This window comes from Lottia gigantea (genome assembly GCF_000327385.1).
Source record: "Lottia gigantea unplaced genomic scaffold LOTGIsca_125, whole genome shotgun sequence".
In the NCBI taxonomy this organism is placed as follows: Eukaryota; Metazoa; Mollusca; class Gastropoda; family Lottiidae; genus Lottia; species Lottia gigantea.
Window position 1 is genome coordinate 11,601 of NW_008707332.1, and position 72,089 is coordinate 83,689.

Sequence of the window (72,089 nt, forward strand, 5' to 3'; positions counted from 1 at the left end):
GTTTTTGATTTTACCTATTTTATAACTTTATAACAGTAACAATACCAGTGGCTAGGCCCTATATTTCAAAATATCAATAGTCATATCTCAGCAGTGTGAAAATAAATACTGACTGAGGAAGTATAACAAGTCATTTATATCTTAACACCTATATCCTATACTTATCATATACTATTGCAATATCATTAATATTTATATAACTAATTCTTAAATCAATATGATATGAATTAACCTATTGTTACAGAACTGCATCCGCACTGAATAATGAAATTAAATGAATACCAAAATTATTTACAATTGATATTTCAAAACAAAAAATTCACCAAGCTGCTTGCATAATATTTCATTCGATAAATAGATGAGATAATTATTTGTAAGTTTCTTTAGTATAATCAGTGTATCACATTTCAACTAACTTGAATATAACAATAACAAATATTATTATAAAATATAAACTATGAACAAATATGGATTTTTAACTAATAATCTGTACCTTAACTTTAATCTGCTGCACAAACTTTATACAACTCTGTAATAATATCAATAAGGAAGTGAGACATTAAAGTTGAGTACTGCTATACAAATAAATAATTATCAATATTTATTTTGGCAAAATTATTGATACTTCTATTGTACAAGCAAGGAAAATAATATCATTTGTGTTAAAATCAAATCCAACCGAGGTAGTGTTGCCAAAAATATAAATTTCATTTGCTTTTACAAGAAGCTTTGTTCTTATTAACAAAAATATCAAATGGAAGGTTATATCAAAGTTAGGATTGTTGAGATATCCATAGATCTTAATTCTGTGTGGAATATGAAACTTCACCTTCACCTTAAAAATGAAGACTAATTTTTGAAAATAATTTTTATCATAGTTTACCAAAGAAGCTAAATTTAAAAAAAAAAAATCAGGAAAAATAGCACATGAATATTATTGTTACGTCCCACAAACAATGACAAAAACCTGCCAATTGCTTTTCAAGGGGAGAAAAATTTATTGTGAACCTAGGAAAAATATAATAACCACCCATTCAGACAACAAGAGGTATTATAGATTCTTGAAACCTTCAGTCACCCTGGAGTTAATAGAGAAAGAACAGTAGCTTAAATATAATATAAAGTTAGAAATAAGTATCAAATACCAGAACACTATATATGTGGTTGAGTATATGTGTATATAAGATAGGTTGTAAAAAGAAATTAATATCGTTTTGAGAAAAGCGAGAGTTATCCCTCATTAGCATCATCATAGCTTGATAATGAACTGGAAGGAGATACTGCTTGATCATCTATGGACATAAATGATTCACAAGAGCTACGTACACTTGGTAAATCTTTTAATTTATTGCAAATATTTGGACTTTCTTCTTTCTCGTTGATATCAGCTTGATCACAATTACGCTCCGTATATAACCCGTTTTTATTATTACTAGTTAACCATTCACAATCCACACTAGCAAACTTAGCTTGTCCAAACATCCTTCTTCTAGTAGCTAATTTACTGGATTTATTTAGTATTGGAGGAAGTTTCGGTTCATCACAATTTACATTATGGTTGTCCTCTTCATCTTCTTCCTTATCAGAATTTTCTAGAGCACTATACGACAGTTTTTGAGCCAGTGTTTCTGACAAACTTTCAGATAGTAAAGTACTTTTTGACCGTGAACGTAATATCAATTGATGATTGTTCCATTTAGCACTACCACAAAGTGATTCCATATGCAACTCTTCAGCTGCCTTCCGTAGTAAAACAGGTGAAGATGGTAAAGATTGACATTTTCTACTAGACCCTGATTTCTGTTTAAAAGTGAAGCTAGATTCGGGTGTGACTGGGGTACAAGGGGGAGTAAACATTGCAGTAGGAGATGGTAGGTCTTCTGAATGATCTTTAGGTGTATCAAACAGTTTCCTACCATCTTTATATTTGGTGGAAGATAAGAAAGGATTACTTTGAGCTGGTAAATAGAATTGATCAGCTTCACTCATAACTTGTCCTATTGAAAAGGCTGAAGTGAGGTCTTCTTGATCTAAAGCTTCTACATCACTTGAACTATCATTAGCTTGTAAAATATTATCTTCAGACTTCGACCTTTTACATCCATTTCTTTTATCTGAAACAAACATGATCCAGAAAGAAATTAGTAGCCCTTCATAATCTAATTTCCAGTTTCAGAGATCTTCTTCTAATTCTTAATTATCAGAAGAGCCATTATAGTTTATCCTTCAGAATTTTAATTATTTCTACTTATCTTCTGAACATTATTAGCCAATTACCAAGACTCCTTAAAACAAGCAGTATGAAGGGAATTTCACTACAACAAATTCTGCATGACCAATTGACCTCAAGCACATGGGCCATTTTATTGTATCTCTTTCAATAGACTTGACCTTTTACTATACTTCTGGCAGAAGGAAAGCATAGTTTCAAATGGATTAGCTTCCAGGTTGGTCAGCATGGCCTATTAAGCTAACCAGAGATAACACAGGAAAGGTAATACAAATCTTACATGGTGTTCTCCCCCTTTGATCAGTGATTTCATCGTTCAGGAGGTCATTCTGTAGAACTTTAAAAATCTTATCTAATGCCTCTTCAACTTCCTTCATTGCTGGTCTCTTTTTTGGATCAACCTATAAAGAGTTCAAATAAAAACCAAACTGGTCAAAACACTTAACAAAATATATTAGGTATTCATAATTAACAATTGAATATAGATCAATACAAAACAGAGCTTCACACAAAGTAACAGTTTAAAAGCTATTTTGACTAAATTTTGTCCTAAAAATTGTCTTAAAACATATGTTGAATAAAACATAAACATAAAAAAACATCTTCCCTGGTAAGGAAACATATGTGAGCAATTAGAAATTATAAATTTTTTTTTGCAACAGAACAATCAAGGGCCTTAACTTACCTAGAATGTATTTCTTCAACATGCGAAATTGAGACCTTTTGAACAAGTCAAGGACAATTAGACAGAAAATGTGCCAAAATTCAGATGAGTGTACTTACATGGCAGCATTTAAAAGCTAAATGAAGAAACTCTAATGGACTGTAAACAACCATTTCTGCTAAAGCCACATAATCTACACCAAAGTTCTACAGAGAAAATACTTTATGGATAAGATATTATTTCTAAAAGCAAAGATTACTGATCACCAAAGTTTTTTTCAGTACATAACCGGAAATTATAAGCAAATTCTATGTTGTCAAATATTCAAATTTGAGTAGTGCAATAAAAACCAAATAAACATACATTGTATTAGCTATGATGACTCTTCAAGTTGACAAAATCGAGTGATATAAGTCATACACATTGTACTGATGCTGAATTTCAATACTTTGGTATGGAGCTAAAAGTGTATCAGTTGAAGAATGACGAAATTTCTCCAAATTAATATAAAAATATTGAAACTTACTACAGTACGTGGTAATACATCTGGATCTGCATCAATTCTAGCTGTTATTTCACATAATATAATGCCAAATGAAAATACATCAGCCTAAATAAATAACAAACAAATATAATTATGTAAATTATAATAAAATATTTACCTCAAACTAATAGAAATAATGCAACACCATGTAGTGTACAATGAAGACATCATGCTATAACAGTACAGACACTTTTTCCATGTCAGCCCCTCTTACCTGCATCACTGACAGGAGGAAATCAGGTTGAAAAATCCGAGGGTATTATCTCGACCTATGCTGGGATTGAACCCTGGACCCTCAGGTTAGCGAGCAAGAGACTAACTCATTGAGCCACCATGGCTCCCTTTTGTAGTACAAAGAAACAAATACTTTAATATGAATCTCCAACAGGAGAAAATTGGTCATTAAGTCATAGACAAAAAAGCAAATATTGAATTCAAACTGGCCATGTGATATTGACTCTAAATGATTTCAAATACTATGGAAATTTAAAACTACCGTAAAACAAAAATGTCACATGACAATATCAAATGTAAACAGAACAGATCTGTATTAAATTTGTTATCAAATATCAATGAAAAATGAAATCTTTGCTTGTCTGAAGATTATTTTAAAATTGGTCTAAATTGAAACTTATTTCATCTAACCAAATAATACAAATTCTTCCAAAATTCTTGTCTAAATATTTGCTTTAACTCGATTCTAGAATTCCAAACTAAAATCAAGTTCCAATGTAGATTTAAAGGGACAGATGCATCATTCTTTTTGACCAATCATACGTTAGTCTCAGAAACAGGAGCTTTTTGGCTAAGCCAATCAGTTATAGTGTTCACAGCTCACCATTAAAATTTGATCCGTGTTTGTCATGAATTATCTGTGTTAGAATGTTAAAAGGACGACTCGTCTGGAAGTGGCAACAGTTTAATTGCCACATTGAATTGTCATAGAACATGAAGTCAGAATTGAAATCTGAAAGGTGAAATCGAGCTCTGTCATCTGGTAAATCACTGGCTCTAATTCTTACATAGATTCAAAATTCTCGTTAATCTGCTTTTGTTCAGTGTAAAAAGGTTTTGAAAATTATCAGACTTTATAATTAAAGATAAAATTTAATCAACGTCTAGAAAAATATCCTTAAATCAACATCCAATCACAATGTACTTGATAACTTTGCCAAGTTGAAATAGTTCACATGGTGAAAATTGGCTCACTTAAACTGTTGAACAATTTCTTTCACAAATATTCCAAATTCTTGTTTGACTACCTGCACACTAACTAACCTCCACAACAATGTCAAGTCCAGCTAGCTGATTATTTATCTACAGATTATTCGCTTCAAGTTTTATGTTTACCAATGGTTGAAAAAAAACTTCAGATAACTGTTTCAACTTTATTTTGAAATGAAGTAGCCAAATTTAATTTTCTCTTGCAGTTTAGACAGTTTTTGTTTTTATTTGTATAATAGCTCTAAACTAATATGTTCTGTTATAAATGTAAGCTCAATATGAGTGATATCTCCCTAAATATGCAAGGTATATGTTAATATATAAAGTGATTACTTTTTATAATAACAAAGTACATGTAATGTCAATGAAACTCTATAGAACTCTTTTAGATGAAGTGGGCCTCAACCTCCATTCTCAGACAGTTCTAGAATTGGTTAACACCGATTCCTGTTAAATTTATCTTTAACTTACCATTTCATTATAAAATTCACCACGTAAAACTTCAGGTGCCATCCAATAAGGAGAACCAACTATAGCTAATTTCTCATCAGTAGAACTATTAAAATTACATTAATAAAACATTAGTAACAAGTCTGTATTTTAGAATTCTAACCCTGTTTCCGGACTGCCTGGCCTGAAGATGGAATTATCAATCTAAAATCAGCAATCTGTTCTTGCCAGTTACATGTAGTTAAATTAAAGGGATTGTAAAGAGGTTTTCTAAATTTTTTATGTGTATCTGGGACACTGATAGCATCAATTTGCACCATTCCAGAAAAACTCTTTACAATCCCTTTTAATTTAATCGGATTTAAATGCAGTTCTAGTTTTTTCTGCAGGTTACTACACTCCATCTATGATCTGACCAATTTCTTAATTACCTTGGAATTTTAGCAGCTAAACCAAAATCTGCTACAATAGCTCTCATGACACCATCAGGTTCTATCTTGACTAATACATTCTAAATCGGAAAAAAAAAAATACATACTTCATTTACATAGCTAATAAACGAAGATGATTAACTACTCTCTTATCTTTCTGTGTAGTAATCAAATTTACACAGTATAAATATCTCACCAAAATAATACAATTTGGCAATAATATTCTGGCAAATACTGCCAACTTCTCTTTTATAGTTCTGACTGACTTTTATGAACTTGGCACAAAGTGGCTTCTATTCAATTTCCTTCCCCAAAATGATACTTGTAAGGTTTGTAGGTTGGTTTTTCTATATTACTAGTAATGGTATCAAAAGTAAGCTTCAAATTACATTATGACTATATCAAATTCTCTTCTAAAAACTGGATAAGATGAGGTTTTTCAAACAAAACACAGACTTCTGTGGGACATTTATTTCAACCATAACAGAAAATGGCCAAGTAGATGCAATAAATACTAACAGACATATTGACTCAGATCACAAAAATTGGGTCCGATTGCCAGATATTATTTCAGGAAGTGTATACACATGTATGTATGTGTTTACTACAATTACTAAAAGATATAAAAATCTCACCCTTGATGTTAAATCTCTATGTATAAAGCCTCTAGAATGTATATATTTTAATCCTCTAGCTATATCTAATGATAATTTAATACGCCACATCCATGGTAGTTCTTCTTCTTTATCTAACAACTGCCGTAAACATCCAGTACTTATGTACTAAAATAGAAAAAAAAACCAACATAAAATAAAGGTTCTATAAAGGCTTTTTTAGACGTTGATGTGGCATTGATTTAGGCGTTGATGTGAAAAAACTTTGCTACAAATAAAGAAATTCTTATCATTCAAGGGCATATTGACAAAAATAATGTTTGCAATCATTTCAAATATTTATGCAGAGCATCACAAAAAAGTCAATTAAAAACCCAAGGAAAATTTGGTGTCTAAAGAGAGAGTACTAGAAGAGTAAAATTGACACTGTACATGGTGTATTCTAATACTATAATCAATATGTATCTGACAAAACATAACAGATGTGATATGTCATAAAAAAAATGACTTTCTCTTCAAACTACAGCTTTTTTGTCTTAAATGGATTGTAAATGGGTTTTCTATATTTGTTGTGTATCAGGGCACTGATAGCATCAATTCCAAAAAAGAAGTGTAATCGCAAAATATTCAGGCCCTTCGCGATTAATCCAATAAATAAATATACCACACTAAATATGACAAGAAGTACTTTAATCACACTAGAAGTTATTATTATGAATATTTATGATTGATTGTTCATTATGATTATAAAGACTATTAATGTACTATGGAATAGTCTAACAATCTATTAATAACATCATTTCTTGGTCCACAATTTTGATTAAATACTGCTACATTTAATTACAGTATCTAATAGCATACACTTTTTAACCTAAGATATTTTCATTCTTGTTTTATAGCCTGGTATCTGTAGACACTTATACCTTCTATTTGCACCATTCCAATTGTTTCTTGTAGGAACCACTGACAATGGACAAGCAAAGGCAGTAAGGGCAAATATAATCCATAAGCATTCCTGATACACACAAACAGTCTAATATATCTTTTTTGAATACCTTATAAGAAACAATCAGTTCAAATTTTATCATTAGGGTTAAAATTCAGTGGTTGGGATAAACTGAATTACCACAAATATTTTTTCTAATTTCTCATGAAAAGAAGTTAAGGGGAAGTTAAAATGGTAAAAATACGATTATTACTTTTGGCATTCCATTTTTTGAGAAGGAATTTTGAAAAGGCTTGTAATTCAAAGTGGTTCCACCTATAAAGCTGTAATTTGGTGAAAAGATGTCTAATATATCTACATTGATGAGGTACAAATATTATGGCCATAGGTTTGTACCATATGAATTACGCTGAAATGAAAAGTGCCATCATTTTTTCTGGGCCACCTGATTAACTAAAAAGAATATTATCCACAAAGGAAAGGGCAATGAACCAAGAAAGCACTACATGAAATGCTTCACAGGAGAATTCTTAATTGACATAGTTAAGATCAAACATAATAAATGTTGACAAGGTAAAGCTGAAAGCATCCAAGTATACCACGTAAACATCTTTCTAAAAGATCCTGGTCAATGACCTGGTATAATTTAATAGAAGACAGGGCTAATTATATATTATGTGAGGATATAGAAATCATATAAGAGGGATATTAAGGAGTTTGTAAAGATGTCAACTATAGTAATTAAGCTAGGGTAAGTGATAGATTAAGTCTAACAGTAGTATACAATGATATATATATGTTGACGGGAGGTTATTTTCACCTTGACCTTTCTTCACAGATACCTGTACCAAAATACCAACATAAACAATTACATATCAACAGATTGACTAGTTGAGAGTAGTTTTACTGTTGATTTGGCAAATTACCATAATTCTAGCAACTTTCTCTTTCACTCTATGTCTAATTACAATAATAAAGTTTGTAGTTCAGTACATCTTATATATTTCATCCTTACACACAAATATCATTTCAATTGATACAAATTATCTGAAGAAGTATATAGTCCTTTTTGATTCAGCAGAACTGTTTGCAATTTAATATTTTTAAGATCAAATGTGACAAGGGTTTTAGTTTTATAATTCACTGGATCAGAAATATATTTTTAATGTTTTCTTTGACTAGATTTTCTATTTCAAAGATATAGATACAATTCGTTTTCCTGTATTTTTTTCTGGATTATCACATTAGGTTACTGTTTATGATTACATAATATAAGTTCTCATCTTCATTTATACTTGGAATAAAAAGTACTAAAATTAGGTGAAGACTTCGGTACTAGCAATAATCTATAAATTACAAAGATTTTAAAGATTACAGAAATATCCATTTGAGCTATTGTAAACATAAATATATCTATCTTTATTATGTAAGAATGATATTATTTCAACATCTTTACATCTGTCTATTAAACTATAGACTGTCAACAAGTACATAATATTAATTATGAATCATTATATACAGAATATATTATTGTCACTGTGCCCTAGGCTGGTCTAAGTATTGTATTACATTTGGAAGGATGACCTTGATATAATATCCTTCTTGTACAGTAACAGGGTCAATTATTCAGAGTTAAATCAAATACTAAACCATAGTTCTTAACCTATATATCTGAGGTTCCCACCTTTCTCAAGAAAAGATCCATTCCAAAAACAGATGTGAACCCTCAAAGTAAAACAAAGCTTCATGTTTTGCTGAATTTTAGGCTATTATAATAGGCATACATTGTTTTCATTGGCATTATAAATTATTGTTAAATATTTGACCACAAATTAGTGATAAATGTGATGTTTGCTTGTTTCGTAGTGACAATATTTGCATTGCTCTTTACCACCATTGTAGATTACATTCATTTCATAACCATAACAATTTTCAAAATGTTTTCAGACTAGTCTGTGACCCAAAGAAAAGTTATTTAACCCTTAGGTTGAGAACTCATTATATGACATACTAAACCCTGGTTTTTGACCTGAGATACTACTGATGTCTTTGGGTACCAGCAACCTTTCAGAAGGTGCTTGAAGAACTACTGAGAGAATTTTTAAAATGTACTACCATTAAACAAGCAATAGATAATTGAAACTTTCCAGAAGGATAAATTTTATGCTTTTTTGAAGGAGTATAAAAGCTGAAGGGTACAAGTACTCAACCAAGTTTTTTGGAACCGCTTAACATATGCTTTGAAATGAATCAAATTCAACTCATCTCTAGGAATGTCTTATAACATAACAAGACTGATTATGTGCAATGAGGCCACAGAGCGGTTTTGTTAACTAAAATCTCAAGTATTCCATAATTGGAAGAACTTTTAAAAGCCACACTTGAGAACCAGAGCTCCAAATAGTTCATAATGAAACACATTACACATTAAACTTAAATATCGTGAAATCCTATCAGTTATGGTGCCTACAAAGAATGTTGCAGATACTTGTATCAAGAACCTACATTAGACTGTCTTTAAAATCAAGAAATTCATTGTCATTACAGCACTTTGAGAATTTCTTAAAAAATTAGGAACCATTTCTCAAAAAAATCGAAGAAAATATTGAATGGTTCATTATGAAACATGCACATTCGTCATTCGATTGACTTCGATTTAAGATATGGAAAGTGCCTAATTGCAATGAGAAAAAAATTCTCAGAGACCTGTTACAAGTGATGTTTTTCAGCATTTAACCTTCTAGAACAGTGCTTCTCAACCTCTGTGAGATTATTCCTCCCCAAAAGAGTTCTTCCAAATCTATTCCTCCCGAAAATAAATTTCACTTGAAAAATATATTCAACAATTAACCATGAATGAACAAAAAAGAATACTCCACTTATCAAAATAGTTCAATGTGACCCTTGGATTTTTTGTTACTGGGGTGAATGATGTCAATTTCAGTCGTAGATCACTTTGCCTTCCATTTCCTCCCCCATCCAACTATTCCTTGCCGTTTTCCCCCTGGTCATCACCATGGTCTTCCAATTCCTTTCCTGTTGAGAAGCAATGTTCTGGAAAATATTCCAGTGCTGATCAAAATGTTCACCTCAAAAGCCAAAACTACAATGAAGGTCATAACATTTTGGTACAACATTTGATACAATGATGTAGGTATAAATGATTCAAAGGTAGTTTGAGCTTGTAAAGCAATCAGTAATTCAAAACAAATAACATTCCTTTCATATCTGAGGTGCATTGAAATCTTTTGACTTTATTTGAAAGCCTTGAAAGAAGAAACATCTTTGACCTTGCTTAATTTCAATTTCTATATGAAGGTCAACTTGACAGTAAGATGTATCCTTGAAATGTAAATGAATGGTGTAAATAAACCGTATTCATCTTAATAAAACAGTGATATGGGAGTAGATCTCTGACAATAATCAGCTTATGGCATACTAGATAAGATATATTGTAATTAACATCTTGGTATAAGAATTGAAGACATGTTTATCAGAAGAGACAATGTTTAAATACAGTTTGTTAATTACTTACTTAAAATATCACATTTAACTCTGAACTGAACTAATCTAAAGGAAATAACTCACAGTATTCTTAATGAAATGTGACCAGATGAAGAAATTTGACGAATAATCATGTCATGTCATATCAAATATTACTAGTATATGAAATATTACAAGAATACCTAGCTTAGTCATTTGCCATCTTGAACCATCCATGATAGCTACTAGTCCCCTTTTATATATGGCCGCTATTCGTACCTCGAGGGTACAAAAATGGGCATTAAAAAACACATGGCATATATCATTCTTCACAATCAAAATGGCTTCATGCTTTAAAAAAAACCCCTAAAACTAGTGCGCCTCATGTGTCCTATCTTATTCGTACCGTTGTAAGCAGCCATAGAGAACATGCAACATGCTGGTACAAATAGCCAGTGCGTTTGTATATACCTATTTGATTTTGTCAGCTTTTGGACTATGACATAAGGGTTACATGTCAATTCAATTCTGGAATAAGCATTTCACTTTCCAAATCAGCAAATGTTATAATATTTCATTCTGATTCAAGTACTGAAAGTCAGTCTGGCAAAAAAAAAACAGAACCTCAAAAGAGTTTCTACAGTAACAAGATCCAATGGAATACAAAGGACACATGCTACGTTGAGGATTTGCTATTTAAAGCTTTCTATGTCAGCCTCTTTAAAATTTGACATTTAACCCTAAAGGATTTGTTTATCACAAACTTTATGACCTAAGTATCTTGTAACTTATTCAAATTCAGCGTAAACTTTAATTATCCATGAACATAAATAGCATTGAGTAATGTGATCTGGTAGCTGATAGTATATCTTTCAGGGTTAACCCAATTCTACTATAGAAATAATGTTGATTTTGTATTCAGATTGATTACAGAGATTGGGCCGATTTTTTCTGTTGAAGAATGATCAAGGTTATCAGAAAACCATTTCATAATGTCTTTTCTTCAGATCAAAATAACTCCATTTAATCAAAGGACCATTCATATATTGCTTTAAAATCTTAAAAGGACAGATCCACTATTTTTTTTGGACAAATCAAACTTTATTTTCAGAATCAACCATTTTTTAGCCTAGCCAATCAGTAATATTGTTCACAGTTCACCATCACAATTTGAGCCTTCAAATGTATGTAGGTCCAGAAATATCCGTGTTTGAATGAAAGAATGATGACTGGTTAGCTGAACAAAACTTTAAGCGTGATTTTATTTTTGACCACCAAATGTCAATATCTAGATCCCTGGTTTCCAGCAAGGGTAGTGGTATTCTTTCAGGGTGCAGTAATGCACCTAATTTGATACCAGAGAAGCCTCCAAGGGATTATTTTTTTAATGTTTTGTTACATAATAACAATAATTACAATTTCTTTGTTGAATGTGTCAAAATGTCATACTTTTTGGTCCTGGTCTTAACCACAATGGCATCTTTGTAAGTCTTTTGTTTCTTCTGATGGACAAAAGGAACCAGGTATATAAAATATAAAGTTATGGGATGTCAAGAGTCAAAAAAGTTGAGAGCCAAGTTTCAAGAGAGGCACACAATATATCTAAATTTGTGTATGTATTATGCATTAGTTTTTTGTGACTATGATAAGTTTGTCTGTTGAATTTTACATACCGGTGCTGTATGTAGGTTATCATGTAATTTGTCTAAATGATTAGATAAACAGTGATGAGTAAGATCCAAATAAAAACATCTTATGGTTACTTTTATATTCACAGATATGATAACTAGCTCTGTAGAAATGTTTTATAGAATTGATTTTGTAGATATGAATTACATTGAATTAGGAAACCTCTTCGAGTGTCAAATAGTTTAATTGGAACCACATCGATCTAGAAAGGTTTGACTATCCTAGTTCATTTAAATATAATTACTTCTGCTTAATATTGTGTTCAGTTCAATGAAGACAAATCAACGGAATTTTTTTTTTAATGATGGGAACACAAAGAATTTTACTTCTCTTAAAGAAATGATTTCAGACATTTTTGAAAGTCAGGAAGTACCTTCAAAATAACATTGTTATAAATAACGTAAACAAAATAATCATTTAGACCAAACTTACAAATATATTTTTCAGGGAGGGGCCACAATTTTCTAAGAGGGAGAGAAGAGGCTGTGGGCCAGAAATTGGTTGAAATACTGGCTCACAGCTAGAGGGGGGCCAGGTGGTTCCAGCCCTTTTCCTCCCCCCCTTCCCACTCTCTTGCTGTGGGCCAGTTCTTCAACCAATTTCTGTAAGTGGTTGCCATACCATAAACAGATCACTCTAGAATGGCATGGAAATCTGTCTTGATAATTGGGACTCTGAGTTATTTACCAATCAGAAGAACCATTACAAGCTCTTTCATTTGAAAGAAAGATCAATCGTAGTCTCTGGATAAAAACTTTGTTGTCACACATGCTCGTTGTTAACATCATACGATACCATTTTATATCAAAAGGTCTTCCATAAAAATCTTCCAGATCTTAAAGATTCCAGTCAAACTATCTTTAATTCCACTTTTAGTTTTCTGTATATTAAAGAGATTGTAAAGAGGTTAAACTATAAGTATCACATTGATAAGTTTTCAAGAAAAAATTAAAAGGATTGATTGTAAAAGTGGTTTCTAAATTTGTATTGGGGACACTGATAGCATCAATTTGCACCATTCCAATATTCTTTCTGACATCAATGGTTTTGCAATTCCACTAAAACTAAGGCGTTTCATGTCACTAGAGGGGGGCTACTGAAAGCTACTCCTAATATCTATGAAGTTCCCCTCTTGTGTCAGTTTTAGTCAAAAAGATTAGAAACCTCTTTACAATCTCCTTTAATTGAGCCATTTTATACATGGTTTGACTGCTAGATCTTAGTGTGTTAATTCAATCAATTTTAATAGTAGGCTAGAGATAAAAGAATCAATTAATCATTTTCTTTTTTTCAAACATTTTTTTGTCACTGATCAATAGTCTGGGCATTCACATCAACTGTACCTTAACATATCAGACTGATATGTGGGTCATTGACCATCAATATATATTGGATTCTTATAGATACTTTATATATACATGTATTGATTAATCATTAGGTCCATTGACTATATACATCTATCTACCTATAGAAAAGTAAGAAAAGAGATCAATGAGATCCTGTCAATTAGAAATTAGGACACAAAACTCTACTTCATTTTGAACCTGATTATCAGATATAAAATGTAAATTTCCTTTCATTTTTAACAGGTCTATCAGAAATAAGATGTAAATTTCATTTCATTCTGAACCTGTCTATCTGGAATCATAAGTAAACTTAATTTCATTTTTAACAGGTCTATCAGAAATAAGATGTAAACTTCATTTTATTTTAAACCTAACAGATGGTTCTTGACCAACCAAGAAGAGATGAAGATGGAGGTGGTCTTTTCCAAATCATTTCTATTAGGAGGACAGTAAGATCATTTGCTTTTAAAACTTTAACCCTAAGAAGAACTGGAGCAAATGACACCATAAGATTCCAACTCTCCAACCTTTTGAGCAACAGTCTGTCCTCATGACATTTTCTCAAAGTGTAACTTGAAGTGCGAGTAGAGTAGTTTAAATGTGACATGTTATTATCTGATTGCAATAAGTATGAGCTTAAACATGTAGTTCTTCAATACAGAAAAGCAATTTGATGGATAGAGTTAAGTAATTAAATGGTCACGTTACTATTAAAGTTTAAGTAATGTTTATCATCTAGAAGAAGATTGACAACGTCTGTAAGCTTGATACATTGAAGATATCAGAAGGAATAATGACTGTTTTAATAGGAGATTATCAGGTTTAAAATACCAGTAAGGATGAGTTATATTTACTGAAATAACAAGATAATATACTCACCTCTGTTAGAGCATGTAATTGTCCTTCGTGAACACACACTCCCATAAATCTGAAAATATAATTAAATAGAATTACACAGGCAGACCAGGCTACTGTCTGGTTTAATAATGTAGATAATAGATCTATCTTATAATGATTGAGGAGTAGAAAATAATGAGAATTGGTACCAGTCCTTCACTCAAACTCAGAATTCTAACTAAGTGTAATTAAATGTTCAGCCTTTGACATTTTTGAAAGTCCAAAAACCAATGAAATTGTTTTGTCTACTGCATTCCAAATAGAGCTATTAAACCCCTTAGGATTTGGATATAAAGATTTGAAAGGATGTAGGCATCCAACCATTCTATAATGTAGGCATAAACAGACAGTACATCATTAGCTTTCTTGAAACTACAGTACTTGAACATAAAGTAGTTAGAACATCAAAAAACTAGTAAATGTCGAAAGTCATTGTCTACCTTTCATAGTATGTCATACAACAAAACAAACAATTTGTTAGCTTTCCGATAATTTACATTATTTTTACACTATCAAATACCAAGTTTCTCTTGAGATTCAGTATAATTGCTTCTAGTTTTTGTATGTGTATTGTGAATACTTATAGCCTCTATTTGCAACATTTGGATTTGAAGAAAATCATGATCAGATTATAAACAACACTACAGAAATATCATAGTTCATTTTGGGGGGAACCTATAAGCTTAAACGCCATGGTTCGCCATTGTCAGGGGTAGATTTGGGTCTGAATATCAGTAAAGAGTCTTCAGGAATACTTGAACTACATGAAAGTTGCATAATCCCTTTCATTAACATTCAAATGCAGATAATTCTGGACATACATGGATTTAAAGGCTCAAATATTAATGGTGAGCCGTGGAAACTATGGCGCCACTTCACTTATGTACCTCTTTATGATCTCAATTTTATAAAAAGGTACATAAGTGAAGTAGCACCCGAACGTTTCCCTTTGTGAGTATTGAAATGTAAACTTTATTTTAAATTGCTTACTTTAGAATATTAGGATGAGAGAGTCTATTCATTAACTGGACCTCACGTAACATATTAGATCTATTACTATCTAAAGTATTCATCTTTAATACCATAACTTGATCTGTAGTTCTATGTGTCACCTGAAATATATAAATATTCTGGGATTAGTGAGGTCATAGATCCTTTGTATCTAGAACAAAAATATTTTTACTACCGGAAAACAGCAAAAACAAATATATGTCCAATTCAGATCTTGAAAACACTTCAATTTACCTCACAAAACTTTAATTTTAACTGTACTCATTCGAGACAACTTAGGCACATACAAAATGGCTCCAAGAGAATTTGTTTTTGTTTTTTACCCGAGTTACAGATGTCCATTAAGAGTTCCATTTTAATGAGAGCCGATCTTTAACTTCACAGAGAAGTAAAATTATAAGTGGCATATCTCAAGGGTATATTACATATGAAGAATATAAGATAGAATCATTAGCTTCAGAATGAAATTTGAATATCTGTATAACTGTCTTGAATTAAAAAAATAAGTTTGTTTGAAGAGATCTTTCAATATTCTACTCCTACACAATATTTGAACACAATCAATCTATCACAGGTTAAAAAATTTCATATTCTTGAAATTACATAAGTAAGTAAGCTTACAGAATATGACAAGAATTTCTGTTATGTCAAGTTAACACTATCTATGTTAATATTGTCTATAAAAGAAACAGAATATCTATATTCTGGCACCTTCTTAAAAACTAATTTCATGCAGAATTAGGCTTCATGAACCACACTAAGACTAAAAGAGATTGTCAGAAGTTTTCAAAATTTTGTATGTGTATCCACCGATAGCAACAATTTGCACCATTCAAATTTTCAATCCTGAAATTCCACTTAAACTAAGCGTTTCACGACATTGCTTATCGCGAAGGGCCGACTATTTTTGCAATTAGTGATATCATAAAATGCTTCGTTTTAGTGAAATTGCAGTAGTGTATCACAGATGTCTGACTGAAATTTGGAATGGTGCAAATTGATGACATCAGTGTCCCTGATACACATACAAATATTAGAAGCCTCTTTTACAATCAATCCTTTTAATTTTTTCTTGAAAACTTATCAGTGTGAGACTTATATATTAATTAATAAATTAATACAGAATGTTGAGTACATAACCAGCCCTAATTAAAGGCCAGGGGATTGAAATCAGATAAGACAAGGTCAGTTTGACCAGTCAGGTGATTAAAAGACAAGAAATACTGCATAACACAGATCAATTAATCTATTTCTATCATCTTTTATTAACAATACCTTATTTACTTTCACTCAATATTGTCAAACTAAACACCTTCTCTTTATATAACTCAGACTTGACTAAATCAATTGATTATATAATTCTATATATAATTTCAAACTATTTCTGGCATATAAAATTCCTACCCCACACAGATTCTGTCTGTGGCAAATTGGATTGTCATTTGCTTGGCATTTAAGTTTTGTAGTTGCTCAAGTCCTCCCTTTCTTTTGCCCTTATCAGATAATCTAAAAAAAACCAAACCAACAACTACCATTCGATCAGAACGAATTTGGAAGAATGAAGAAGACCGAGTAATTCATGCGACACCATCCAGGGCCAAGTTTCACCGCCATGTCATTCAACCCGACCAGATCTCAAGAAGTATCAACAACCAAACCTCCTGTTGATTGCTCTGATGTCCTCTGAAATCAAACCATATAATCTAAGATAAGAAATATGTCTCCAATAGGCATATATGCAAAATTAGCAAAAAGGTTATGAAGTTTCATCAAGCACTCAAAAGTCAACAAATAAGTATCAGAAAAATTAAGATAGCATGTATATATGGTAATGTAACAGATGTACATGCTACTCTCTTCAATCTACTAAAGATGATGGCAAAGCTTTCTGCACTTCAGTGCAAAGAGTTCATGTAAAGAAAATAAAAACTGCGCATCAAATCCCATCTCTGTCAGTTTATCTTGACAGTTTGGCTACTTTTCATAAATCTTGATAGAAATAAACAGTAAAGTTTGGCCAGTATTGGTCAGTGTTATTTAAAAGAGTATTTGTTAAACTAGTCAAATATTAGTATATGAGTAAAGAGCCAGGCTAAATGCCATGGAAAGTGAAAAACATTGTAGAGATAACTATACAGAATCTCTGTTTAAAGGGATTGTAATGTGGTTTTCTACATTTTGTACCGGTATGTGTATCGGGGACACTCATAGCATCAAATTCCAATTTTCCATCAGCTATTCCACTAAAACTAAGTGTCAGATGACATCATTAAACGTGAAGGGTCTGATGTGATATTAGTACATTTTTAGTGATAACTGACTTCATCAAACACTTTGTTTTTGTGGAATTGTAAGAATCACAAATGTCTGAATAGAAATAGGAATGGTGTAAATTGTTGCTATCAGTGTCTCCATAGAAAACCTCTTTACAATCCCTTTAACTGACTTTCTCTTTCAACAATTTTTTATTTTTTTTTTACTTTTTTCTTTTACCAGATAACTTTAATTGGCCATGAAATAAAATTTTTATCAAACTTTGATATAAATTGGCTAGGTTATTGATTATTCTCAGGATTATTTGGGTTGAGTGAGATTCAATTTAATTCACACCAAAAAGGACTCTCATTGGAAATTATTATGCTATATCTGTTAAAAATTTGTCTGAAAATACCTCAAGCTGCAAATTGCTAGGGACTGATTCAGCAATCCATCTTAACATTTCCTGAATGTACTCTAGTGTCCCCACTAATTTATGGTCTTTGCCTGTATCTAGTTGATTTGATTCCATTTCAAATCTGTGTATCAAACCATATTTAAAGAATAGCAGTGATGTGAAACAGGCTAATTCTAAACCTAATTTACCAATCTTTTGTCCCTGTACTACAAAATGGTTATAACTTGAAATGATCCATGATCCATATCAACTAGGGGTATTTATAATAAACAATTAAAATTTCCTCAAACATAAGCAAATTTGTCAATTATATTAAGAACAACATTGGCACATTGACATCAAAAAAGCCTTTATTCTAATCTAGTTTAGATAAACTAAGCAAAGCAAATATCAAAATATGATGTAAAAATGTTCATGGGCAGCAAAAGTTTAGGTTTTCTTTATGTGAAATGTTGTAGCCATAATGATATGTGTACAGTGTTATTGCTCAGTTATCTGAGATGGGGTAATAAATTTCAAGTCAATGGTCCTTTAAAGGACAAAGTGCCTTTAATATGTTAATTTGACTTATAAGACCATTTTTCAATGTATTTTAAACATAGAATCATTTAAGTGTTTAGCAAGTTGGTAAATCATAAACCAGTACCCTGTACTCCTTTAATAATTATGCTAATTAAAAACTAGTCTTAATCTACCATATCATGAAATCTAATCAAAAGAAGTCTTGTTTTTATAAATTTTGGCCCCATTCTGTGATTATTCTGGCATGATGTCCAAACAAAAGAAACCAAAAACACCAGAAAGCTGAGGACCTTGAAACTGTATCTGTATTACATAATTCTTAATGGTTTTCCAGCTGGTTTCTCTGTGACATGAAGTGTCAGTTTCTATCCTACAGATTAGTGGTGCAGAAAGTTTAACAAAGAAATAAAAAGAAGATGTACATATTGTACTTATAATAATACATCATGAAAATCTAGGCCAGATGATAATATTACATGTCAAGTACTTTTGCTATCATTTTGTTTCATCTTATCTTGAATATTTCCTGAAGTACTTCAACATTCAACCTTTTCAATCCTGTTATCAAGGAATCAATTTCAAGTATTGTTTCCATTTTAATGTGTTAAAGAGAAGACTTAGCAATAAGGAGCATAATATAGGCGTTTATAAGCCCTTCGTTTTAAAAAAAGGATTTGCAGAAAAGCTGATATTCTGATCTTGACTAACACATAAAAACACCCTATGAACAACTTACTGGCAATCACTAATTAGTGTTTAGGTGTGAAAAGCTAAATTAAGGTTTGAATAACGCTATTAAAGTAAGGTTTGGAAAAGCTATCAAATTATGTTATGAATGACTTAATTAAGGTTTGGAAAACGAAATCAAAGTAAGGTTTGGATAACATTAGTAAAGTAAGGTTTGGAAAACGCTATCAAATCAAGATTTGGAAAATGATATTAAATTAAAGTACCATATGGAAAACCTTATCAACTTGAGGTTTGGAAAACATTATAAATTAAAGTTTGGAAAACGCTATTATATTAAGGTTTGGAATAGGTTATTTAATTAAAGTTTGGAAAGCCTTATCAAAGTAAAGTTTGGAAAACGCTATCATATTAAGGTTTGGAATAGGTTATTTAATTAATGTTTGGATAGCTTTATCAAATTTAAGTTTGAAAAGCCTTATCAATTTAAGGTTAGGAAAATGCAATCAAGCCAGTTGAAATATTTGACAGAGGGCGTTAAGCTGAGATATTGTGTTATAAAAAACAAAATAAATAGAGTTAGAAGATATTATGAAGAGGCATGTGGTACTGTTATAATAATAACAACCAGATTGGTAGAAAGTATATTATTAGAAACAAGTGGGAGAAGATGAGTGAAAAATCTCAAGTCTGATCAAACTAGATAGGTCATTGAAACATTATATCATAAATAATACAGGATTTGTCCTCTATTTGTCTCACTACTCTAATGTCCTTTATCAATTTAGTTCAAATTTAATTTCTATCTTAAATAACTCAAGGTCATTATCAAATACCAGGGCAATATACAAGGGCAATAGTGGAGGATGGTTTATAAAGAAAAAATTGATCCAATTTATCCTCGCCTACCTTTCTGTTGTAAAAGACTTATTAAAAAGTGTACCGGGTATCAAAGAGTTTCTTCCAAATTTCATAAAGCAAATAGAAGGTGGATGACAATAACACAAATACATTTAGATTCCAAATCAAGGGGCTAGTGCAAGATTCTCAACTAATTATCGTGACAAAAGATAATCAGGAAGACCTTGCATATTTTTTGCATACATGCTGTCTTTGGCATCAATTTCTTAAGAGTCAACATAGCTAATATTGGATATTTTGTATTTAATAGGATAACATGCCGGTACTTATTTTTTTTATATTATAAAGCTGAGAAACTCATATTTAGTATGAAAAACTATTTCATAAGCATCCCTTTAATCTATGTTTACTTAAAACTGACAATCTAGATCACATTAACATTATCAATAAATAAACATCAAGTTGATATGAAACAATTATTAACCACACCTTATGATAACCTAGAAAATTAGCCAGGTAGAGATATTCAATTTTCATACTGTTTGAATCTGTATTTCAGTGGCACAATGCCAATCCTAACAAATTAAGCATAGTTGAGACATATCCTGGTTGTCGGCCATAACTTCCCTGATAATTATAGGTGAAAATAAGAAAAAAAAGGCCTACAATTTTCAGTTGTCACCAATTTAATTCCATGCATAAGCTTACCTATGAAAAAATATACAAAAAAACTAATGAGAATTGTAATACTATACCTTGTAAACTTCAGAAAAAAATCCACTTCCAATCTTCTCACAGACGAAATCGTCAAGCCTAGTAAGCGCTGAAACAGCATATCTTAAAGCTTCACAAGTGGACTGTGGCGGTAGGTGGCTTAACTCAGGAGATGCCTCTCTGGATTTCTGAAGGTAAGTATTTTCATAATCATCCGTCACACAATCAAAGTAACTTCGTGGACGAGGAGCATCCAATGTAACTGTTCTACTCCTCCTTAAAGGGTTTTGGGTATTCATGTTTATCAACACTTCTGCTGTCATGCCGATTGTGGCTTATCTTGTTCTCTTCTCATTCAGGTCTGGTAGGTTTTCTTTATAAGATGTCCTTGAATATCATTTTGTATATAATATTTGGTTAATAACCTCTAAAATGCATTAACCTTCAATTCTCCAATGATTTTTAGAATTTTCCTGTATATATGGTCTCTGATTCCAGATCGGTTAAATTCTCAGCATTGTATGCCTACCTTTACCTTATTATAGTTGAGATTTTTATAGTTGCTGATTTATTATTCATTTATATGATGGTCTGTTGTCTAAAAGTTGGTACACTGCCACCAAGGTCTACCTAACCTACTTTTCACCAATTAATGATTGATTATGCCTGCTTGGTACTTAACCATTCAGCACATTATTACATTTTGCAGGAAAATTGTGGAGCACAACACTAAAAACCACATTTTATCCTTAAAACCACAAATTTAAATTTAAATGAAAATCGCTATATACAAGTTTAAGTCACATGTTTGATATTACATTTTAACAAGTATCAAGGATACACAATTGCCACTTTCTCTGTCGAAACATTTTCCTGTATTGACAGTTGTTCCTGCCAAGTCTATTTACTTCTTACTTGCTTTGGCCCAATGATGAGTATTGTGCATTCTGGGTAATTTTTAGCGAAAAATGTAGGTCAATCTTCCGAAAAAAAAAATTCTTCGTTCTTTAATTTCCTAATGGTGTCTCCTTTGAATTTTTATCTGGACATGTGACAATCCCAATAATCTACGAGTTTAGTTTTGGAAAGTTGTCAATTTATACGTAGATCAATTAATAAAACAGTATCTCTCTTCCTTATTTCATTCGACATTTCGCGCACCTTGCAGATTCGAGGTCAAGGTCGCTTTGGAATGCTGGGAAATGTTGTTCAAAATGGCAGCTACCTCGAAAGGAACCCATGCCTTGCCAAATGAAGAAAAAAAGGAGATAGAAGATACCTTTAATGAAGAAATTGAGATAAAAGTTGAATCTTCCGAGAGTGAAATTAATGGTGCTTATGAAAATGTCGAAAACCAACACAGTTTCTCTAGTAAAAGTCAATTTAACCGAGGGCGAAAAATACTTATCAAAAGTGTGCCGCCGAATTCAAAAAGAGAGGTGAGATTTTATCGTTTTTGCTTAAGATAATTAAACTTTTTAAAGATTTCTTTTGTCTCTTGACCGACTGAGGATGCTTCAATGCTCCAATGTCTTCAATGAATTAGGTTATGAATTCAATATTACGATGAATTGTGAATGGATTTTTGGTACCGGTAATTTGATAGAATATTATGTTGGTCGTGTTCAGCCTACTCAACTGCCACTACTGGTACCTATGTTCAGCATTATTATTAACCCTTTGAACCCTGAGTGTAAATCAAACATAATGTAGGCCTACCCTAAACTCCAAGTAATATTTAAAAGAGTTTGTATGACGTTAACACATTACAGTGTGATGTCACTTAGTAACAGCCGGTTTACCTGCTGCCTTGGCCTTGGTATATATTGTGTAACTGTAAGTGTGTGGCCAGTAAACCGGCAAAGTTTTTCTGTGGCTGTACAGTAGGTTATGGTCTATTTTTTTGATTGTATGATGACTTTTTTTGAATGAATACTGACGATTTTATGACCATGCCACATATCAGTAAAGCTTTAGGGGTAGACAGCAGATGGTACCAAAATCTATTATTAGGCCTAGATCTATATTCCATTGATTTTTCAAAACACAATATTTGTGCACTTTCTAGGACCTGGAAGAAACATTGAAAGAGTTTGATGTTAAGGATATCTCATTGTATACCAATTCTAAACAAGGTTCGTACTTTCTTTTGCTTAGACACTGACAGTCAAGGTATCTAAGTAATTAATGTCTGACTGACCAAAGCTGATATAATACAAACTTTATCCATAGTCTAAAGGCAGTAGTCTTTAGTGGAGTGTAAATTTTTAAAGATAATCCAATTAATAACAGACACTTTTGAACTGACTTCTGTTTGACACAAGTTTACTCAATCAAATAATATAATAATATTAGTTATTATAGGAATATGAATAAGTAATTATCAATTAACAAATCACTTGATTGCTTTGAAATTTGTCATGGCTGTAGCTTTCTGGCGTAAGTATTTGTCTCAGGGACTATTACAGTCTCTGTTTGCGCTACTGCAAATTGTAAAGACTAATCTGTGACTTCACTACTATATTCAGCAATTTTGATTTGATAAATTCAAATAGAAGCTATTTAGTTTTCTTGATATATATTAAAAAAGCTAGAAAATTTATTTCTAATTCCATTAGGAGTCTCATTTCTTTTTAATAATTTTGTATTTCAGCCATCATAACCCTTGAAAATGATATGGATCCAGATATAGCTGATATTGTTGTCTCAAAGTTAAAAGATTCAAAAGTTGGAGACAATGAATTAGAATTGAGTATCTTGCCATATTCAAATATTTTGGTTATTGCTCATCTTCCGAAATCAATGACTGATGATGGATTTAGAGACTTAGTTTCCAAGTATAAATCTGTAGAGAAATGTACATTGGTTTGTTTTGAAGAGACAGGTAAGAAAACATTGAAATATTTAGCACTGTTTATTGTTATTTCACTTGCTTTGAAGTATAGGATAATCTTCAATCATTTCAAGAGATACATTTGCATTACTTGTTGATGTAATATGATTCCTACTCATCACATTTCATCATGAAAATCTAGTACCAAAAATTTTACTGTAACTTTTGACAGTTTATCCAAAATAGAAGCCCTTGAATATTGTACATTGACTTAACTTTCATCACCTAATTACTGAAGAATTGGATGACATTCATTCAAGTTAGAAATGATTATATAGATTTGGTTGAGACTTTAATAAATTCAGTTTGAATAGTTAATATTTTTAGTTAAAGCACATGATATGTAATTATTGTAGGTAAAAGTTTACAATATGGTTTAGTATGGTTTAATGATAACAGAGAGAGGAACAGAATTAAAGAAGAATTAGACTGGAAGGATGTTGATGGTTGTCAACTACATGCTGATATTATTGAGAGTTGCAGTGACTATAATCAACTTATATCAAGATGCTTATTTATTGATAATTTACCTAAAACATTTAAAGAGGCTTATAAGTTAAGAGAAATATTTAATTGTGTGGCAAGTCCAGTTTATTGTCAGGTATGTTAAAGTTAAAATCACGATCTTCATACTATTTCATTTTGAAAAATTGTTGATAATACCATACTTACTGACGCGGAATATGCTGAATTTTGGTAAAAGATAAATTTGCCTCGTAATCAGTGCCAGTGATAAAGGCTAGCGCACACGAGAGCTCCCAGCTGAGCAAAATTGCATTTGTGTCTCCCAGCTCAGCTCGCAGCTTTCGTCGGTTTCCCCCGCACACGCTAAGCTTAGATCTTTCGTAAACGGGGTGTGGAGTCATGGACGTCTAAAAATAACTAGATCATGTGACATTCTCACGTGACTTAAACAAAATGTCGGACGTCGACATCCCTTCGAATGTTTCAGAATATGAAGAAATTTTACTTATTTTTTTGTTGTTGCGTCATCGCCGACGAAGAATACTTGCAAGCTCTCGTAAGCTACGGATATTTAGGCCATACGTCCACTAACTCGTCTTTGACAAATTCCTTCAGATAAAACTCGCTTTCATCGATGGTCGCAGTCATTTTTGTTTGATAACGAGCTAGCGCATGCGCCCCAGCTCCAAGTTGAAAGCTAAGAGCTTTCGAGTGCGCACGCGGTAAGGTATTTTTCATTCGAGGAAAAAATTATCAAACACGACGGATAATTTCCATAACGCCTCGAATGAAAAAAACCTTACGTAAACTCTGCTCACACGAGAGCTACGAGCTGAGCTGAGAGGCACAAATGAAATTTTGCTCAGCTGGGAGCTCTCGTGTGCACTAGCCTTTAGGACTACTTTTACACTATTATTTTAATACACACTTCTATGGTGAAAATATTTTTACATCTATCTTGATAATAAGTTCTTACTGAAATTCTTTATGTTATGCAAAAATATTTTCAATTAAAACAGATAATGAGAAAAGATAACGAATCGACCGGTTATGGGATAATAGAGTATAAACAGAGTTGGGAAGCTAAAGAAACCTGGTATAAACTACAAGAGTATGAATTAGATGGTGTCATTATTAATATAACATTCTGTATACCAACTAAGCCTGCTGTCACTATCTTTAACAGACTAATGAAGAAAATAGTAAGTTTTGTAAACGTGCAGGATTTATTCATATGTCAATCTCTGCTGTTTTTGCTTAAAAATGCTGATTAGAAACGTAGAACAAATTGATGATTCTATAGTCTTGGCTAATTGGCTAAAAATTGTGTTATGCATTACAATAGTAAATGTTAATATTTTTATGATAACAGCTATAATTGTTTGTAGGATAACAGAAATAAAGTAAAAGGAAGTTTATTACCAGACCCTGTTTTGCCTGTTACAATAAATAACCCACTTGTTAAAGGGTTGGCCAATCAGAATCCTGAATGTAAGTAGATTTTTATATTTAGTGCATGTGATGATGTAGCTAGCTGTACAGGCCTTGGCTGTAAAGCCTTGAGAAACATCAGAATGTTGACTAAAGATTTACTATGTTATTGTTCTTTCTTGCAGTAATGAAAAGTTTTATGCAGGTGTTACATCATCTACAATTATCACATTCTAAACCTACTAGTTCTTCAGCTAAACCAGGTAAATAGAATACATCACGATTTACTAACAAAATACTTTTTTTGCACTTGATTGAACTATTAATTAAAGACAGGCAATTTTGAACAATGTGCAAATGAAGGGAATTTCGTCCAGACAGCAGATTTTGTCTGCTTTTTTTAGTTTTCCATTTTAAATTGTCAAGGAAATCTTAAATGTGTAGAGTTAAGCAGACAGGGCAGTGATTATTTGACCATCTGATCTATGTCATCCCCTTGGAACCTCATAATGATTATAATAAGATTATTGGACAGAGAAAACAAATACTTAAAAGTTAACAAAAGTGTCACATTAGTGCCATATTTTTCTTCTTACAGGGATATTGGGACCAGCACCAATGCCAATGAATCCTGCAATGAATTCTAACACACAATTAGGATTGTTGATATTTTTAGCTACTCATTTGAACAACAACTTTAATCAACAAGTAAGTTTATTTCTTTAATGAGTTGCATCCATGTCTGTACATGAAGGATTTATTTCTCAGATACTTTTTAACATGCAAATAAGGATATCTCATGACCATCACAATGCTGTAAAGCATCTCAATATGATTGTTTTTATAGAATATTTCTAACAAGCTCCACAAGCAGTTTAGTATATTGGATATTTAGTATTTATGAATGACAAATACAAAAAAATCAATAGCTTGTTTAAGGCCGTGTCACATTCTTTTTTTTCTTCACATATTCAAAGAGTATTTTATATTTTCAGTTTACTGGACCATTATCAGCTCAGTTAAATCTACTACAAAAGCTAGGACAACAGAAGAATTCAAATGTAAGTCGAATCATTTTAATGTACCAATGCCTAAAAGGGATTGTAAAGAGGTTTCTAAAAAAAAAACACTCATAGCTTCATTTGCATCATTCTAAAACCTCCCTACCTTGTCTTAAAAAAACTTATTTTGTCATATGACTTTCATAATGTCTAAAACAATTAATTATTTGCTTATGTGAGCTATAATGTCATATCTGCTTTTTTATAGGATATGAAACTGGGTGATCCACTAACTGCTCAAGCCAATAATGTGATACAAACTTTAAAAGCTCAGGTGAAAGATAAAATGACTCCACCGTCTTTAATACCGTCTAAAGATCACCACCTACCACTGCAACAAATACTACAAAATACTCGCAACTTGAATCTTAATTTACTGATGAATTTAGGCCAAATAATGACAAATATTCAAAATAATAAAACAGAAAGTCTAATGTCAAAAAACATTCCTCCGCCAGGGATGTTCTCATCAGCTACCTTTAATACTAATAATAATAACTATCAACAACGTAAACCATATCACTTTATGCCAAAGAATGATCCACCACCACCTTTATTGTCAAACTATCAGTTTAATACTTCATCATCTTCACAACAGTTCCGTCAGCCACCAGCATTACTCTCAGATAGACAAAATACTGGTACAAGATCATTGTTAGATATTGGTTCAATGTCCAAACCGGTTCATCAGCCATCAAGACCTAAACCACTGTTAGACAATCAACCACCTAAACCATTACCATTATTAGGAGATTCAGGATATGGTTCACAACGACAGGGATTGAACAGTGCACCATCTTCATCGTTTACCTTTGGAGACTCAAGATATCAGCAGAAACCATCGCAATATGGAAATTTACAGTTTGATTCTGCCAACAAACCTTCTTCATTATTAGGCAATGTACCTGTAGACACCAACAGACAGCCTTCCTCCTTATTTGGCAACCTATCTGGGGATACAAACAGAAAGCCTTCTTCATTCTTAGGCAACTTGCCAGTGGACACTTCCAGGCAGCCTTCATCTTTAGGCAACTTGCCTTATGACAACAAGCCTACATCATTATTGGACAATCTCAATCATAATGTTCAAAATATGCCTAAACCATTAATGAGTGACCCAAAACCTCGACCATTGTTAGGTCAAATTGTACCCAACTCGACCTCATTATTAGGTGAACCACCCAGTGATTTTCCAACCAATCGAAATATCAATAGTGGTTGTTCTATATATAAACAATCTTATCCGAGTGATTCATCTACATCATCTTATGGTCAAAAGGGAAGTTACTCTGGTGGGCATGATTCAGGATGTTGGGTAAGTTATTCAATATTGTTTTTGACCAGTGTTGATATTTGGGTTGTGGAGATCTTTTCTAATCTTTATATGTGTCTTATATTGCTCTTCTAATTGTACAATTATTCTTAACTTCATTTAAATTCACTAATAAAAAACTCTTAGTCTTCAAGAAATTTCAAGGCCCTCTGACATCTGACTATAAATTAAGATGGTTAACATTGATGTTGATCTTTGCAGTTCTTAATAACCAGTTCATTTTTAACAAAAACAGAAAACTGTGACTTGTGTCTTGTATCTTCAGAACATAGATAATTAGTTTTATTGTCTGTATTTTTAGCCTGATACACCAGATGGTTTAAATGATGAAACATTTCAAGACATTCCAAATAAGGTAAGCTTCACAAGGATTAAACTGTTGATTTCTATTATTCTGCTACTGATTGTTCTACTGAAGACTGACACCACCATACAGTGTTCATTGGGGCAAATTTTGCCTTTTCTGCAACATTAGCCTACCCTTTTCTAGTCTAAATGGTCTTCAGACAACTGGACTGACCCTTATCACTGATGGGGGAAACTGTTCAGGAATAGAAAGCACAATCTCAATGCAAGTATTGAATCGCCATCAAATACTTATACAGATTATGCTCACCATATCACAAGCTAGGTGCTGGGATCTATAAGTGAAACGGTTTGACAGGTTCTATTAGCTACCTTACATTAGACAATACATGTAGTTGTGAATTCTAGGGTTTGATGTATCTATGTTGTTTCTTTGTAGTATTATCCAGAAGAACGGCAAGCTAAAATTCCTTCATTGTTGTCTTCATCACACAGTCACAATGTAAGTTTTCATATTCATAATATAAAGTAGTGTCAAAACAGAAGCTATTCATAATTTTTCCTACAGTTTTGTCAATTGCTAACAATTTCAAGCTACGATTACTTGTTTCTTTCTTTTGTAGAATATGAAAATATCTAGTCGTGGAAACTATAATTCTAGCACAAATCAATTTCAGGTGTGTATATCTATATTTGAGCCATGATGGCTGAGTAAAACAGCTAATGCAGTCATAGCTTTTATCAAAAATGATTTTTTATCCATGTTACCCTTTTGTTTTGGTTTATGTGTCGGTCTATAGGATAAGACGAAAAGAGTTTATGAAATGTGCCAAGGGAACAATTCATGCTTTAATTTGCATAGAAAAATATTCGGAATTTTATATATTGATATCATCTTTAACATCAGAAATTCAACAACAAATTTAATTAATCAAAGATGATTTTGATATTTTCTACAATCTTTTCATAGTGTTATCTTAAGTTATTGAACGTTTTATTTTTTCAGAATCCAAATGCGGCAGCTACTTATCCTAATAAGATTCCTAGTTTATTGTCTGCTAACAGTACATATAATACACAAAATGGTTTATTAGATACACCACGACAGTTTACTAGTATACACTCTAACAATGGTCTCTTATCAACACCATCTAATAACTATAATACAAGCAATTCTAATTCTTTAATACCTAACTTGATGAATTATGATAGTAATCAAAGTTTATCATTAACATCTAATAGAAACAATGATAGTAACTATCCTCAATCACTGATGTCAAGAACTAGTATGAGTACTAGTAGTAGTTTAGATGGTATTAGTCATTTTCAAAATGATTATGGTAGTAGTGTGGATTACTCCAACAGAAATTATACAAAAAATCCCCCCAGTCTCATGGTAAGTAAACTAAAACCTTAAACCATTATTACTGAATACGAAATATTAAGTGGCAACTAAACTATTAATTAAATAAATTTATGCATTAGGATTTGATATCAGCTATCCAGTTGATTATTTTTCTATTATCACATATATTGTATCTATGTACGACACTATGTTCTAAATTCTTACAGGACACTTTTATTTTGCTATAATAATGGACCTAACTTTCACCCATATAAAGAGAAGAGTCTATTATTATTATAGATACTGTATATTTCGAATATAAAAAGCGCAAGCTTATATAATGCTCACCCCTTATTACCCTTATATCTGGGAAAATCTTTGTCACCATAAACAAATAACCATAAAAACCATAAAAAATGGCTCAACAGACACCACATGATAGTGAGTGGTAATGTCGCTACACTATACATGTATCTTTTATATTGTATCAATAATATACCTATTGTGATTATTACAGGCAACTCCAGTTGGTCAGAAGAGATCATTTAGTCAGTTATTGCCAGCACCAGAACAAAGTCCAGAGGGTACATATGTTGGTCAACATTCTCAAGGGATTGGTGGTCATTACGCTGATTCTTATTCCAAACGTATGAAATTAGATCATAGATTTAGATAAGAGTTAATATGTATATTAATTGTTTGTATTATCATTGTAAATGGAGAACATTATTTATTATAACGTAAACATTTGTGCTAGTGAGCAACTACCGTATTATATATTTTTGTTAGAAATAATTTGGTTGAAGATGTGATTGATATGATAGGTTATGGAATAAATGAGTTGAATGGATAAAGATGTTAGCTAGTCATTAGGAATTAAATGTGCTTGGGTGAACTATTATCAGCATTAGTATATGAGATATGATCCTCTCAATTTATAGCTTGAAATCTTTTTAAGAGCTTAATTTTAGCTACCAGTATTGATCTTAAGCTCATAAGTTCAAATACCTGGGAACAATGAGTGCATCCTTTACATCCCTCTTTTCACAAAATATTGTATGATCATACTATATTAAAAGTGTGTAAATTAGAATGTAAATAATATTACTGAAGTCAAATCAAGATATTTTGTGAAAGGGGAATCAGATGCTAATGGACATGTGTAAAAGAATAATACATTATTGGTTGTGAAATTGTGATAATATTTTCTGTGAGATATTAGTTTTAAGAACTTACCTAGTTATTTTGATAAAATGCTCTAAATGATTATTAAATCATTGTTTGATTGTCTCAGTTAAAATTTGCCAAAGCATGGGTTTAACATATCAAAGGGGTAATAAGTCTGTCATTTTGAATAATAGAGGTAGGTATTTTTTATTTTCCGTCTACATGCAAATAAAGTATATTTTCTGAGAATTTTGCCTTATTTTTTTTCTTTATGATAGAATATTTTAACTATTTCTTTTAATTTTGGACAAGGTCTATTGTAAATATGATTTCTGTTATTTTTAAAGTTTTGTTTCAGCTGAAAGTTTAGGTTGGTATTGTATTAAAAAAAATTGTTATAAAATATAAATATATAGTAAACTTAAGTCTTTCAATGAAATGTTTATGAAGAGTTATTCAAAGCTTATTAAATATTGTGGAAGTGAGAGACATATATCAGTGAATACTTCAAAAAGTTCATGATTAACATTATATATTTTGTAATAATTACAAATATTTTCAAGACCGGCCTTATTGTAATTTTTGTAGTTGATCAAACGATTCATAAAATGAAACAAAAGTTTGTCCATGAATGAAAAATTAACATGATGTTATCTTTCTTTTCAAACATCCAGAAAAGGTAAACTTGTTTTTTGTCATCAAAAGGTCTGGCTTTTAGTAAAATTGAAAATAACCAATAACCAATATATAAGTTAGGATTAGGAACAACTACTTAAAACATGTATTTTGATTATTATGATATGCCAAATATGTGATTTGTTTTTATATTGCATCTTGTGTTAGATAAATTTCTCCTTATACTTTACTAAAGTCAAGCAGATATATTTTTGTACATAGAACTATTCAAAACATGAACAAAAGATCTATTTTGTGGTAGTTGAAATTACACATGATAGACTTTTGGCGTGTTAAAGGGATTGTAAAAAAGTTTTGTAAATTTCTTATGTGTATCAGGAACACTGAAAACATCAATTTGCACCATTCCTGTTTTCAATCAGAAGTCTGCGATTCCTGCATTTCCAATTATGTCACAAAGACCTTATTTGACAGAAGCAAATTTTGTGACATCATCAAACACTCAGTTTGCAGGAACCACTAACGTCTGAATGATCTGATTGAAAATTTAATGGTGCAAATTGATCCTATCAGTGCCCCCAATACACCAACAAAATTTAGAAAACTTCTTTACAATCGATTTAATTAGTACTTTATTTATTTTGAATGGAACAGACATGACTGCTCAAATATATTTGCTCGACTTTACATACTTTTTTCTCTTTCTTACTTTGTTTTAATTTTCAATTTTAATCTTTTATCATTCACCTTTTCTCTTGTCTTTATCTCCTATTATTACACTTTTTCCTTTGTTGATCACTTGTTGAAAATACAACACACAATTTCAATTTCTTGTCTTTCTTATTTTATGGTTTTCTTTGTAAATTTGTGAATCAGATTAAAGACAGTAAAGTCTTTATCAAATTATCCTGTTTTGTCTTTTTTAATTGAATTCATCATATCGCAAGGAATGCTTTACATTGATATTGATCATTGATTGATAAAGGGGTATCCATGCTCATTAAGGAGTAATATAATGACAAATTTGTTCTGTGGTAGTTTGAATGAATACCTTTAATTCCATTGTACATTGTGCCCGTATTACTCGAACCCGGGACCTCAAAGTTGTCATGCAAGTGCGCGAAGCACTAGGCTACCGAGACCTTAGGTTAGTGATGTTAAAAAAAAAAACCCTAGTTTTGAAAAACCAATTAGGGTTAGCTCAGGAAAGGGTTAAAGCTTGTTCCAAACTATGGTTTCCGCATATGAATTGAAAGAGCAGTTCGTTGCGCATCTTCTCAACACAAAATGGTCCGGAAAAAAAGAATAACCGTGGTTTAAATGGACCCCAATTCTCTAAACTTTGAACGTTTACTGTGGTCTGGCTGAGTCTTTTCTATTTTGGAGTTATCTGATCTTTGTTTACAAAGAAAATGGCGGCCTCTTAAAACAAGTTTCTACAGGTGAAACTCTGGAGAACATAAAAAATATTGGCTTATTTGTATTGTAATATGAATCAGAAATATCTAAATGACGTGAAAATCAACGTAAGTTGTTATTTTGTTCTGGTCATAATTTGATATCAAATTGATCTCAGGTTTTGGCCTGAGGTTTGCAGCCAGGTTGGCATTCATTCATTCATGATTCATCATCATCATACATCTCTCTCGGAGAAATTTCAATTAAAAAATGCCCCAATTTTCATATTTCAATTAGTTAAATGAGGTTTCTATCTATCTTATTTAGGGGTATATTATTTTCTACACTTTGTACCGTGGGTGTTATTCGTGCATACAAGCTTTCAACAACATAATTCTTTTTTTTAATTTATGTCTTAGATGTTTCTTCGGATATTCTATAAAATAATCAAATTTGGTTTGTTTTGATTTTCTTTATGAATCCCTCACCTTTTATTTTTAATATCAAGTCATTATAATTTATGACAATTCCTTCAAAGAACAATGATTTTTATACGCCCACATCTCTCCATGTGGACGTATATTGTCGGCACCCCTGTCCGTCCGTCCGTACATTTGCTTGTAAAAGCTCTAAAAACTAGAGTTTTTGATGGAAATTCGGTATGTGTATACATATTCATAAACGAAGATTAAGTTCGAATTTGAGCTATTTTCGACAGTTAGAAGCAAAGTTATTGCCCTCACCCCAAAATCTTGAATATGCTATAACTCTCTTATTTTTCAACCGATTTTGATGAAACTTAAAATGGATGTTATTGGACCTAAATCAAAAGGTTTGAGAAAGTTTAGTTTACTTCTGATTAAATTTAAGGCTTTTTTTTTTTTAACCTCTATGCAGTAAGTGCTTTTATCAACATCAATTGCTCGTAAACACGTCCGTCCGTCCGCCATCAGTCAACATTTGCTTATAAACGCTCTAAAAACAAGATTTTTTGATGGAATCAAATGAAATGACATGTTCATAAAATGAAGATCAAATTCGAATTTGAGCTATTTTCGACCTTTAGAAGCAGAGTTATTGCCATTGCCCCAAAATCTTGAATATTTAGAATTACAATTACAGCTGGGATTATAAGGAAATTTGGCCGATAAATTTTTTTTGATAATAACTGAAATCCGCCATTTTATTTATGTTAGAAATAATTAATAAATTTGACATTGCTTTGAAACGATAGAAAAAATTCTGCAGATTGACTTTGTAGAGATAACCCATGTTTATCAAAACATGCAAATGCAGAGGTCACACAGGTCACAAATGTAAATTATTTATCATTTCCTGAGATGCACGAAATTAGGTTACTTGACTGTACTGTACTAGTAAACAAGTTATATGGTCAAATTGTAAACTTCATTCAGTAATAATACCACGTCAGTAATTATTAACATGCTAGGTGGCCCCAAAAATCAATTATGAGGCTAATGGTGAAATTTTGAGGTTTATTTTTTTTTTTTTTTTGCAGATTTGAAATGAAGGTTGAGTTGGAGGTTTTAGCTTACACAAGCATCAGAAGGAAGAAACCTTGGCCAAGATTGTTATGGATCGGAAAGGTCAGGAGTTAGTTTTTATGATGCTCCAAAATTATTTCAATAACATGTACATTTCATGCTGGGTAAACAACTATGGCTTTCAAATGTATATTTTTTTTTATCGTAGGAAAAAGAAAGTCTGTTATTATTAGATGAAAATAGAGTTGGTGTGCTATATCTACCATCTGGTAAAACCAAAAGACAAATACCCAAATTGTCTCCTTTGATTGAAGAATGCCTCACACTTTCATCAACACCAAATGGTAAGCTTATACTGCTGTATGAAATAAGGTTGGTTGGTAGGTGACAAATTAATGTTCGCTTCCAGCGGATGCTGATATCGCAAACTAGGTAGTTGTTGGTAGTCGTAGTATTTGGTGGTTGGCTTGGTTCAAATTGGATGATTCTGTGTTGTTGCTTTGGTTGTTGATACTTCATGGGATATGGTCAGGTCGAATGACATGTCGGTGCAACTCGGCCCTGGATGGTGTGGTGTGAGTTACTCTTTCCCCATCATTCTTACAAACTCGTGCATACAAGCTTTCAACAACATAATTGATACAAGAAAAACAATATCTGGTTTAATATAAATATTGTTAAATCGTGATGGCTTGTACATCTTTGTGGTCAAGTACTTGATCACAGCCACATAGTCTGTCCATTTAATACTCATATACTTGTGTACATGTATTTGTTAAACAGGTTGTCCATCGAGGTATTGTGTATTTTGGGGGTTTTTTTCTCATTCATTCATTCATTATATTGTCCCCATGGGCTGAATGTTAGACAGGACCATGTCCTTGTGTATTAGGCCTAATGCTGGCCCATGTAAAATAAAGTGTTTATTATTATTATTATTTAAATGTTTCAGGATGTTATTTAGTTGGTTTGTTGAAGTCGGGAGATATATTTATATGGTATAAAGATAAAGATATAATAAAAACAATATCTGGTTTATCCCAACTATTGCCATTAACAACTCTATTAACAGGTATAATATCTTTATTAAGATATCTTTTTACAATTTTTCTATTTAGTAAAGTTGTTTATATTTTGCATATGTGAGGATGAAATTCAGTCCATATACCATAAAAGTATTCAGCATATAAAGCCATTTTTATGGGTTCTCCAAACAAAATTAGATTTTTTGTTGTTAATTTTGTAGTCATAACATTTATCTATTCATATAACAACTTTATATCAGCCAGTAGTGACTGACTAGTATTTTAATGCCATTATATTTTACTGTAGAGAGTTGTAAAGTTTATAGTTGTAATGATGGTAGTAAACTATTATTAGTTGTTGGTACTGATAGATACTTTGTTTGGAAGCAACATATACAATGTCAGGATTCAGGACCAATACTATCTGGTGATTGGATCTCTGTAATAGTTCCTGTCAATGTTCCATTACCAACATCTGATTGTCTGGAAACATCAACAAATGGAACATTCTATGAGAGTCAGGTAAATTTATTTTTTTCCCCTCTCAGTGACCTTTAACTTGAAACCTGTTATGGCTTATACCCAATATTGCAAAATCTAGCATCAGATGCCAGTACTCACCAATAGCCTAAGGTATACAGTTGTCTAGTCGTTTTTTTTAAGATTTATTTTAGCTTATACTACCACCTTTCAAAATTGAAATAAAGGAAATCATTGTGTGTACTTGCTTGAATGTTATTTGGTTTTGTAGCTGAAAGTCAGTTCTATCAGCTGGTAGCTAGTTCAACAACAGTATCCCTTCCAGTGTCTTCAATTTAGCTAAATTATGATACAAATATTATAATTTCAGTGATCAAGGGATATTATGTAAGGGCTATTTATACTTGGATGTGAAAAACTTGCAAATAATACCCTTTTGTTTCAAACTTGGGCTCTATAATTTAATTCTATACTAAGTTATTTCTTTAGTAAATATTTCTTTTAGATTTGTGGAAGTTGTTGTCAGTGGTCTGTTGTATTTAATCATGGAAATTCAGTTTGTGTCCGTACATTACTACTTCGATTTCCTTCTCCACATGAACTCTTATCAGAAAAGTAAGTTACAATCCTGAAATATCTTTTCCTTGTAATAAACCATTGCTATGCAGTATTATAGAAGGTATCTGGAAGTGTAACCACCATTTAATCCAGGCAACTCTTTTGATTCAATTTAAGCATCGCAAATTTACATGAATTGTTGGTACAACTTGCAGGTTCTCCTACAAGGGAGATTTATTAGACTTTATAAATAAACAGCACATATGAAAATTTTCGTCATTGCTTAATGCATGGATTAGCCCGTCTTTATTAGCCGAATCAACAGCATAAAAGTACAACATAACTGCATTTCATTTTAAGTTTGAAACACATGTTAAAAAGTGATTGTAAGAATTTGTTTTCTTTTACAGTTGTCCAACTGTTCATATAGAATGGTGCTGCTTACAATACAGTATAGATAAAATCAACAAAAACTGTGAAATTGTCAATAGTAGAGGAGCTTATCAGTCATCTTATTCAAATGATGGTCAAATCCTAGCTATAGCAGTAAATCAACGAAGTCCTGCTTATTCTGCTATGTTATTTATCTCCCCTTTAACTGATACTTTATTAGTTTCACAATTACATGGTTGTGGTCTGAAGCAACCTGAAACAAGACATGGAAGGTAAGGTTTGACGATATTGGAATTCTGCTATTTGAATCCTTTGCTTCCACCATTGATGGTTTTTTTGTAATCTTCTTTCGACGTCTTAACTCTTTTACCCTAATTTCTGGCACTTTTATGCTAATCAAAAGATAAAACTGAAAGGTCTCATGAAGTGAACAGTTTACAGTTCAAAAGTCAAGACATAACACAAACACAAATATAAACTATATGCATAGGGAATATAATTGTTCAAATAGACATTTGGAAATGAAAAAAACTGAATTTCCCTCATTGCATACTGCATAGCATTTCACATCATGAGCATCAAAATAAGATTACAATTCAGGGTGATTAGTTTTACCTGACATTTTAAATTTGTTTTAGAAATCTCGAATATTGTATTCGGTAAATATGTCTTTTGCACTCAGTTACTATCACAACACTTATTGTTTAAAGCACTTGTTAAGATTTGTGTCCAATTAAATATCATTTTGAATTTAGTTTTATACAAAGGGCACAGTATTATATGTAAAATACTGTTTGTTATTAAGAGACATTATTTTTCGGTTTTAATAATGATGACACTTAATGATATTTCGTTGGACATTCTAATTATGAAATGTTCATTGTTATTTTGAAGAATTTCAATTATTTTTTTTTTTCATCACAAATTGATTAAAGTGCAAAAATATAACACACATATTATACATGTATAATCAGAAGTCTGTTACCTTCATAATGATATAAAATAAATTACAGTAGATGAAAGTTTTTAATATCTTACATATTGATAGCATCAATTTGCACCATTCCAATTTACAATCAGACTTCTGTGGTTCCTGCAATTCCACAAAAACTAAGTGTTTGATGACATCACTAATCGCGAAAGCCTTATGTGATACAAGCAAATATTGCAGTTAGTGACGTCATCAAACATTATTTTTTTTTAATTGCAGGAACCACATACAAAATTTAGAAAACCTCTTTACAATCTCTTAAAATGAAGGCAAAACAGAGCTACTATCTTTGATATCTTCATATCTTATTATCTGTAAATATAGATATGTATCAACTAACTTGAGTGTCTGTTTTTGATCATTAATGATGAATTATTAATTTTCTTATGTATGTAATATATTTCAGACAATATTGGGTAAAAGATATGGTATGGACAGTTGATAATTTGTTTGTAGCCTGTATTTTGAATAATGGTAGTGTAACAGTATTATCAAGATTAGGAGAACCAGTTGTAATACATATTGCTGGCTGTTCTATAGATATAGGTCCTAATTATTATTTACCATTGCATCCTTTAGTACATATACAGTAAGTTGTTCTTTTAGGACATGAATACAATGATTTGATACAAGATTTGATACAATGATTTGATACAATGATGAGATTTTGATACAATTGATACTATGAACATTTTTTATTTCAGAAATGATAATGGAACTCTTAGTGATGTTTTATCAAGAGAAAATGACCCTTTGTCTCAAAAGTATTCGGTGACATCACATCCTGTATTACCTATTATACTATTCTCAGATGGTTTTACTGTCACGGCCGTCCAATTACCAGCTGAATTAACTTTTACATCATATATGAGAAACTTGATATTGGAATCTACAAAACATTTGGAATTTTTAAAGACCCATGGAAATCTAAACATGACGCTTGTCAATGCTTACAATTTTTCAAATCTTCAGTCAACTAGAAATGGCGGGAAAATTGCTTTGAGAACTTCTACTCAAGATCGTCTGAAGAAATTTTTAAAGAATTTAGAAGTTACATCTAATACTTTAAATGAATCTGATGTTAGTGAATTAAGTTTATTATTAGATGAAGAATATCAATATGGCCAGGATGTGTCGTCTGGTAAACTCCTGTTTGGAGAAGATGAAGACCACCTCAGTCAACTTCATCAAACACTGGAATCATCTGACGATAATCAGAAAGTCCTCAAACACTTTCATTCTGCACGCTCTAATCTTTTTTCTGTTTGGAAATTAGCAGCAACTTCAACAGAAAACTGGACGTCCAATATGGAAACCATTGTTAAACATGCAGTGAAGAATATTTATAAAATGTTTACCCTGATGATAAACAATGAAGACGTAACAAATGTGTTGTCTGCTTCAAATTCCTCCGTCCAAAATGGCTGCCTTGTATATATAATATCTATGTACAGACAATTGTTAGATATTTTACGGTTTGATAGTTTAGAGCAACATCTATTACCATCAACATTACAACTAACACATAAAACTATTCACTTTATATTAAATAATAAAATAATTAACAACTGTGACCCTAGATTAAAAACATTGTCAGGATGTTACATGTTATTAAAATTTACTGAGAAAGTTTTAAATCGGAATTATATCTGGTTACCACAGAATCTAGTAGAGAAGGGAATATCACCTCGATCGTTATTACAGAGGGCAGATCAACATCAGCCTACAGTAGACAAATATAATGATCAATTACAGCTACCGTCCAATCAGCTTTCGGCTAAAAGGTATGAAAGGGTATGGGTTTCATAAAGTATCCATTGTTGTTCAAAAGGACAAAACATTTTGCGTATGAAGATTCTATGACTGTTGCCAAAAGAAATAGATGTGCAATTAAGTGAGAAACCCCAAGTAGCGCTAATCATATGTTAAGCCTATGTGTAGCTATGGTTAGTTTTAATTACTGAATAATGTTTTATACTGATTTTACAAATGTGGCAAATGAAATTTCTTTTCTTTGCCCACTGCAAAGTTTCTTTCTGCGTTGACAGAAAAGAAAGATATAAAATTCCAATTCTTCTACTATCCACATGTGGACAGTTTTGAATTTATGTCACTTGTTCTTGCTATTGGAGGTAGTTTTGGTGATTTGTTGCTATTGTTTTCTATTGTAGGCTAACTGCTACATGGAAGATACTCTATGAAGCCTTATTAGAATTCAGACGAGACCAAACTATTAGTGAAGCTGATGTTCAACAATCTCAGTTATTGGTCAACGCTATAAAACAAACGCTAGATATGGTAGAAACTGATTTACCCAGTAAACCAAAGAAAGTAAACCCTGGTGAGTTATTGGTAGATATTGAATCCATGTCTATCCATCGTATGTCTGTTTACTATTAATCGCCAATGCACAAGAATCTACTTAAGTTTTCAACTGATTTTCATACCATTTGTTGTTTTTGAAAATTTGTGAAATTCATTGATTTTGAATGAAAGTCAAGACATATTGTTATTTTATATCAATAGGAGATGTGTTTAGTTTAGATGGGCAGTATACACAAGCTTTAGATGTTTGGTTACAACAGTACAGAAATCTACATGGTATGGACCTTTTGTAATGTTTTATCTTTCTGGCTTCTCAAAAAACTGAAAAAAGTCAAAGTTCATGAAGAAAAATTCTCATAGTCACAGTTAGTAACTGATCTGAAAAAATCTTAATATTTGTGCTTTATGCATTGATATTACAAAGTAGTTATTCATACTTATTTATCTAAGATTGTTTATGTAAACTTAGTCAGCTAATCATTATTTGTCAATTTTGAAACCAATGTTTTTCATTTGAGCACTGAAACTTTTTTTCCAAAGATGAAAAATTTTTGCCAATGTAATGTTTGTTTTATAAAAGAACAGTCCTGCTACAGCATAGGGTCACATGTTCAATTATTTTTTGCACTTCAAATAGACCTATCTTCATTAGCCCACATGCTGCAGAAAAAAAGGGTGTAAAACTCCATTAATTTCATTTCAAATATAGACATTGAGAGATATTTTAAAAGCATGTGGAAGATGACATTGTAATATTATTTAATTTGCAGGTAAAGATGGCTTTAGTAAAGCAGCTAAACTACTTCATTCTTTACTCTATACATTTTTATTACGTGGAGAGTTATTAATGGCGGTAGATTTTCTTGATGAACTAGTTGTTAAAGCCAATAGTAATAGTACTATAAATCCTTCCCAAGCTCGTTTACCATTAATGACTTTAATTACAACAACATTAAGATCTCAGGTAATTTTATTTTATCAGAAGAATTTATTTTTTATATAAGCCCAGATGAATTTTATCATTAAATTTTCCATCAGTTCTTCTGTTCACACTGCACACAAATTCTTCAGGCTATAATAATTTTCTGATTTTTTTTCTTTCACAAAGGATCGTGATTACTAATCCTGGCATGTGTCCTGCGAAAATCAGGCTATGTGTTAAATGCAGGACTCATTCCAGGCTGTCCAGCGGCCCTAAAATTCTTTAAAAATAACTTTTTTTTACAGTTTTGCTCAAATTTCTGTTGAAAAATTGTTCAAATCAAGGAGAAATTCTAAAAAAAAGCCTGCTTTTTATGTCAATGCCTATTTTCGTTTTTACTTTCTACTGGAGGAGCAATTAATGTACCTGCTGTTTGGAATGGCCTAAGATACAAGCGAATAAAACCCCAATTTTTTGTATTTTGTAAGTGTCAAATATGAAGTAATGCATAAAGATGTCTAAAACTGATTGGATTTAATTATGAAATTTAAGCCCTAAATTTCTAATGTTAGCGCTAAAATTATCAGCGCAATGAGTGCTGGACATATAACATTTTATATTTAACTTTAATTCATTATGCATGATATAGATTTACCTCTTGTACATAACTTAGATCAATTTTCATTTGTAGACCAGTAAGATGTATGATAAAGTACCATGTATAAAAGATAAAGGTGTAAGACAAGTTGTACAAACTATGGCTAGGTTTATGGCATTATATTTCTCAAATCAGTCATTATACATCTTTCCACCTCATAATCCACAAGCCTTACCAACAGTACATTATAAAACACCAGTTGTTAGTGAGTAAATTATTCTAAAATAATTCTAAGATAATCTGAGAAAAATCAATGGCAGGAGATTTGCCTGAGAACCAGCTGGTAGAAATCATCCTTTGTGAACCTAAATTGTTATCCTTGTGAAATAGGGATGTTTCTTTTTCTATCTTTCTGGCTTTCAAATCCTCACTAATAATTTGTTTCCTGTTATTTTTCAGATAACCGTATAATACCCCAATATCCAGAAGAACTAACACAGATAATACGTAATGATAATTTGAGTGATATTTGGACTGTAGAAAGAACGTTGGAATACTTGTTGTTATCTGGATTAGTATGTGAAGCTACATGGTTTGCTGATAAGATGGGAGATTGGAAAGCAGCTTTTTTACTGTCTGTTGCTTGTGAACAACATAAACAAACTGCTGTATCGCTATATTCCAAGTATGTAGGTTTGTCAAAATCTCGTAATCCCAGATTGCTCATCAAGGGGCTGCTCGATTGCTGAGTTCAGCACGTTCGGGATTCATGGAATATACCGACCATTCAATAAAACAAGATGGAGTCCAGAATGCGTTCAACATGTGCCGAAAATTAGTAGGTTCAGGCAGAATTCAAAAAAACGGAAAAAATTTTGAATGTGACCTAATCTGCTTCTTTTACGTTCATTTGAGACTGGAATCGGCACTAGAGGAACCAATCAAGCACCATCCATGAGACATGTTCTTGCTAACTTAAAGGTCTGGGGTTGCATCCCCAAGAAATCCCTCTTTAAGGTGTTGTTGAGTTTTACACAAAAATGCCCAGATACTCAATTTTATTTCACATGTCCATCTGCCCCTTGTCTAATTCAAGGCTGTGGTGTTTTTAACAGATTATGTTTTTATTCTAGATCCAGAAAGCCACTTAATTTACCTGATGAGTTAAAACCAGTGATTATATTACAGAAAAGATTAAGTTTGATGTTAGGTATACAAGATAGAAATTGGGATAGTGGTAAGTATAGTAGGTTGTTTATGGTCAATATCTTCATGTGCCTGATGTTCTTGTTAATGTGTAAAAGATAAAATGGAGGCAAATCCCATATTGTAGATGGCAAAATAAGACACATTTTAAGCTTGGATGGATATGCGTTTTAAGGACCATGTAGGCTTCAGGCATGAAACTATTGTACTTTGGGATTTTGTCCTTAAAAGTGAAATTGGAAAGTGGACATAAGTGTATTTTTGCAATGCAATGATGTCCTCTTGAATGTTCGTCAAATTAACCTTTTGATATATGATGTGATTTTGTAGAAGCAATAGATCTCAGTAATGAAGAAGATAAAGAGAAATTAAGTGAGAATATTAAAGAGTTATTAACAGCTGGTATAATGTGTAAAGTAGAAGTAGCACCATGGTTATTATCAATACTAGTTAAACAATTAAAAACATTAATTAGTAAATTACATCCACAAGTACCCAGTGATTTCTATTTACCATCACCACCATTATATTGTCCACAACCTACACCAAGCCGTCAGGTCAGTTGTTTTATGTATTGTATTTTGCATGTCAATTTATTAAAGGCCTTATTTGCAATCATGTCTTCTGTAAAGAATGCCATAGGCACAACATTTTAGATTTTATTTTTATGGATACTACAAGTTAGTGAACAAATCCACGTCTTAATTTTACATTGTCCATTGAAATTCCATGAAATATTTTGTGACTTCTGGCGGAATTGATCAGGCACAAATTCATTACGAGACATTCTTTAGTAGAGAGATATGTGTTTTGATATCATTCTATTGCGTTTTCAGAATTCAAAACCACCCAGTGTAGAGAAGGAAGAGAGGTTAAGAGAGAAAATAAGTCTATTAATACATATCATATTGTCTGTATTTAATGGTTCTCATTTATCTTTACCTTGTATGACATGGTATACACAACAATTATTACATATACAACAAAAAGCTCAACAATTTCGGGTATGTTATTATCATTAAAACCCCACAATACTAAACTCCAGTTTTTTCAAAAAAATTCTCTTAAGAAGAAATGGTTGGATAATTTAGGGGCCCTCATGCCATAGTGATCACCAGTTGTGTATGGTTGTGGTAAGAATCACCGTCATAAGTTTCAATACAACTCTCATGCAACTGAGTTGTGAGTGGCATTCAGTACTTATTATCACTTTCATTATTTGAATCATATGCAGCTGAAAATGGCTATGTTGTGAGGGCAATGTCTGAAATTTTCCATGTTTTTTTTATATTCTCTAGGCTAATACTGAAGGACCATGTTTAGAAGTACCAAGCATTCTGGAGCAGTATTTATTATATACATCACACTTAACCCAATATAAAGATCATTATTCAACTAGAGTTACCTTATCCTTATTCCGTGATTTTACATCATTATTATGGTTATTGCACGTACGAGATAAGCTGTCACTAAAACTACGACAAAAAGAGAAATTCTTGAATCAAATTTCATCACCTTACATCCAGGTACTGGTATTATATTTTATCTTGGCTTTATCTATCTAGACAGTAATTTTGTATTGCTCTGCATGTTCAAATTATTAAGATAGAGTGGTTTTTGACAGAGAACTTCTGCATCCGACACAATCTGAATTTTACAATGACTGCTGTCAACTGGCAGTATCTGGGAAATTTTGATATATTGCTGCAATAAGTTGACCTGAGGACACTTACTACTGATTAAGTAACAGCCAGTTGCTCCAGTTCTACTTACTAGCCTGGACCTAAATGCTTGGTATCTGCCACCATCCACTTGATACCAGTTACTAGGAGTTAGTTCTAAGCTATTAGAGCCTAACTAATAAATTACAAAAAGAAGATGACTCACTAAAAATTGTTAGTTCAAATTAAAAGTTGTTCAATTTGGAATGAAATGTGAAAACTTAAAGTAGCCATGTTTTTTATGAATCTTTCAGAATGAAATTGACGATAGTCAAGAAAAATGGCTTCAAGAAATTTTCACAACTTTACAATGGGCTGTCCATCTGCTAACCTTCAGTCATTACCTACCTGATACTCTTTCTATATACAAAATAGTCTTGTCACTATTGTTGGAGTTACCTCCCTCTGAAGAAACAGCAGACATTCTTGCTGAACATTTTTATGACATTGAAAATTTGGATCCAGAAATACAAGAAAAATTGCAAAAAATATTAGGTGAATGGGAAGCTATTATTGTTACACCTGAAAATGATGGGAAGTCTGCTAAAGATCAGATGGATGACAGTAATACTGATGTTCGAAAATCTGTTACATTTTATGGTGCATCACCGCGTGGGAAATCCTTATCTACATACTTCAGTAAACAATGTCATTCTGTAACAAAAGTTTTGAAGAAGAAAGCCAAGAAATATGGTAGTTTTGAAGAGTTTATTTTTATTAATATAAATGAAGCTGATGATATAGATCTAAATATTGGATCTCGACAGTTCGAAACAAAACAGTCTTATTTTGAGTTCTTGGATACATTTGCAGCAGTAAGTTTTGAAAAATTGTTGGAATTAGAAAGAAATGTAACAAGGCCCAGAGATTTACCCCTTTTAGGAACATTTGCTGATGCTATCATAAGTAAAGAATTGGCTGTATTCTCAGAAAGAGGATTTCAAAGTGCCGAAAAGAAGAAATATGCCTTGGTTGTTTTGTCTTCGATGAGAAGTTCCTGTCGATCTTCTCCAGCCTTTGCTAGAAGTGACAGTATCATTACCCAGAGGTACAACTCTAATTTAACTCTAGATCAACAGTCTCCCCAACCTAAATCTCAAGGTTTATTTAGGAGTAAGAGTGTAGTTGAAGGAAAGAATAATAAAGACAGTCCCGTTAAAAGATATCACAGTGAAGGGGGAGGCTTAGATGTTATCGTTGAAGATTCCCCGGCAAAATCTGTCTTTTCTCCTCGATCTCAGAAAAGCATCAGTCAACATAATGTTTCAAACATGGCTTCCAAGTTCTCTCAGTCTGAAGATGCACTGTACAAACCAGAGATTGATGACAAACATTCCTGGAGTTTAGATGTAAATTTTGGCAGAAAATACAGACTGCTGCAATTATTGTTAGAATGGCTTGAAGTCTGGTGTGGAAAAAATCATAACTTCTCTCTTGGTGTCTATGATTTGCATCCCACAATCAAGATACAGATTCCCGCCCAACTGATATTGCTGTCGCTATGGTTACTGGAGTATAAATACTATCCTGATAAAACTGGTATTCAAGACGTAGGTGAGGGTTTTATTGGTGAAACAAAACTAAATAAAAAAAGAACCCAGAAGAAAAAGGGAAAGGAAACACTGCAGACAGAGTCAAATCAGCCAATCAGAAAGAGTCAAGAAGATGGTGCTAAGTTATCTACCTTGGAAGAAGAGGGAATTAGAAATGCCTATCAACATTTCTTAGATGGGTGTGTACTATATTTTTTTAATCCACATTACATTACTACTGATATTACACTGATCACAATTCTGTGAGAAAATACGTATTTATTGGCACCTATTCATAATTTTCTGATATAAAACATCTTTGATGTATATTTTGAAAAGCTGATTTGACTGTATTTATTGTTTGTGTTACAGAGAGAAAAATGATAGTTCTATAAGTGTCAGTTCTCTACAATCAGATGAACTAGATGGTGAATTAAAAAACACACTTTCTATAATAAGAGGGTAAGATTAATATAGCCTATATTTAAAACTACTCAACCATTAAACTGTCTTGTAGAGAGCATGTTCTTGTAACATTTCGTGAAAGATTTGTTTAGTGCTAGTTTGTTCTCTTCTTTGATGGATAAACATCAGAAAGGCACATGATTATGAGCAGTATCAAGCAGTGAGCAATCTTAAGCAGTGAACAATTAGGAAAAGTTTCATTTAAAGGTACTATATGATTATGTATCAAACAGCTGGAAATAACTTTTACTAAATATTGTAGGTTTTCCACTTTTAGAAAATATTTTTTTCTGTTCAACTAAGCTTTTTTTCTCCTTCATATTGTTTATATTCTCATTTCAGCACTGGCAACCCAACAAGAGAAGATCTATCACTGTTAAATCACAGAGTTTATCCTGATAGCTCTCCTAACAGAAATACTGGTACTGGTAGAGGTACTGGTAGATCCATGAGTCATCAAGACAACTCTCCCAGTAGAGGTACTGGTAGATCCATGGGACAAGGTAGCTCTCCTGGTAGAGGTACTTGTAGATCCAGGGGCCAGAATAGCTCTCCCAACAGAAGTACTGGTAGATCCAGGGACCAGAATAGCTCTCCCAACAGAAGAACTGGTAGATCCATTGGACAAGATAGCTCTCCTAACAGAAGAAGAACTGGTAGATCCATTGGTCAAGATAGCTCTCCTAACAGAAGAAGAACTGGTAGATCCATTGGTCAAGATAGCTCTCCTGAAAGAAGAATGGGTAGATCCAGTGGTCAAAATAACTCTCCTGATAGAAGTTTTGGTAGATCCGAGGGTCATCAAGATACCTCTCCAGATAGACGTTGGGTCAACTACAATTCTAAAATTGGTGGCAGTTTGAACTCATCGCAGAAATCTTTAGAGAGGTCCAAAAAATCTATGACTGAGAGAAGCATTTCACGAAGGGAGAAAAATTCAAGAGCGAGTCACAGTTCATCAACAAACCCATCTCGAAACAGTTCTTTAGAAAGATCTTCCATATTGAAATCATCTCTAACATCATCTTTAGAAAGATCAACAAGCCCCAGAAATACAAAACTACATACAGCTATCAATTCCAGATCACGGAGCCCACAACTTTCAGTTAGAGCTACTAGATCTCAGAGTCGTAGTCCTGATCGAAAAGGTCATGGAGGTCATGTTAGCAGACGGGATACATATCAAGAAAGTCCCCACTTCGATTCTGGTTTAAATTCATCTATTGCCAGTCAGTTACAGAATGTTGTACGCTCTGAAATGAGGAGAATTATGGAGGTGAGTGCGTTTTTTTTTAAATGAGTCATGGTTCTTAGTAAGTTTTACACTTGCTTGCTTACTGAAAGTCGGTTGATTTGATCCCTCAGTAGATCTAAGTAGTACCTTGCATTTATTAAGACAGTCAGTGATGTAGGCTGATGCTTATTCATGGAAAGTGGGGCTCATTTTAAATCCACTCATTTCTTCGGATCTCATATATCAATGCAAGAGGACATACCATTTAACTGCATGTTTGTTTTAAGGTACAACATAAAAGTTTGATGGCTATGATGGGAGCTATAGAAGATCCTAGTGGCAGATCTCATAATGATGATAGAGAGAGGAGACAGCAACATGATAGAGAATCACCACATAGACACCATGATTCCAGACATCATTCATCATCACCTCACAGATATCACTCACCTTCACCACACAGACACCATCAACATGGTCATCATCATTCAGACAGATTGGAATATTCGGAACACTCTGATCATAGCATGAATATCAGAGAACTGGAAGATCCAGCTTACTCTAGATCTGAAGAGAAGCACCATGATGGAATTTATGTTAACAGAGCCTTAAAGGAATTGAAAAATCTTCAGAATGTTTCTACACATCAGTCAAGAACTGGAAGTAATCAAGGTTTGCAGGGGAAAGAAAATTTAGGATTACCTTTGCTGGGTTTAAATGGTGTTCATTATATCAAACCTGGAAATGCATACGTCAGCTATAAAGAAAGTCTTGTCAATCAAGTCAATATTATTCCAAAGTTCATGAGAGTAACTGCAGAAAGAGACACAAACCAGCAACCATTTTTCTTACCACAAATACCTCAACAAGCCTGGTTGGAATTCCATCCAAAATCTACAACGTCACAAGAACCCATTAAACTGTTGAAACTTCAGGAACCTGCTTTGAGTAATTTCAAACATATTTCAAGTTCAGCCACCATTTTTCCACCCAATGCCACAAAATTTCACAGACCTGCATTTCAACCTACACAAGCCAATAGACCTACTACTCAACATCAGACCATACCAGTACCAGCTGGTTCAAACCTCAGGTTTGGTATTCCATTGCTACATTTAGTAGAAAACCATTCTCCATTTGTTAAAGTTGGACAGGGATCGCGATTTGGACAGTTAATAAATCCCGAAGAAATTTCAGCAAATGATAAATTGATGGAGAAAATAGAAGAAGAGAAAGAAGAAATTAAAAGACAAGATGAAATAAAGAAACAAACCATTATTACAGAGGTTAATAAAAAGATCCAAGAAACAAATAAAATCAAGTAAGCGTTCTTTTTTTCAATAATCAGATTCATTTATTCGAGGGTAAGGAAAAACTCAAAGTGCTAGTTATTGATTTTGTTCAATGCATTCACTAATTAGATCTGAATATTGCAGGTCTATAAAGAAGTCTAAATTGACAAAGAAGCAGACAAATGCTGAAAGTGAGGTAAGACTTTTTATACATCAACATTGTCCATTCAACATTGCTGCTAATCGCAAACAGAACTTTGGATTCTTATATAATGATGAGTGCGATTTTCATGAGTTTTCAATGAGCTGTTTTTGACTTATTGCCCTTGACTTAGCCAAAATTCAGGCTACAGCATGTTTTTATTGAAATTTTAGATTTTATCATGAAGAAATATTAACATCTAGAGTACAGAATGTATAGTTAATGCCGGGTGCATGCTTAAAGCCACAATAATGCTGAAAATTATCTCACAAAATTTACTGATTTTTGCTATAAATTGACATGTTGCCTTATATAATAGGAAGACGAAATTGAAGAAGAATCTGAAAATGAAGAAGAAGAAGAAATGAATGATGGTTATGTTTTTAAACAAGGTATCCATCCTTATTATAATATCCCTTGTTCAGTGACAGTGGTACTGGTAGTACAGACTGACTTCATGGAGAGACAACTATCGAGGTTATTTACAAATTATCACAACTCTGTGGAATTCATGACATTACAGTTAACTATATTAATTGACTGTGAAGTAATGTCATTGTCAAGTTGACCACCAAATCATGACCGCGTGAGAATGAAATCAAGAAATGCGATGTCATTGTAATTTCATGACATCACAGTTAACTATATTAATTAGTTTTGATGAAATGATATTGTCAATTCATGACATCACTGTTAATTGCCTTAAATTGCATTAATAGACTCTGATGTAATGTTTTTGTCAATTCATGACATCACCAGATCATGAGATTTTGATACAGATATTGACAGATGCAATGTCATTGTCCATTCATGACATCACAGATAACTATATTAATTAGCCTTGATGTAATGACATTGTCAATTCATGACATCACCAAATCATGAGACTTTGATACAGATATTGACAGATGCAATGTCATTGTCCATTCATGACATCACAGATAGCTATATTATTTAGCCTTGATGTAATGACATTGTCAATTCATGACATCACCAAATCATGAGACTTTGATACAGATATTGACAGATGCAATGTCATTGTCCATTCATGACATCACAGATAGCTATATTATTTAGCCTTGATGTAATGACATTGTCAATTCATGACATCACCAAATTATGTGATTTAGAAATTGTCATTGTCAATTCATGACATCACAACAAGAAGTGACTATGGTGTAATATTGTCAATCCATTGACTATCAGAACAAAAGAGTAGGTGATGTTTTTAGAAAATCTGGTATTGTTTTTTAAGGTGAATTTGACAGAAATTTGAGAATTGATGAAGTTTTGGGGCCTAATGCTGACACAGACACTAGATTTCAGTACATGTTAGCTTTGAGAATGCAGCAAGAAAGACAGAAGAAGAAGAGGCCAAAGGTAATTGAAAGACTAGAATGATTGACTAGGTTTTTCCATCAAGGAAACAGCAGTTTACATATATATATCACGAGAATATTTTAATCTCTATGGTGGAGATGACATGAAAACTTGATTAAAAAATAGAGGTGCATAAAAATGTATGTGTGAACCTAAAGAAAGACCCAACACTTATACCCACACATTGAGCCTTGTGAAAGACAGCAGAAGATTTAGTTTGTGTCATGTATTTTTTTAAAGCTGCGCTATCACTATTTGGAAATGTATATTTTAGGTTGATATTAGTACCATGACTAAAGAAATGATAGATGCTATAGCTGAACCTGATCTTGATATTGAGAATATTAGAAGAGCTGATGCCTGGACTTCTATAACTAAAGATACAGGTAACTCCTTGTTCACTGTCATTTTCTTTTATTAATTTCAGACTTTGTTTCATATTCCAGAAGGACTTATCTTAAACGTGTGGTTAATCATTTTTGATAGGATTTATATTGCAGATATATTTGAAACTGATTTGATTTAACCATGAAATTCAGTTGGAAAATATTATCTGTATCTGTAACTGTAGTTTAATAGTAATCATATTAAAAGATGATTTATTCAATCAGTCCCTCGAAAATAAAACCTGTCTCGAAAATGTAAGACTGGAACTAGAATCCTGCCTCATGCTGAGAGGTTTTAATTGAATCTGTTATTCTATGCTATGAGGTAGTTGTGTATTGATATTATGGTGTATATATTAACAGGTTGTGATCCTATACATGAAGCTGTATTAGAATATAATAAAAGACAAGGTGATAATATTATACCACCAGATATATATCTTAAACTAGGATATAACGAATCTCAGGTACTATATCATAATCACTATTATTACTAATCTTGTTGCTTAATTGTTTAGTTTTATTTGGATCTTCAAACAGATCAATCTGTAACTACAGCCAGCATATCTATGATGTCCTAATTTAAAGTCTTTGTTGATGTTAAAAATGTTATTAAAGGGATTTTAAAGAGGTTTTCTAAATTTTTTATGTGTATCAGGAACAGTGATAGTATCAATTTGCACTATTCCAATTTTCAATCAAATGCTTGAGGTTCCTGCAATTCCACTACTTATTGCAAATTGATGCTATCAGTGTCCCTGATTCCCTGAGTGTTGTTTTATACGTGTTCGTTTTTAGTGTTTAAAAAACATTATGATAATACAAACTATTTATATTTCTTCGGTTTGTATTTAAACAGAATGAAGAACGAGGTCGCTCATATTTAAATGTAGTTGATATTAGGTCGTCTGCTGTGTTTAAAGATATACCAGAACATGATCAAATACAACAAATAGAACCTCGACCATCTACTGATACAGTACACCAAGATATAGGTAAGATATTCTTTTACAAATACTTAGTAATCTTAATTCTCCGACCAAGACTGCTTGTGTGCCCACACCTTAAGTCCCCAATTTATGTAAGCAGAAAACATTCAATTTCATCAAAGGTTTGAATATATACATACACTTCTTCATATTGTCGGGTTATTACTAACTTTGTCTAATACCTTGACATAACTAAACACTTTTCTTGTGTCACAGAATGCAGCAATTTGATTGTACACGTGTGAATACAGACAATTGAGAGAAAGTATGTAAACATCATGGCTTATTGGGTACTGATATGATGTCTAGGATAATGATTGGCTGTATTCATAGCAAATCAAACAGCTGCATTTACAAAAAAATTGTTGTTATTAGAAGCTGAAGAAGAGAGATTGAGAGAGAAATTTCAACCACTGCCAGTTGAAAAACGTTATGGTTATGATGAATTAACAGCTAAATTATTAGATCGTAAAAGTAGACACCATCAAGATGACAGGTAGATTTGACTATATTTTTGTATATTAATCCTAGAATATGGTGTTCTACAGCACAGGTCGTCTTTACCGTCTGTTAAACATGACATCATGTGCTTGCTAATGTCATGGGTTTTAATCTCAGTCAGCATGTATATGAAAGTAATTAGATGATCATAAGTCATCTTCAATCATAATTCCAGTCGACTTGCTGTAAATTTGTAAGAATATTTCATAAAAAGATCGATGCCAAGTGGTTCAATCAAGAACCAGCTGGTAGAAAAGATCCTCTGTAAACCTAAATTGCTATCCTTGTAAAATATATATTTTTTTTTCTTTCTAAATATTGTGGTTTATGAGCCCTCCGTGCGATATGATTAATAATAATTTATGTTTATTTCAGTATGTATTTAGGTTATGTGCCTCATGAAAGTATGAGGTATTCTAAAACTAATATCATCAAACGCCTTCAACAGTTAAATGAACAAGTAGCAGCCATTGATGAAATGTCACTCAATATTGAAAGAGATTTTGAAAGTTCAAAGAAGGTATGTAAAATTTATAGTTTTATTGGCAAACTTTTTTTTGGAATTCAAGGGCTAACATTGTTCAAAATTTGATGACTAGCCATAAAGATTTCCTAAAACTCCATTTTGAATTTATGATCCACTCATCTTCTTATTTTTAAAGGTACTTTTATAGTCAGTCCATTCTGTATTAAGAAAGTTATCAATTTATTATCTTATCTTAATTATTTTGAGGGTGATTAAATTGTCTTATGTAATTGATCATAGTTGTTTGAATATATTATATTTTGATATTAAAGATTATAAAAACTGTAGAGATATTAAATGAAGCTAATGATCCAGAAATAATTGGGGATCAAGATGAAGATATTCTACAGGTATGGATGTTCTTTACCAATTTCACTGTTATCTGTCTGGAATTTAAATGAAATCGAAGCCAGAAGACTTAACTCATCTGGATTATCAAGTGGGGTTGCTGTAGTACTGCCAACAATTATTTATAAGACCTGAAATACAAAAGAACAATTAATAGAACTACTCCATATGATGACCCAGGGCCAGACTCTATTGAATGTCCATATCCAAGATTGACGAAAATGACTGGATATCTGTGTCTTCATGTCTGGATCTAGACTCAATTGTAAAACCTGATTGAGACTACAGTTCTGATGTACAATTTATGCTCATAATATCAGTGTTTATTCACCAAAAAATCAAGATCAACCTTAATGGTCCTTTTTTTCGGTATTAGTACAACCCTAGCTTTGTCCTAGCGTGTAGGTTGGGGCTAAAGACAACCCCTTGCTCATGAAATACAACTTTGATGTTAAACAACACAACTTTTAATATGATTATATTGCAGCTTTCACAACCTTGTTCAGATGAAAGACTAACACCTAAATCTTCAGTAAAATCACCAACAGCTAGTTCCCGTCTGACTACTAGATCTAAAGTTAGTAAATCACCTGATCATTCTAGATCACCACAATATAAACAAACTCCACAACGAGGGTAAGACTGATTTTCTTTTTAAGGAAATTCTTTATTTCAATTGAGCCTCCGTGATAAAAAATAAATTTTGATAGAACAATTTTTCTTTTTACAGAGTCCAAAATATTCTTTCTCACATGACAGATTCTCTTTCACATACGTCAAACAATTAGTTATCTTTTACCAATTTTCTGCAAGAATTGATATTATCTGACATGCAAGACATGAAAATTCATCAACAACTTTGAATTAGTTTTCCTGACTGCGACTGACTGACATCTTTCAAAAAATAGCTATCAGGAGCAAGGTAGAAGAATTTTCAGGTTTGCTTTTATTGCCCATGGTAGATGTACATTTCTGTGGACTGCTGCTCAAAAACTTAACTAAGATCAAGATTTTCATAAATGCAATAATCTAATTGGTTAAAAATGCAAAATACCATTTACTGATGGACCAATCAGATGACTGAACACTCGCTGGGATGAATTGACTTGACTTGACAACTTTAATAATAACTGTCCACAAATTTTATGCTAGACTACAAAGCGTCTCATTACCCTAAAAAATTTGAAAATTACCTCCAGGTTCAAAACCCCTACACTAAAAAATATATATTTTTAGAAAGAGGCATATTTATCTAACAATTGATCATGAAATCTTGTATTGTATTATAGAGGTGATATACTTATGTCTGGTTTAAGTGATATTAGTGACATAATAGGAGAAGTATTATTAGAGGGAGGTGTTGATTTACATGAAGCTGGTTTAACTGAAGAAGAAGCTGCTTTATTGAAACAAAGAGCAAGAACAAGGTATGAAATCTTCTTCATTAATTTCCTCAATTTGCTTCAAATTCGGATCAAAATTATTTTTTGTGATGGGAAAAGTTGATTGAAATAACATCCACAGATAAAATTAACAAAAATAAACTGACAAAACTGCTGATATGTAAACTTGAAGATCGAATATGCATAATTGTAGTTATATCCCTTTAATGGAATTTGAAAGAGAAATTTGAATGAACACCCTGAGACTATATCCTTGTTATTTTTCCTGACTTTGTCCTAAAGAACTATTCATATTCATAATACTTTCTTATAGAAACGTTGTAGCGGGTAGAACTAGTGTTGATCAGTTAGAAAAGCTGTTACATCAAACAGACTCTACCACTGATGAACAAGAGAAAAAACGTATACTACGTAAATGGATGGCAGATCGACGTGTTAAACAGCGAGAAGAGTATAGATTGAAATTAGATTTATTGAGAGAAAGAGAAATACGTCCATATAAACCTGCTGGTGGATTTGATGTAAGACAATTATTGAATAACAGACATCTGTAATCATTTTCATTTGATTTAAATATTGGTAAATATGGTCCAATGATGACTTTAAAAAAGATTTCTATAGAAAAATTTTGCCTGACATTTGTCCTCAAAACCAAAATTATTCAAAACGATATGTTCCTACTTTATATGTTTTAATTCAGAGCACTCTAACTGGTAGAGAGTTGGAGAATCAAGTTAAAGAAAGACAAGAAATACGTAAAATTCAAGAGGAAGAGTTTATGAGACAGAGAGTTTTAGATGCTGAGAAATTAATTGGTGATATGTTAGTAGAAGAAGAACCACTTAGTAGTCGTACATCAAGACAGGTGTCTTCTTACAGACCAATTCATAGAATACCTTCATCTTCGTACAAATTTACTGCAACAAAAACTATCAAAAAATCTCCTAAAAAGACCTCAAGTACTATAAAAACCACTCAATTCAAGACTAAAGCTAAAGAGTGGGAAAATATGAAGCCAAAACCAATGTCGCTTAATTCAAAATGGCGGACAGATGGACGAGTGCCTGGAACACTATCTTCTTCTCAAAAAATAGTTCTGTATGAAAGACAAAGAGAGGAAGAAAGGAGGCGTCAAAGGAGACAAGAACGTCTATATGAAATAGGAAATAGATATAAGATAGATGAACTTGATATAGAAGACAACGAGTTTATTCCGTCTGTTAGTATGAGTGAGGAGTTAATGGCCTACACTAAACATGTGGCTGATCAGGAATCTCGAGAAGAAATAAAATCACCTGATATACCTCACCATGAATATAAACCTAAATCTTATACAGATATTGTCAGATTACAGAGACCTGAGGTAACACGTAAAGAGGTAGATAAGAAATTTAATGAATCGTATGTTGATAGACTAGCATCATTAACTCCAAGAGATGGAACTTTATCAAGAATTGGTGAAAAAAGTCCAGGTAAGGTTTTTATTTCAATTGTATCTCACTTTTTACACCCACACATTAATATGTGATGAATTATGACAAAACTTAGTGTCAAATACCAAACATCAAATGCTTCATGCTATATGATATTCTATTCTTTGGCACAGCATGTTTAAAGGGAAAGGTGCCCCATTTTTTTTTTGACCAATCATACTTTAGTCTAGTTTAGAGACTTAGCTAAGCTAATCAGTGATAGTGTTCAAAGCCCACAGTCGAAATTTTAGCCTTGAAATCCATGTATGTCCAGAATTATCAGCGTTTGAATTTTAAAATGACGACTTGTCAATTTAAGACACTCTGTGATATATAGAAAAGACATATATATAGAAATAGTGTGTATAATTCCTAGTTTGAAGTATTTTTAAAGGAATTATGCCAATTTCGTACATTTTCTAGTACTTCTAAATACTATTAGCATATATTCAAGACAAAAATCAACCCACCAAAATGGCACACCTGTCCCTTCAAGGTTCTGTTTGAATATTTCCAATTGTTCTGCAATTAATACAGTGAGCAGTATTTCATCAGAAAGTTTGAGTTATTTTAAAGGGGAAGGATGCAAAATTTTATTATTAAAAAGGTTGTAAATTATACCTGAGAAAATTTTCATTTATTCTTCAATTTCTACTTGATAAACGTGGGTTTGGGTTTTAATTCTGCAACAACCTACTAAAAAACAATTTGATATTAGAACATCCATAACATTTTTTGATATATAGATAAAGAGTATCTAAGATATACATCAACTCCAGCACCTAATAAAAGTCCTGTGAAATCGGCTGATATTAGTGGTATAAGACGTGTTAAAACATATACAGAACGTTTACAGGAGATGAAACCTACTATGAAATACTCTACACCTATAGTACCTAGATCATCTCAAACACCACGTACGGTTTTTTATATTGGTTTTTATATTTACTCTGAGAAAGTTAAAAGCTTTATATTTTTTTACACATTTTAAAGGGATTCATGTTGTTTATTAAGTTCCAGATCATGTCGCTTATTTAGGTCCAATGTGAGATCATATTATGCCTTTTAGGTTTTATGTCAGATCATGTTGTTTATCTAGGTCCCATGTCAGATCATGTTGTTTATTTTTAAGCTCCATGTCAGTCCGATCATGTTCATTTAGGTCCTATGTCAGATCATGTTGTTCATTTAGGTCCCATGTCAGATCAAGTGCTTATTTAGGTCCCAGATCATTTTGTTTATTTAGGTTTGTCAGATCATGTTGATTATTTAGGTCCCATGTCAGATCATGTTGTTTATTTAGGTCCTATGTCAGATCATGTTGTTTATTTAGGTCATATGTCAGATAATGTTCAGATCATGTTGTTTATATTTAAGCCCCATGTCAGTCAGATCATGTTGTTCATTTAGGTCCCATGTCAGATCATGTTGTTTATTTAGGTCCTATGTCAGATCTTGTTGTTTATTTAGGTCCTATGTTAGTCAGATCATGTTGTTTAATTAGGTCCCATGTTAGATTATGTTGTTTATTTAGGTTCCATGTCAGAGAGAGGTACTGTAATGAGGAGACCTAAACCAACAGGACCTGCTCATAAACCTGTAACATATGTTCAGCAATTACAGAAACTAAACAAAGAGGCACCAAAGACTGCTGGTAAACTTACAAATTTATTAATATTGACTTAGTTCCCATGTCATTCACATTGACTACACAATTATGCCATATTTGTTGATAAAGATCCAGCTTGATTTCACCAGGTTTGCTACATGCATCATTGCTACATTGACCTAACTGTCTGTATGTAGGGTCATGTAGGGTGATATTGAAATGTTTTATTTATCTTTTCAGTAAAGAAATCCACAAGTATACCACCAAAAACATTTATGAGATCACATAAACCAATACACAAACCACAAACTTATGTTGAAAAATTGAAAACCATCAATTCTAATGCACCAGAAACAATGAAGAGAAAGTCATTCTGTAAGTGTTTCATATCATCGATATTTTTTATTTATTCAAATAAATTTTTATTTAAGTTCCTCTGTACCTTTTGTGGCGCTCTATTGCTTCTGAACAGGTTTCATCTGCACAATTCAAGGTGTCAATCAAACTGTATGGAACTGGATATGTCACATTGAACATTTCCCTTTTTATTCTATTTTATTATACTGAACAATTATTGGGTAAGTGGGCGTATCTTGCTTAGCAACCCTTTGTTGACCTTCTATCAATCGCCATTATGTAATTAAATCAAGTTGATATTGAATATGGGTAAAAGTTGAATCAGTCATTCTGTTTTTTATTTTCGGTCTGTAAAACTACATAGTGTCTTGACTTGACATTATGAGAAACCCAGAAATGCTGAAAATTAAGTACAGTACATATTAAACCTTGATTTGATCAAACATTTCACCATTTTTTTTTTCCAGTGCAAAAGACTAAGACATTAAAACCAAGAATACTTCGGGAACAGACAAGGTCAAGGCCTTACAGTGACCCCTATCATGACCTAGATGGTGATGAACTACATTCTGTTTTAAGTTCCTGGTCTGTGGATGATGATGTTAAGAAACTCTTATATGAAGATGATTCATCTTATAATGTAAGTGATGATCTTAATGCTATTTTAAATACATGTTAGAGATACTACGAATTTCCTTTTTAACAATATAAACTTTAAATTAGTGAACACTGCCTAAATCCTCTCCCAGTGCCTTCTGTTGAATATTAACTCGTTACTTTCCAATCTTCTTGTAACTAATATGAAATATTTGTGCTAAAAATATTCATTACTGAAAAATATATATCACTTTTGTGTATTTTCTACCTGTTTATCCTTCAATAATGACTTTAAAGTTTAATGTGTTTTTATTACAGGGAGGAATGATGTCAGCAGAATATCAAGTATCAGAAGGTATATCAGATTATTATGAAGATGTGATGAATGAAGATTATAATGTTGATATTGATGAAATAACTAAAAAAGCTGATGGTGTATCTATTGATAGTGATAGTGTTATAGACTGGGATGTTATCAATAATTTAACAGCCTCAGTACAACAATAGAATTACTAGGTGGTTTTTAGATCACTTATGTATTTATTAGTAGAAATCTCGTAGTAGCCATGATTAAATGGGATTGACTGCTACCATAAAATCACAAACTGGAGAATATCAGTGACCAACCCTTGGTTGACAAAAAAAAAAAATTCCAAAGCTGATCATCAATTTTCAGATATTCATAAAAACGTATTCTATGGCATTAACTTGTTGATCTGTTCCCATTACTGGATAATCCAATCAAACTTTCTTGATATTAGAATCATAAGTCACAAAAGAGGTCTCTGTTATAGGCAAGTATAATGCATTATAAAAATATAATTAAATATTCTATGTGTTTTCTTTTGTTATTGTAGATAGTAGTGTATATTAGTATTTTTCAGTTATACTTATTTTATTGTAAAACAGTCTAAATATTATATAGATTAAGATTTATCTGGTGATTTTGTGGTCAAATAAAAGAAATTTTGTGGAGTTCCAAAAAGGTTTGGACTAATATTAATCAGTTGGCACTTTGATTGAAAGGTTGACAAAGTAATATACATTATTACATTTTAAAGCTTGCCTGCTAGATAATAACAAACATTGCTAGTTGGTAGATTTAGACTTATTTAGAAAAGCTGTAATTATAATGATAATTTATCTGTGATAGTTAAAGACTATAAATAATACAATAGTTTTTATATAATATACTATTTTTATTTGAATATTTTATTGTTGTGAATCTCTGTATTGTCCGTCCTATTTATTATGTTATTTTATTGTTTATTAAGTAGGTTATTTTCTACTGTCAATAAATATTTTTATATATTTTAACCTGAGGTTATATTGTTATATTATGTTATATAAGGTAACAATTTACGATCAGTAGTGACTGTTCTATTTATTTTGATTTTTATATAATGATACTGTATAGGCTAGTCAAAAGGCTAATATTGGAAATATCTCAAGATTGGTCAGGATGTGAAATCATATGAAAGTCCTATTGAACCGCTACCAATTTGCTGTTGATAAATGCATACACGACATTATTGTAATTCAATTGTCAATAAGAGTTATGTCCCTTTAATCATTTTTAGATTCGTCTGTCAAAATTTAGAAATGAATTTGAGCCTACTTTTTTATGCCAGTGTCTTGGAAAATATAATAGACTAGAGCGAAGCGACGAAGATTAAGAAAAGAAGCCTTCAGACGAAAAATGTGGAAAAATTCATTTTGCGAAACAAACATGCAATGGGTTTATTCTGAAACTGCAAGTCAATAATGTCTTAAAGCATTATTAGTTTTAAGATCTGCGGATCTAAAAAAAAAGTGATAATGTGGATAAGAAAAAAAACCGAATCATTTTTTAATTGGATATTCATTTGTTCTTTAGAATTTAGCTGCTGGCAATTTTAGAAAAAGGGGTTTCCCACAATGTAGATAAACTTTACCTTGCCCAAAGCAAAGTATTGCCCTTTAGATACATGGCTTTATTTATATCGGATTTCCTGTGGCTATGAATTAATTAACGTAAATGTTAGAAAAAAGAATACCTGCTAACTCGGCAAACGTAAAGTTTTTATATTTGTTAATACGCTGTACTTGATGAATACAAAGGGATAGGCCTGTGACAATGATTCATTTTGCAGACGATAAATTTGAGAAAGAAAACTAAGCTGATGGACGTGTGCACCATGGCGGAGGAATCCAATAGTTTGAGCCCAAGATTAAAACTGAACTATGCCTAACACGATGTGTTAGCAGAAGATTTTGTAGTCAAAAGGCTTGACACATGTTATATTTTCACGTTATTTATTGTGCAAGGGATAAAACTTGGTTTTGAAAAAAATGTTTTATGGTCTAGTTATTTATCAAAGAAATCACAGTACACTTTCAGTTTACAGCTAAATATAGCATAGAGAGATAATAAATTTGGTGTTGACTGAAATGTCCCAGATTTAAGTTCCCTATTTACCTTGACCCCATTTCGATACTTAACCATCTTTCACAAATCTTGACTTCATTTTTATCAAGTAAGCAATAACTAAAAACACTTATTTCCACTACTAGAAATAAGATTTTACTTCAAAATATTAAAGTGATACTACGTCTTAGAATGAACCTAAAATTTAAGTTCTCGAAATGGTCAATATGAGTATATATACATCAGTTAGCTTACCTGGTGTCATAAAGTTATAACAGAATCCCTGCAAAATCTAGATAAGTCTTTTTCAATAGTTAATTGCATATTTATGGATAGTTACTAAGTTTTTTGGATTTATCTGATTATATAAGGATCCTGTTATGTTATTTATGACACAAGGTATATCTACTGGCTATTATTCGCCAAGTTTAAAATTCTTAAATTTTATGTTTATTCTAAGACGTAGTATGCACACGTAATTCCAACTAACAGATTACTATTTGCAGACCTGAAATAGAGAATATGAGAAATTGCATTAAGTGTCCTGGAGCATAATGCCAGATTTCTGCGATATCTCACAACTTAGCGAACTCTCGTGGGCCATGGAGAAAAAAAAAAGGGTGGGGGGCATGAAATATGCCTACGTCTTGTTTTGATGTGAGAGTTATCTTGTATCAATAAGGTTATCAGTTATATTATATCATGATTATCATCATGTCTTTAATGTCTAAAATCTTATATAGGTTAACAGACATCACCCCATGTATTGTTATTAACCTCCATTGATTACTTTTTCAAATATAATATAATATTGTTATTGACGTTTATGGAATCAATATCGTTCTGCCATATTTTATAGAGATAAATTCCTTCTATGTGGATTTTTTAACTACTAAATTTCACATACACCTTTTTACATAAGGACTGTTATGTTTTCTACTTATTATTTGAAAATCAGTTCAAAACTAGCCGTTCTGAAACAGTATACATGTACATGAATGTAGCATGCCGCGATGTCTTAATTCCCTTAATGCACTTAGCGGCTTATACATATTAATGTTGAGATAATTAGAACATTAGACTGTTGAGATGAGATAAACTCTTCGGTACATTTACAGCACACCTGTAGTGTTGTAATAGGTAAACAACCATTAAGAACAACGTTCTTTTACCTTTGTTGACATTTCAAGTGCAAACCTACGAGCTGTACATTATTTAAAAAACCGGGTGACAGTTTTATGTGTCAAATCAAACCCTCTATGAGTTAGTAATAGACATTATGTTTTTGGGGGTATTTTTGGTTGTTGTTTTTTTGTTTTGTTTTTTTGTGAACCGAGCGCCTTTAAATAAAATGGATTCGGTCGTAAATCAGAAATGAACTGAAATAAATATGGACGTCGTAGGAAGGTTACCTTCTTAGTATTAAACCGATTATAAATTGTAGGCTTTCAAAAGTAAGCTACAAGTCATGCAGATAGAAATTATTGCGAAAGATTTGTTGATGATTGAAACAGCAATTCTGTTAATAGTCTAAATGAGCAGTTATAGAAAATAAATTCATAGTGACGTTAGTAGTAAGTCTTCTAACTCTTTGGGTAAATTTTGACTTTTGAACCAATTACGGGATATGCAGAAAGTTCGATCTGTTTCAGTGCTGTTATCTGTACATATACCTTATCAGTTTTGATATTGCAATGCTTAGTCTTGCTGAAATAGCAACTATTTGGGGGAAATGAAGCCTAATGACATCAAATTAATGATGTCAAATTCAGCTGAGTCAAAATAAAGATATGGCCGATAAAACTGAATGTGTCCCAGACGTCAAATAGTGAAACAAATTAATTTACAAATTTAAAGAAAAGTTGTATCCAAGATAAGGTCAGTGTCTTAAAGATTCTAGAAACCTACACAATCTGTGTTTGATAAGCACAGCGATATAAGCCAAGGGTATTGACCAGAGTACAGATTAGAATCATACAGAGAACTGTGGCAAAACGTGAACATTATTTCAAGAAATCCGTTATAATCGCTATGTCGACCACTGAGAAAGAACTCGGAAAACTCGTAAGAACTCAAGAGGTACCCGATTAACCGGCAGGATATGTTCTTGATAACACCTGAGATATTATGATTTAATAAACATTTTAATCTTACTAATCCGTTCATTGTATTCTACTATAATTATTACTATGATAATACAACAGAACTACGTTTTTAATACAGAAACATGACGCTAAACACGCCCACGAGTCTTTCATCCATGGAGTGCAGATACTAAAAAGAAAGTTCATCCAAAACAGATATTCCACTCATTAGTCAAAATTGCTTCGTTTAGATTTCTTGTGCAGATCTAAATATTTTATTTCGTGTTTTTTTCTGTGGGTTGCTTGGCTTGTCATCCATGATCTGACGAAAATCTGAGACCTGGGCTTTAATCAATCAAGACATTTTTCGAAATGTATGTCTTCATATTGCCTCATTTCTTTACTGTGAAGAAAATTATGCTCGATTTCACTTCATTTTCAGCAACTTGTAACTTTTTCTTGCAACACTACACTTGAAAGAATCATCAAAAGTTTATCAAGCTGGGCTATTGATATTGTCAATCATAAAATAAATAGGTCAGTAGGCCTATAAAAACTAATAGGTTATTTTCTGTTTATTGAATTTTTTTTTACTTCGAATTTATTTTGGTTGATTAGTCAGCTTCTAGAATTAAATCTAATGCATTTATCGATAATAATAAAGTTTATAACAAAGCAAGTTATTATCTTTTTTTCTAGCAAATTGAATGTCGGACATAAAATATCAAATAAAACTAACATATTTTCATAGTTCAATCACAAGTTTTTGCATATTACAGCTGGGAGTCATAGTATTTTTGCTAAATTGTACTTACTTAATTGTATTAACTTACTGTGTACCCTTAAAGCCTTAAAAACGAGTTTTTCGTTCTACTTTTCTGCTCCCGAATCGGGTCTATTAAAGAAAACTGCATGCAATTTCAAATGAGCAGAATTTGTGACATTTTCAGTTCAAATGCTGTCGTTTTTTGTAAAAGTTTGGTTTGTTATTTTGAAATTTCAATTCATGTATTATATTATTTTGCTGTGGTAACGACCAGTAAATACCAGTAGCAGATATAAACTCAGTATCAACCTTGACATTTATATAATATATAATATCTTCAGTAGACCTGCTATCAATTTCTGACGTCAATGGAATATCAGTATCAGTCTGCCCGCCACGTTTACTGAATAAGCAACATCAGCTGATATGATTTCTTCTATAAATAATTCTTATAAACAAAGGGGGATATAAAGTTCAATGGTCGTCTTATTTTGATACAGGAAACACTGAAATTAGAATTATTTGTTAGGCTACTGTTACCATCAACACATCTTATGCTGATGCAACATACCATATTATATTGCTGCCTTCTCAAATTTGAGACAGGTCCTTTTCGTGTTGCAATGACCCTATCAAGTTAAGAGACAGTTTCATTTCTTGTTGCAATCACCATTTAAAGTTTATAGACAGTTTCGATTCTTGTTGCAATCACCATCTCAATTGAAGAGAAAATTTCATTTCTGGTTACAATCACCATCTCCAGTTTAGAGACAGTTTCATTTCTTGTTGCAATCACCATCTCAAGTAAAGAGACAGTTTCATTAACTTGTTGCAATCACCATCTCAAGTTTAGAGACAGTTTCATTAACTTGTTGCAATCACCATCTCAAGTTTAGAGACAGTTTCATTTCTTGTTACAATCACCATCTAAAGTTTAGAGACATTTTCATTTCTTGTTACACCATCTCAAGCAAGAGACAGTTTCATTTCTGGTTACAATCACCTTTTAGAGTTTGGAACAGTTTCATTTCTTGTTACAATCTTATTTATAATTCCACACTGCACCTTCACCTTTCCTTCTTAGTGTCTCAAGAAACATGTTCTAAATTAATTACTTTATAAGAATAGATAGCTGATTAATACATTTCATGGTTGTTTTTGGATTCAGGGAGAACGTAACATCAATCACAACATCATGGTAAAGCCAGGTAATCTAAGATCAACAATTCAAAGCAAAAAACGAAAGAGTTAATGATATTTGTAAGAATGATTAATGTCGAATTTGACATATAGTTTTTTGTTTAACAGTATTTAAATTTTTATATTTCCTTTCATATGACGTTTGACATTATATATAGTAGACCACTATCAAAGTCATACCGGCATATGTCATATTTTTTAACAGTTATACAGATTCATTTATCATCTTGACAAATTATTATCAGTTTTATGTGTCCTACTTTCAATGTTTTTTACACACAAGGTTTGCCATAATAAATATAAAACCACCACGCAACACCGTAATGATATACATACTCGCTATTAAAAGGGGTGCATGCGCTCTGTGAATGGTAGCCTTTTGTTGTCATTTAAGACAATATATATATGTTGCTTTGTAGATGTTTATAACTTAAAGTACTATATTTCAATTTCCAATCAGAACTGACGTACTGCAATTCCATTTAAACTTATCCCAAATTCTAACTGAAACTTTGTATGGTGCAAATTGTTGCTATCAGCGTCCCGATAGTTACTACTACTCGATATAGGCCTACTTGTGCATGTATTATTAGCCTTTAAAAGTGCATTAAATTTTCTGCTAACATCTGTTTTTATTGAGAGAGAGAGGCCTGTTTGACGAAGAATGCATCGACGAATGAATTTATGAGCGAAACCTAGAAACCTCGATTCTAGAATTTATATACGACGTCTACTACAGGTGAAACATATGTCTACCTATATATATATATATACATATAATATATATACACCAACCTAGATATATGTTTACTTGGCTCTCGTTTCAACCGAACAGTCTATCGACATTGAACAGAACTCTACTGCGCATTAAGAAACGCTGGGAAAACAGGAGATAACTTGGCACTTGGCACCGAATCTGAATCACGAGACTCTTACATCAGCTTCTCTTTTTATGAATGCACTTAAAATCGTGCCGATATCTGGTAAAATGAAAATGTAGATAACTGATATATAGAAGTCGGTAGATATAGTAGATTAAGTAGGGTGATAAAAAAGTATCACTATTTGTGTTTTGTTATTGCAACTATCTTACAATTTTGCAAAGACTTTCAGCTATTTATACATCTGCATTGTGGATTAAAACAAAATACTGTGGATTTATTCAAGGAACGCCTTTATTTACCCAAAATATAAGAAAAAAAAATTGTTTAATAAGTAACTAAGTATATCAGAAATGTATCATGCAGATTATTATGACGTATCTAAACGCAACAATCTAAAGTCCTAGAAGTACACCTCATATTATAGAAGTACACATTAATTTCTTTAATTCCAACATACTACTATTTCTTTTTTAAGACAGTTGGAAACCTGCCAAATCTGTGGAATTAATGTACAACTAGGCATGAATTTATCATGATTGTCGTATAAAAAATACTTGCTGTTGATATCTTATTGCAATTGCTTTGGAGAAAATTGCAAATAATTCGCATATTCTTAAGCTAGGCGAATCCATCTTTGTGGTCTTTAGGTTTAAAAACGAACGATTCGCAATTGAATTTACACGTCTTAGAATTTCAATATGTGGCTATGCACGTCAATGTAAATCGTCCACGTTGGACGTTGTCCACCGTTCGTATTGGTCAATATGACACGATACTTGAACGTGATTTTGACTCAAATCTCTTACATTGTCATGTTGTCTTATCTTTTCGTAATTTTGTTTTTGAGAATACACCATATGCCTGTGTACTAAATCAACTTACAGAGCCAAGTCACAAAGTTAGCTCAAAAATAAATGTATGTACTCAAGAAAAGGTCATTTATATTTTACACCCACGGGGATATTAAACTAAATCTGTATTACTGTTTTAATCTGTTTGACCTCAAACACTTCCTTCTGAAATCGCTCTCACTGCATGTACGTTCAATGCACAGAGGCGCTGTTATAACCTTTTGAAAAGTTTGATTTTTTTTAATTTAAAATACCAGTGAATGTCAGATCCTGTTGATCATATTCTACACTAAGATTTATTCGTTAACATTTTTTACTGAATTGTGGCAATGAACTCGCTCACGTTCATTTTATAAGAATTACTGCAACAATTTAAAATTCATGTGTCAATCTTAATTAATTTTGAGTAAACATGTTTTCATAAAACTATTACTTGTTCTATAAAGTATGTTGGCAGAATTACTAGAATTATGTTTTTATTTGAAATATGTTGCAGAAATTCTGTTTTATTCGTATTTTCTTTCAGCATTACTCAATAAAATACATTGACAATACTTCTATGCTCTATATTGACATTGGTTTTCAGATTTACTAGGATTACTCCATGCAATGTGTTGACAACAATTCTATGCTCTATATTGACGGCGGTTTCAGATCTACTGATATTATTCCATGCAATGTGTTGACAACAATTTTATGCTCTATATTGACAGCGGTTTTCAGATCTACTGATATTATTCCATGAAATACGATGACAACAATTCTATGCTCTATATTGACGGCGGTTTTCAGATCTACTGATATTATTCCATGCAATGTGTTGACAACAATTCTATGCTCTATATTGACAACGGTTTTCAGATCTACTGATATTATTCCATGAAATACGATGACAACAATTCTTTGCTCTATATTGACGGTTGGTTTCAGATCTACTGATATTATTCCATGCAATGTGTTGACAACAATTCTATGCTCTATATTGACAGCGGTTTTCAGATCTACTGATATTATTCCATGCAATGTGTTGACAACAATTTTATGCTCTATATTGACAGCGGTTTTCAGATCTACTGATATTATTCCATGAAATACGATGACAACAATTCTTTGCTCTATATTGACAGCGGTTTTCAGATCTACTGATATTATTCCATGAAATACGATGACAACAATTCTTTGCTCTATATTGACGGCGGTTTCAGATCTACTGATATTATTCCATGCAATGTGTTAACAACAATTTTATGCTCTATATTGACGGCGGTTTTCAGATCTACTGATATTATTCCATGAAATACGATGACAACAATTCTATGCTCTATATTGACGGCGGTTTTCAGATCTACTGGTATTATTCCATGCAATGTGTTGACAACAATTCTATGCTCTATATTGACAGCGGTTTTCAGATCTACTGATATTATTCCATGAAATACGATGACAGCGGTTTTCAGATCTACTGATATTATCCCATGCAATGTGTTGACAACAATTCTATGCTCTATATTGACAGCTGTTTTCAGATCTACTGATATTATTCCGTGAAATACGATGACAACAATTCTTTGCTCTATATTGACGGTTGGTTTCAGATCTACTGATATTATTCCATGAAATACAATGACATAAATTCTATGCTCTAGGTTGACGATGGGTTTTTAGATCTACTAGAAATCTTCCATGAAATAGGATTCTATCTATCTTGGCGGTTGGGAATCTGGTACACTGCATACTAGTAAAGAAATACAACATCACATAGATATTGATAAGGATGTGTATAAAAAGGTTAATGTTCTGAGGTAATTGTATCTATGTGAACTATAAAATAGCCGTGTGGTAATTCATTGACCTGTCACACCAGGTGAAAGACATAATTCATGTAATAAGTTATATAGTTTTCTATCTACGCCAGTTCAACACTGTCTCATTATATAACAGCCAAATAATTAATATTGATGATACGTTCTCGGTTATTTTAGGACACTGGACAATTTTTCTTCTATAGGCCTACTTTGTTTTTTCTTTGGGTATTTTCTAAGGATGATTTGCATTCATAGTCTCTCTAAATATTAAACCATTTTAATAAGTGTCTTAAATAAAATCATTGTCCATCAAATCACTTTGAAGAATTTTGGGACCATCATTTAGTAAGCAGGTATAAATGTTACCCACTCAGAATGAGTTGTCGGATTTGTTTGAAACTATGGGCGAATATAATGTGAATAATCCATTAGTCATCGGCATGGTTATCATACTTTTTTTCTCAAATCAAACGATTTATCGACTTCTGGATGATGAGTTATCGGCCCTGACACGGCCAAGCTATAGATGACAAGATAACAGGATAACATATAGATATTATTAAATCTAATTTGATAAATGGATTTAAAATTTCATTAAAGGTTTGGCATTTCTTCCATCTGGCACGAGGGTGTCGACTCAACTTTCACAAAATATTTAAAAAAAAAACAGACTACATAATATAATAAATGTTAGGTGTGTTCAGTTCTTGAAAGCTGTCATAAATTTATCTTCATGCATGTGAAACATTTATAGGCGACAGGTTGCTGTTTTTTGTTTTTAGAAAGAGATACGTATAAAGTGATGAGACTGAAAAATTATTTTCGCTGAGCCAGCAAGCCGGCCGGTATCCTGTGTTTAAATGTCACTGTGAATTGTTTAATGTACAAAGTAAACCTAGTCGTGGGTTAAATATAGTGTATGTTAATTCAAGGGGGCTTTAAACACCCTGAAAAAGTCAATATACACCGCCTGAATATAGATCTTCTATACTCGGTTACCTAGTCAATATTTGTCTTTTATAAAAGAGCGATTTAGATCTATCAATGAATTCAGTTAATTTTAGATTTTTTCCCTTTCTAACAAAACATTTACAAAATATTAATGAATTTCTTGTTATAGCCTAACACACCTATTGGGGTTAGTTTTACTGACAACCGGAAGTGAGTTTTGGCTTTACTTGAGGTCTATGAAACCTGAAGCGTGATTAGGCACATGACTATTGTTTAATACCAATCCTACTATCCTTCCTTCTTCAATATTTGAATATAAGCCAAGTTTTCAACTCTTCGTTGATTCAGTTTATTCTTTTATGATATCTACTTCAAATTCTTATTAAACGGGATATAGGTCTACTGGCATAATCCGCTTTATTAGAGTTTGATTCTAGATACCCGTATCACTTATAAAAAACGCCAATAATCAGGTTGGCCAGCAATTCAATTCAAAGTAGGATGTGTAGACAAAGACTGTGTTTTAAGTTATGACATCAACATCTGTAATTTCCCGATTGGAAAATGATAGCGATTTGGGCTCATTTTATTCAATTGCACACGAACTGGACGTCAAATTCTCATGTTAAAAAATTACACTACACATAGCGAAAACCAAGATCTCGTAGCTGTTTAAAAAATGTTTGAATCCTTTAACGTAAATGAATTTCGACCTATATGGTTTATTTTATAAATATTTTTGTGGCATGAAAGCAATAAAAAATCGTTTAATTGCTCTAGAGTAACCACAGTTTTGATTGGTTCTTCCATATTTCCTAGTAAAGTTTCATAACAATTAGCATGATATAAAAAACCCTATAAAAGAACACGATGTAATGAAAATAAAATAAGTATTCTGTTTCCTGTTAAGGTGGATGACTTGTATGAAATCAGGTAATTTATATAAACTATATATATAACTACTGTTTATACACTGAATGAATAACAATTACTGGTCGTTTGTCCTAGTTTTAAACAAGGATGACCGACCAACCTATTAAAAGCCTAGGCCTACAACAATCTAATGATACCTTTCACTGGGGTTATATGCCTATATACCTGTGCCTTTGCTTTCGTAAAATCTGCTTTACCGCAATTTTACACTGTATAATTCCCAACTTCCAACTACCATCTTAACATTGAAAGCATGCAGCCTAAGATTTTTTTTTTCATTATTTAATTGGACACGAATATGTACCATATATTCGTTTTACTTCACAGTGCCAACTTTAATTTTAATTTTTGTTGCCCTGAACAATTTAAAAACAATTTTTAGGAAAAAACACTTTCCATTTGGTGATTCACAAGAAAAAATATTGTAATTTATAATACAAAAATATTGTAAGAAAATCCTACTGCAAAATTATAGCAAAAATTGGCAATATGGACGCTTACGGTCAAATCCATCCCTGATAGTATTGATAGGTATTATTAGGTGTACTATATCAGGTGTATTATATCAGGTGTACTATAAGGTGAGTTCTCTTCTTTGTGTACGTGTAATATATTTTCCAAAAATTATATTTGGTGTTGTTCATCTCTCTTCTTACATCTTCAAAATGACAAGTTATTACGACCGTTACCTTCTACTTTGACTCAAATAGTCGCCTTTCTTGTATCACGGAAGTTGGTAATTGCTGTGTCATAGAGTCAAGTTATAAACTGAAGGTCGTAATATATAGCTTGATAATGTAAAGATGCTCTCTTTAGTGGTGGAAAGCTTCCAAGTACCCAATTGGAGCTTTACGTCCTACTTTTCGCTACAGATAATAAAGATGGGTAGGCCATTTCATTTATTGTTTGTCAGTGACATTAGCCTTCTATACATTACCAATCCACCTTAAGCGCGGACAGTCGGTCACACAAAGGGCCTCGGTCTATTGTTCACCTTAAAGTTGCTCTCTCCATGTCAGCTCCTCCAACCTGCATCACTGATAGCCCAAACAATGTTAGTGGAGATACTATATGTCGATCTTAACCGGGATCGAATCTCAGAAAGCGCGGAAGTGTCTCGGACCAAACGATATTTCATAATCATCATTCCCTCTGAAATGCAAACTTTC

At 32.1% G+C, this 72,089-nt stretch overlaps 4 protein-coding genes across 4 annotated transcripts; 3 read left to right on the top strand and 1 right to left on the bottom strand.

Moving 5' to 3' along the window:
* Positions 1-2,995: 2,995 nt before the first annotated feature.
* Positions 2,996-15,603, bottom strand: LOTGIDRAFT_138405 (hypothetical protein; the record flags this gene model as incomplete). The annotated part of the gene is made up of 7 exons (XM_009048581.1): positions 2,996-3,100; positions 3,421-3,504; positions 5,134-5,218; positions 5,544-5,623; positions 6,179-6,325; positions 14,501-14,549; positions 15,509-15,603. 7 exons carry the CDS (start codon positions 15,601-15,603, stop codon positions 2,996-2,998), a joined length of 645 nt encoding a protein of 214 aa, XP_009046829.1.
* A 6,598-nt stretch (positions 15,604-22,201) lies between these two features.
* Positions 22,202-30,497, top strand: LOTGIDRAFT_172000 (hypothetical protein; the record flags this gene model as incomplete). Its single annotated transcript, XM_009048582.1, has 15 exons — positions 22,202-22,426; positions 23,056-23,122; positions 23,641-23,871; positions 24,237-24,481; positions 25,365-25,547; positions 25,734-25,836; positions 25,962-26,039; positions 26,375-26,484; positions 26,772-26,837; positions 27,046-28,152; positions 28,472-28,525; positions 28,916-28,978; positions 29,100-29,153; positions 29,483-29,872; positions 30,339-30,497. The coding sequence occupies 15 exons, from the start codon at positions 22,202-22,204 to the stop codon at positions 30,495-30,497; spliced, it is 3,135 nt and encodes a 1,044-aa protein (XP_009046830.1).
* Positions 30,498-34,548: 4,051 nt separating this feature from the next.
* LOTGIDRAFT_138431 (hypothetical protein) lies at positions 34,549-38,567 on the top strand (the record flags this gene model as incomplete). Its single annotated transcript, XM_009048583.1, has 7 exons — positions 34,549-34,629; positions 34,736-34,871; positions 35,480-35,599; positions 35,860-36,074; positions 36,538-36,647; positions 37,001-37,255; positions 38,381-38,567. The coding sequence occupies 7 exons, from the start codon at positions 34,549-34,551 to the stop codon at positions 38,565-38,567; spliced, it is 1,104 nt and encodes a 367-aa protein (XP_009046831.1).
* Positions 38,568-41,990: 3,423 nt separating this feature from the next.
* On the top strand, positions 41,991-42,568 carry LOTGIDRAFT_138424 (hypothetical protein; the record flags this gene model as incomplete). The annotated part of the gene is made up of 2 exons (XM_009048584.1): positions 41,991-42,084; positions 42,279-42,568. 2 exons carry the CDS (start codon positions 41,991-41,993, stop codon positions 42,566-42,568), a joined length of 384 nt encoding a protein of 127 aa, XP_009046832.1.
* Positions 42,569-72,089: the final 29,521 nt, after the last annotated feature.